A 72089-nucleotide genomic window follows, 5' to 3' on the forward strand; every position below is an offset into this window, starting at 1 on the left:
AAACCGGGAGATCAGAAATAAAATCCATGGAAATGTGCGTCCAAGGCCTCTTCGGGATGGGCAAGGATAACAACAACCCACTAGCCCGTGAACAGCAAGGCTTAGCTCGAGCACACACTTCACAAGACTGCACAAAGGTACGCACATCCCTAGACAAGGAAGGCCACCAAAAAGACCTGGCCACCAAGTCTCTTGTACCAAATATTCCAGGATGACCAGCCAACACAGAAGAATGGACCTCGGAGATGACTCTACTGGTCCAATCATCCGGAACAAACAGTCTTTCTGGTGGACATCGATCCGGTTTATCCACCTGAAACTCCTGCAATGCGCGTCGCAAGTCTGGGGATACGGCGGACAATATTACCCCATCCCTAAGGATACCAGCAGGCCCAGTGTCTCCAGGAGAGTCAGGCACAAAACTCCTGGAAAGAGCATCTGCCTTCACATTCTTTGAACCTGGCAGGTATGATACCACGAAATTGAAACGAGAAAAAAATAACGACCAACGAGCCTGTCTAGGATTCAAACGCCTGGCAGACTCAAGGTAAATGAGATTCTTGTGATCAGTCAAGACCACCACGCGATGTTTAGCACCCTCAAGCCAATGACGCCACTCCTCAAATGCCCACTTCATGGCCAAAAGCTCCCGATTACCCACATCATAATTGCGCTCGGCGGGCGAGAATTTTCTAGAGAAGAAAGCACATGGCTTAATCACCGAGCCATTAGAACTTCTCTGTGACAAAACCGCCCCCGCTCCAATCTCGGAAGCATCAACCTCCACCTGGAAAGGAAGTGAAACATCTGGTTGACACAACACAGGAGCAGAAGAAAACCGGCGCTTAAGTTCCCGAAAGGCCTCCACGGCCGCAGGAGACCAATCAGCAACATCAGCACCCTTTTTAGTCAAATCAGTCAAAGGTTTAACAATACTGGAAAAATTAGCAATGAACCGACGATAAAAATTAGCAAACCCCAAGAACTTCTGAAGGCTCTTAACAGATGTAGGTTGTGTCCAGTCACAAATAGCCTGAACCTTAACGGGATCCATCTCAATAGTAGAAGGAGAAAAAATGTACCCCAAAAAAGAAATCTTCTGGACTCCGAAGAGACACTTTGAGCCCTTCACAAACAGAGAATTGGCCCACAAAACCTGAAACACCTTCCTGACCTGTAGAACATGAGACTCCCAGTCATCAGAAAACACCAAAATATCATCCAAATACACAATCATAAACTTATCCAGATATTCACGGAAAATATTGTGCATAAAGGACTGAAAGACTGACGGAGCATTGGAGAGTCCAAAAGGCATTACCAAATACTCAAAATGGCCCTCAGGCGTATTAAATGCGGTTTTCCACTCATCACCCTGTTTTATCCGCACCAGATTATACGCACCACGAAGATCTATTTTAGTGAACCACCTAGCCCCCTTAATGCGAGCAAACAAATCAGTAAATAATGGCAATGGATACTGGTATTTGACTGTAATCTTATTCAGAAGGCGATAATCTATACAAGGCCTCAGGGAACCATCTTTTTTTTCCACGAAAAAAAAACCTGCTCCCAGAGGGGACGAAGATGGACGAATATGTCCCTTTTCCAAGGACTCCTTAATATAATTCCGCATAGCAGTATGCTCTGGCAGTGACAGATTAAATAAACGACCCTTAGGGAACTTACTGCCAGGAATCAATTCTATAGCACAGTCACACTCTCTATGGGGAGGGAGCGAATTGAGCTTAGGCTCCTCAAAAACATCCCTATAATCCGACAAAAACGCAGGGATCTCCGAAGGAGTAGATGAAGCGATAGAAATCGGAGGTGCATCATCATGAACCCCCTGACATCCCCAGCTTAGCACAGACATTGTTTTCCAGTCCAGGACAGGATTATGAGTTTGTAACCATGGCAGACCAAGCACTAGTACATCATGTAAATTATACAGTACAAGGAAGCGAATCACCTCCTGATGAACGGGAGTCATGCGCATGGTCACTTGTGTCCAATACTGCGGTTTATTTATAGCCAATGGTGTAGAATCAATTCCTTTCAGAGGAATAGGAACTTCCAGAGGCTCTAGACTAAAACCGCAGCGTTTAGCAAATGACCAATCCATAAGACTCAGGGCAGCGCCTGAATCCACATAGGCATCGACGGAAATGGAAGACAGTGAAAAAATCAGAGTCACAGACAAAATGAACTTAGACTGCAGAGTATCAATGGCAAAAGATTTATCAACCCTTTTTGTGCGTTTAGAGCATGCTGATATAACATGAGCTGAATCACCACAATAAAAACACAAACCATTTTTCCGCCTATAATTTTGCCGTTCACTTCTGGACTGAATTCTATCACATTGCATAGTCTCAGGTGCCTGTTCAGAAGACACCGCCAACTGGCGCACGGGTTTGCGCTCCCGTAAACGCCGATCAATCTGAATGGCCATAGCCATAGACTCATTCAGACCTGTAGGCGCAGGGAACCCCACCATAATATCCTTAATGGCCTCAGAAAGACCATTTCTGAAGTTTGCAGCCAGGGCGCACTCATTCCACTGAGTAAGCACCGAACATTTCCGAAATTTCTGACAATATATTTCCGCTTCATCATGCCCCTGAGAGAGGGCTAATAAAGCCTTTTCAGCCTGAATCTCTAGGTTAGGTTCCTCATAGAGCAATCCCAATGCCAGAAAAAACGCATCCACACTGAGCAATGCAGGATCACCTGGTGCCAATGCAAATGCCCAATTCTGAGGGTCGCCCCGTAGGAACGATATAACAATTTTGACCTGTTGAGCAGGGTCTCCAGAGGAGCAAGATTTCAAAGAGAGAAACAATTTACAATTGTTCCTGAAATTCAGGAAGGTAGATCTATCTCCAGAAAAAAACTCTGGAATAGGAATTCTAGGTTCAGACATGGGAGTGTGAACAACGAAATCCTGTATGTTTTGAACCTTTGCCGCGAGATTACTCAGGCTGGAAGCCAAACTCTGGACATCCATGATAAACAGCTAAGATCAGAGCCATTCAAGGGTTAAGAGGAGGTAAGAAGCAGCTAGACAGCAATTAAGGGCTAGGCAGAAAAACTCTGAAGGAAAAAAAAAAAATTTCCCTTGAACACTTCTTTTTCTCCTGCTTCAGCCCAAACCATTAACACTTTGTGGGCCGGCTATACTGTCATGAATCCCCAATGGCTAGGGATAGCACAGGATTAGCAAAGTATAATAAATATCGGACGAGCTCTAGGGTGATGGAACCTGGGCTGACCGCTGCCCTACGCCTGACAAACGCAACTAGAGATAGCCAGGGAGCGTGCCTACGTTGGTTCTAGACACCACGCACCAGCCTAAGAGCTAACTAGTACTGCAGAGAAAACAAAGACCTCACTTGCCTCCAGAGGAATTAACCCCAAAGATATAGTTGCCCCCCACATGTATTGACGGTGAAATGAGAGGAAGGCACACACATAGAGATGATGTATATAGCTTTAGCAAATAGAGGCCCGCTGAAAACTAGAAAGCAGAATGACACAAAAGGGGACTGAGCGGTCAGCAAAAAACCCTAATCAAAAAAACCATCCTGAGATTACAAGAACCCATGTGCCAACTCATGGCACATGGGGAGAACCTCAGTCCACTAGAGCAACCAGCTAACAAAGAGACATTCTAAGCAAGCTGGACAAAAAACCAAACAACTGAAAATCAGCACTTAGCTTATCCTGAAAGATCTGGGAGCAGGTAGGCAGGAACCAAACAGAGCACATCTGAATACATTGATAGCCGGCAAGGGAAATGACAGAAAGGCCAGGTAAAATAGGAAACACCCAGCCTCTGATGGACAGATGGAAACCAAAGGCCGCAACCCACCAAAGTCACCCAGTACCAGCAGTAACCACCAGAGGGAGCCCGCAAACAGAATCCACAACACATGGCAGACCCAAAACGACCAAATCATGCATTTTATGCAGAACAAGAAAACGAATCACCTCCCGATGTTCAGGAGTCATGCACATGGTCACCTGCGTCCAAAACTGCGGTTTATTTTCCGCCAATGGCGTAGCATCAATACCTCTAAGAGGAATAGGATTTACTAACGGTTCAAGAACAAAACCACAGCGCTTGGCAAATGACAGATCCATAAGACTCAGGGCAGCACCTGAATCCACAAACGTCATAACAGGGTAAGAAGACAAAGAGCAAATTAAAGTCACAGACAAAATAAATTTAGGTTGCAAATTACCAATGGCGACAGGACTAACAACCCTTGTTAGGCGTTTAGAGCATGCTGATATGACATGTGTAGAATCACCACAGTAAAAACACAACCCATTCTGACGTCTATGATTTTTCCACTCATTTCTAGTCTGAATTCTATCACATTGCATTAAATCAGGTGTTTGTTCAGACAACACCACCAGAGGATTAGCGGTTTTGCGCTCCCGCAAACGCCGGTCTATTTGAATAGCAAGCGCCATAGAATCATTCAGACTTGTAGGAATGGGGAAACCCACCATCACATTCTTAATGGCTTCAGAAAGGCCATTTCTGAAATTTGCGGCCAGAGCACACTCATTCCACTGAGTAAGCACGGACCACTTCCGAAATTTTTGGCAATACACTTCAGCTTCATTCTGACCCTGAGAAATAGCCAGCAAAGCTTTTTCTGCCTGATTTTCAAGATTGGGTTCCTCGTAAAGCAAACCAAGCGCCAGAAAAAACGCATCAATATTTGCCAATGCCGGATCTCCTGGCGCTAGCGAAAAAGCCCAATCCTGAGGGTCGCCCCGCAAAAAAGAAATAACAATTTTAACTTGCGGAGCTGAATCTCCAGATGAACGGGGTCTCAGAGAAAGAAACAATTTACAATTATTCTTGAAATTCCTAAACCTAAATCGGTCTCCAGAAAACAATTCCCGGAATAGGTATTTTAGGTTCAGACATAGGACTACTGGTAACAAAATCTTGTATGCCCTGCACACGAGCTGCCAGCTGGTCTACACTTGTAATCAAGGTCTGGACATTCATGTCTGCAGCAAGCACAAGCCACTCAAAGGTAAAGGGGAGAAAGAAAGGAAGGAAAAAAAAAATCAGAATTTCCTTTCTTATTATCCCACTTCTGCAATGCATTAAACATTCAATGTTGGCCTGGCATACTGTTATGACCCCAATGGCAGAGGGTCTCAGGAATAATTGCTAAGTCTGCAAACACAGAATACCAGCTCATAGGGCAGTGGTAACTGGGCTGACCATATATCTAATCCTAGCACCACAAATACCAGCAGCCGGGGAACGTGCCTACGTTGATCCTAGACGTCTCGCGCCAGCCGGAGAATTAACTAACCCTAGAAGGGAAAAGAAAGACCTTTCTTGCCTCCAGAGAATAGACCCCAAAAGTTGGATACAAGCCCCCAACAAATAATAACGGTGAGGTAAGAGGAAAAGACAAACATAAGAATGAGCTAGGTATTTAGCAAAGAGAGGCCCACTAGCTAATAGCAGAATATAGAAAGATAACTTATATGGTCAGCAAAAACCCTATCCAAAAATATGCACACTGGAAATTCAAGAACCCCCGAACCGTCTAACGGCCCGGGGGGAGAACACCAGCCCCCTAGAGCTTCCAGCAAGGTCAGGAATCACATTTAGTACAAGCTGGACAAAAATGAAAGCAAGCAAATAACCCAAAAAACAAGAAGCAGGACTTAGCTTAATTTTGCACGAACCAGGACCAGCAGATAGGAGCAAACAGAATGTGTCTGATTACAACGATGCCAGGCACTGGACTAAGGTTCCAAGAAATTTATATAGCGACACCCCTGAACTAACGACCCAGCTGGGTGCAAACTGAGGGAAGAAAATCCCAGAGTCATATCGCTAGTAACCACAAGAGGGAGCCAAAAAGTCTAATTCACAACAGTATATTCCCTGATACTTACTGAAAATACAATGTTGTCTTCATCTTGGATCTGATTAAGAGAACATACACAGCGGGTGAAGTAAGTCATGAAAACGTCACCAATTTTCTATGTAAATTTATTTCTAAAGGCACGTTTGTCTCCCGTACATTTCCCATATGCAACTTATGTAAATAAATGGAAACCTTGGATGAAGATGTATGAGAGCCTCTTCATTAAGGTCTATTTCTAAAGGTGCTATTGACATGAAATTCTCACCAGATGTTGATAACAACCCATCCAATGCACAACAGCAAAGAAATCCCCATAGATGTCCATAAATTAAGTTATGTGTAATAATGAGAAATAATACAGGGAAGAAGTATTGAACACATGAAAAAAGAGGTGCAAAGAGCCCTGGAAAGTCTTGACACCAGCTGAAATCTATCAGTAGATAGCAAAGTGACAAATAATATCAGCTGGTTCAACTGATGGCCTAAAAAAGTCTCATTATCATGGGGCCACACAAGAAACATCACATGATGGGTAAAACCAGTGAGCTGTCTCAAGACCTTTGCGTCCTTATTTTTAGCAAAACACACAGATGGCATTGGTTGCAGAATCATTTCTAAACTACTGAAGGTTCTAGTGAGCACTGCTGGGGCCATAATCCAGAAGTGGAAGGAGCATATTTATTTTACCCGTTGTAGTAACTGCCTCTATAGTTGGCTGAGCTCCTTCTATCAGTCAAATTTTTTAGTTCTGAATCTTACAAGTCTTTTACATTTATAATCTTTTGGAAAATAAAACGTAAATCCGGGGAAAAGGTTCAGGGCTCCATCAAAGGAAGTTATGTCTGGTCATGGATGGTGATCACACACAAATTGGCCAATTTGTGCATCAAGTGCCTCAGCTTTATAAGTACAGTCAATATGGCGGTATTGATGTTTACATTTCATAGATTAATGTACTGTTCTTATATGTTGTGCTGCTTCACACTTGGTAAAAATAACATACAGTGCCATGCTTGAAATGTGCTGTCCTAGAATAAGTATCTTACGTACCTTCCTTGCTCTGAACCTTCCTAGCTATGGCAGCTTTACTCTTTTTTGTTTCATTTAATTCTTCACTCAAGTTACTCAAGTTAAGAAAGAAAAAATGAAAAATATAAAAATACTTTTTATTTTCATAATGTGCAAATGTTCTTTTTAGAGAAGAAGATGATGAGAACTCTAGTGCCACCTAATGGAGTTAGCAATCCTAAAAGTCAATTTTGACCCTTTAATGAGCCTTGTCACATGACCAGAATCTCAATATTCTGACACATGTTTTGCCAGTGCAAAGCATGAGATCGCGTTTGTCGGTATGAGAGGCATCTGACTGGGGTCTAAAAGGTGGTGTCTTTCCTTGTGGAGAGTAACATGCCTAACATTCTATTGTAAGGAGACTTATGGGCCATGCAATGTTTGTATGATAAATTAATTTATTTTCATAATGTTCAAATAGTCTCTTCAGAGGAGTAGAGCTCTTGAACTCAAGTGCAAATAATTGGAACTAGGAATCCTAAAAAGTCAATTTTGACCCTTTGATGAACCTTGTCAAATGACTTTGGATAGAAGCTAAAACCAGAATCTGAATTTTCTGACACGTGTTTAGAGGTGTTGCTCCCTCCTCAGTGAAAAGAAAGTGATTGTACTTGGCTGTATGAGAGGCATCTGACCGGGGTCTAAAGGGTAGTGTCTTTCCTTGTGGAGAGTAACATGCCTAACATATCAGTGTAAGGAGACTTATAGGCATTACAATGCTCCTCTGAGAAATTAAATATGTAAATTGCCTGTTCAGGGAGGAAGAGGATGAGAACTTTAGTTCCCCCTATTGGATGTAGCAATCAATTGTAAAAGTCAATATCGACCCTTTATCGAACCTTGCCACATGATTTAGGATAAAAGCCAATCTAGAATCTCTTTGCAGACACATGTTTCGGGATGTTGCCCCTCCTCAGTGCTGAATTACATATTACATCATTTTATGATTATAAATTCCCTTTTAAAAAAGAACTTTGAAGCATTAACCCCTTTCTGACATTGTCAGTAATAATTCGTCCCTGAGTCCTGGTACTTTTTAACGCGGGACGGATTCTGACAGCTGACACTTGAAAATAAGTGGCAGGATTGGTCCCGCACCGCTCCCTGCACTTTAGCCCCCTTAATGCTGCCATCAAACTCAATCGCAGTGCAGTGCTGACAGTTTCTATAGGATAGATATGCTGCTGCATCCCCATGCTATACAAGCAATCAGCCTGCAAAAAATTATAGTCCCATAGTGTGATAAAGTACAAAAGTAAAAAAAAAGTTAAAACACTTTTTTAAATAATTGTAAAAATATTTTTTTAAAAATCTAAAGATATTATATCCATAAAAAAATTAGTTTGAAAAAATATATAAATAATTAAAAGTACACATATTTGGTATCGCTGTGTCCGGAACTACCCAACCTATAAAACAGTCTCACTAGTTAACCCCTTCAGTGAACTTCGTAAAAAAAATAAATAAAAAACGAGGCAAAAAACAACGCTTTATCATCATACCGACGAACAAAATTTGGAATAAAACGCGATAAAAACGACGGATATAAATAAACATGGTACCGCTGAAAACATCAAGTAGACATGTGGGAAATGTTACTTATTAACTATTTTGTGTGGCATATCTCTGTGATTTAAGAGCATACAAATAAAAAGTTTGAAAATTGCAAAATTTTAACCAAATTTCCATTATTTTCACAAATAAATGCAAGTCATATTCAAGAAATTTTACCACGATCATTAAGTACAATATGTTATGAAAAAACAATCTCAGAATCACCGGGATCTGTTGAAGAGCTCCAGAGTTATTACCTCATATAGGAACAGTGGTCAGAATTGTAAAAATTGGCATTAACGTGTAAAACCACCCTCGGGGGTAAAGGGGTTAACATTAATGATCTCTGATACAAAAAGGTTTTATAAGTTTTTATCAATAACTTTCTGTACGTCCAAGTGATTTACCAGAATTACAATATTGACCTGTGAATGACTTTATGGGTCGTTGTCCTCTCAGTTTGTTTGTTTGAGTGTATGATGTAATTATGTAAATGTGTAACTGAAGGTCGATGGATATTTGCATCTGTCCAGTCTAATAATTGACTCCTCGCTTGTGTGAGACAAACACCTCTTGGCATCATGGCTTCCTCAGAACTGGTCGGCCTGACAGCTGTAACCATTGAATATATGGTGGGCATAGTCTTAAACCTGTACATCCTGCTTGTTTATATAGGATCCCTGAAGAATGGCCTCCATCTGGGCCCATCTGATAAGATCCTCTTCACCAAGGCTCTGGTCCATGTCTCTCTGCATGTGTCAATGAATGGACAAAACATAATAGGGTTTTTTTGGCCTCGTTTGTTTCTGAAGCAGGAGTTTCTTCTTTTCATTATTATGATTTTCATGTCTTTAATCATTTACAGTTTTTGGCTGACGGCTTTGCTCTGTGTCTACTACTGCACCAATATCACCACGTGGAGTCACCGTGTCTTAGCTTTGCTAAAGAGGAGCCTCTCGTCTTACCTGCTCCACGTCCTTCTTGTGTCTGCACTTGGCTCGGTTACCATAAGCTGCCCGGTATTTTGGTTTTGCTTCGTAGAGTCTTCCGGGAACAGCACACATCAAATCTCAGTCATGCGGTGGACATTCATTCACGATGTAGCATACAGAATAATGTCTGCCATCCTGGGCTTGTTCTTACCTTTGCTTATAGCTCTTGTCTCCACTATGTTGACCTCGTGGTCTCTTATTAATCACATGCGGAGAATGTATCAAAACAATTGGGGATTCACTCGTTCTAAATTCCAAACCCAGATTAATGCTACCAGAACCATGGTCCTGTTCCTCCTCATTTCGGTTATTTCCAGTGTAGTACAAATTGTTTTCTTTAGCATCCCATCGAGTGTCCCTGACTACATAGCGTTGATCTTATGGTTTATTGTCATATCCTACCCGATACCAGAAGCCATCATCATCATCCAAAGCAGCGTCAAGTTTAGGAAGACTCTTCCTGCTAAGCTCTTTGATAAGAAAAGAGGGAACAAGGAGGATGAGACCTAAATGCAAAGGGGACGTAATGATCGATTAAGGGATAAGTGGAAGTTTTCAGAACAGAATTTATATTAGAAATTTAAAATTAAGGTACAAAATGGGTATTTTTAGGTTACAGCTTCCTTCTCTCTTCATATTATTACATTGAGCATTTACTGTATATTCTGGTTGTTGATACAACAGTAACTAGATCTAATACTGAGCATCTTCAAAAGTTATCGACTGGACGTTCACTGCAAGGCTTAGACCTCTGACTGTAGACAGCCAAGAGAAAAATTGAAAAGAACACCAACCAATTAGAAAAAAAATGAGAAGCAAATATCAGAATATGAGGAAAAAACCTTGGAAACCCTTCACATGAAAAGGTCTCTAGATCAGTTTGGTGTTACCTGGTACATGTATAATGGTTTCCTCATGCTGTTTGTCCTGCTCACCAGATCACCCCGTGAGGTCACCAGACAGATTTTTGATAATGTTCCCGAATCCTCACACATCTTCATGAAAGGTCAGTTATTGAGGGGATCTCATGGTAGATGGAATAATTCATCATGGACAAGCTACAAGTTATTCCTCCTTCCAGTAAAAGTTGGATGCAAACCAGATGATTCAATGGAAAACCAAATCAAATTATTTACATCTACATTCACGATGCACAAGGGATGACTTTGTCTGATGTTACAAGCCATAGCAGCTGGAGATCCCTGGAGAATGGACATCATGGATCCTCTTTTTCTCTTAGAAGTAAAGCTATCAGTAAGTATGACTGCCGGATTGCTGGGACGTGTCCTAAATTTATGGATTGTTCATGTTTCTACCTAAGCCTGCTTGATTGGATTTTTATGGCCGGCATCAGTATCACATTGCAAGCTCTACCATGTTGTGACTTGTCCTATCTTGAGATGAAAAAGAGTAGCTATTGTGGGCACTGATGATATGGATGACATTTTTGTAGAATTCTTGCACACATTCTTGGAGATCTCTAGTACAATGAGTGGGAACGAGGGTTCAATCTTCCATGGTCACCACCTTTTCACACATCTGCTACTTCTCCACTCTGTAACCAACACCTCCCTCTGATCTGCTCCACGCACATTTTCTATGTCTGTCATATGTAATCTGAGAGAGGTGGAAGAAAAATTGAGCAGGTCGATCAGATAGTGGTAGGTGAGTAGGATTGTGACTTCTTCCCTACGGCATGTCCAACAGATGGGCATGACTCTGGGTACATTTACAAGAATACCCCAAAGTCCACCAAGGCTCGGTTACAGAAAAAAATCCTGGAAAGATTACTCGAAAAGTAGAAAATCATTGGTGGGTTGTTAAGAAAAACACTGCTGCATCCAAAGCTCAAAATATCAGTGATCTGTAGGCAATTGCACATATGTAATAGGCAGAACCTAATGTCTGGAGACAAATCACATCTGCTGCAGGTTACAACAGCCAGAGGGGCACTGCTAAGTGCTAAAGACTGCAGACATTTTATGCTGATCTTGGAGAAACCTCTCGTTATATTAGTCGTGTTCAGCTATGTACATTGTTCATGTTTCATTGATTTACTGCAAACAACAGAACGAGTGTGATCATATGAGGAGAAGAAAAGGACAAAGAACGTAATAAAAAATAGTAATCATTATTAACATTCAAAATATAAGTTATAGGGTGGTAGCAATAGGTGAATAGTGGCTAGAAGCCAATAAATGGGGCACCACGGGTTGGAAAGTAAAGAAAATATACATAAATACTACTTTGTTTATTCGCATTGAAACATGGTAAAAATGGTAAAATGGTAAAAAAATGAAACTAGAGACTACCTGAGCCAAGCGATGGTGCCACTTCCTCTACGCGCCTCTTGATGGGCATACCTTCAGCGGGTGCTCCTGCGGAGACTCCCCAGGAAGAATGTACACCCACACAAACGCGCGTAGAGGAAGTGGCACCATCGCTTGGCTAGTTTAGCTTTGTTTCCTATAATTGTACTGTTTATAGCTGAACCATATTGTCCAATTACTGCTGATATCTTGGTATTTATACGTTTTGCACTTAGCACTTTATTGTGTAATTAACGCCTGTACTTGCATTAAGTGGATATTTTTACCATGGTTCAATGTGAATAAACTAAGTAGTATTTATGTATATTTTATGATATACGTGCCAACCCATGGTGCCCCATTTATTGGCTTCTAGCCACTATTCACCTATCAGTACCCCCACCCTGTAACTTTTATATTTGTATGTTAATAAAGATTACTATTTTTGCATTCAGTCCTTTGTGCGCTTTTTTCTCCCCATATGGTCCCATTCAATAATGGCGCAGGACTTTCCCTTCCATAGCCCTGAATAGCTGCCTTAGGTAGAACGTCCGGTTCTCTAACTTTTTATCATTCTAGCAGAAAACGTGTAAAGTTTGTTAAAACACAAACTGAAATCAAGGGTTAATAATGTTTAATGCTACTGTATCATGGCGATAATAAGTCTGTGATGGCGGAAGCCTAAACAAAGTGACCTGAAAGCTGTGATGGAAGTCTCCATTTTAGGGGTAGAAATAAAGAGTGTAGTTAATGGGCCAATTGGTGTGATGGCTGGCTTGTCGGTGGCCCCTTAAACCATGCTTGTTCCTAAACGATTGACGTACTCAGAAGTGATCACCTCGAGTTATCCTTGACTGTGTTCATTTCTGAGATACTTCTTGCTCTTATCTTTTTGACTTTGCTCCAGTTCTTTGCATTGACGTCACCCATTTCTTACGATTAATATCAATCTAAGCATGTTACGGCACAATGGATTCAGCTCATCATGACTAATACATTGATGACAATTATTCATCTTTTTACGCAAAGTTCCCTCAGCCCAAGTCAGAGCATTCACGCCCAACAGAAGCTGCTCAGATCGTGATGACGCTTCCTCATTCCTGATAGCTCAGCTTGTTGTGAAGACGTCTCCAACCTCACGTGGAGTTTCTCATCTGAGACATTCATGGACCATACACAGTTTACAAAGACCCAATTAAAAAAAACCAAGTGGTCACTCAGATGTTCCGTCTGCCTCTTTTTAACCTTGTCTTCATTGCTGCCATCTCCACCGCTCTCATTTCTGTGGATTTCCTTGAGATTAAGCCTTAAAGGACTTATGTAGGACAACTTCATATTCTTATTGGCGCTGTTATTTGCCATCATTGACCTTTGCTCTTTTAAATTAAAGACTTATTGGTAGTTCCCTCTTTAATGAGGTCAAAGGTCCCGGTTTTGCTCTTATTTTATTCCTGCTTTTCCCTGATTATTCTTTGTTGTTTAATTCCCATACACTTCCAGAGAAATCGGCTTCTTTGGTCATTTTTAGGGACTTGCAAATTTCAGGTAAATTGACTTGAAGTCAATACTCTTTTCTACTTGTCAGTGAAGAAGTTTTTATTTCTTTATGAGGAGAAATAGAAAAAAATCAACTGTTTTTTACATTTCAAATTTTAATCATCTGCACAAATAGAGCATTAACGTTATTCTATAGGTTGGTGCTATTACATCGAAACCCAAAACCAAATTCATGGACTTTTTTTAATGTTTTATTATTTTTGTGCAACAAATAAACTGTTAGGGAAAAAAATAAAATTGTGTCTCCATATTCCGAAATAAAAATGTATTATTTTTTCCATGACCAGCTATAGTTTTTTTGTTTTCTTTAGAAGCAGGGAAGGGTGTGAGGGGCTAATGACGAGGGGCTAATAATGGTACAATGTCTACTAATAAGGCTGCAGTGCCTACACTACTATCACCAAATCCTATTAGTAGTTTAGTTAAGATTAAAGACGATGTCGCCACAAAATGGAGAAATATTCACAAACTCCAGAGGAAATTGATGCAATTAATAAGAGGAGAAGTGGGGACGTCTCAGAGATTAAATATCTGAGTAATTTATCACCTGAAATATTTGCTAGCCGTGGCGCTGGTATAAGAGGAAAGGAGCAGCTGCAAATTTGGACCCCAACCACAGCAGTCTGCCATGGAAAGTAAATGTCAGTAAGCTTGTTTGCGCTATGGTCCAACTTCCGCAGGCAGACAAGGAGGAACAGAATGTGGTTCAGAAGACGTAGTGTTAATACTGCAATGGTTTATAAGTTCACAATACTATATATCAACCACTTAGATGATATAACGTGATATCGCACAGAATCCCAATCATGGTATTTGTTGCAGTCAGAATGGTAGGAGTATAATGTCCGGGAAGTGACCCACGAGATATTAAAAAATGTACAAAGGGTTACCTCTTATACAGCTTTAGACGTGATGCTGTGCTGTAGTACATGTTTCCATGTGTTCTCCTCCTTTTTCTTGGTAGAAGAAAGGAATGATTGAGGCGGAACAGTGTTGTTGGAGCGTTGTCCCGGCCAGTGACACACGCTCCGTGTAGCTCCTCCGGTCCTAGGTAGATCTGTGCATGGGAGCACTGTAGACCCTGCCTGCATACCAATGGCATCCACGCTCTAGCATTACCTTCATGACGTGGGTGGTCACATGATGCAGGACCTTCGTGACGAAGATGGTCATGTGATGCAGGACCTTCGTGATGCGGGCGGTCACTTGATGCAGGACCTTCATGACGTGGGTGGTCACATGATGCAGGACCTTCGTGACGCGGGTGGTCACTTGATGCAGGACCTTCGTGACGCAGGACCTTCTTGACGTGGGTGGTCACTTGATGCAGGACCTTCATGACGTGGGTGGTCACATGATGCAGGACCTTCATGATGCAGGTGGTCACTTGATGCAGGACTTTCAAGATGTGGGTGGTCACTTGATGCAGGACCTTCGTGACGCAGGTGGTCACGTGATGCAGGACCTTCGTGACGCAGGTGGTCACGTGATGCAGGACCTTCGTGACGCAGGTGTTCACGTGATGCAGGACCTTCGTGATGCAGGTGGTCATGTGATGCAGGACCTTCGTGATGTGGGTGGTCACATGATGCAGGACCTTCATGATGCAGGTGGTCACGTGATGCAGGACCTTTGTTACTTAGGTGGTCACGTGAGTTTATGGACAATTTATATGCCCGTTGCCATTGAGCCTTGTATGGAACCCCATGATATTCTATGTTGTGACAAAGGGGGACCTTCATAATTTTTCTATAAATTACAGAGATGCTCATTAATTCATATATTCATAGGTCTTTTCGTGCAACCAACATATAGTTTTGCTGCCGGGCATTTAATAACATATATTACTCCTGTGGTGGTACAGGTAATGAAATCTTGGATTTTATATTTTATGTCCCATTTAATAACAGTCGTCTGTTTTTTTGTATGTAAGATTCAACATATTTTGCATTTTTTACATAGAAAAAACCCCCTCTAAGTTATTTAGTAAGATTGATGGGTGAGGTTTCTTTATGTGGTTTTCCTGAATGGACGGAGCAATGAGATTCCCCAAGTTACATGCTTTTTTATATATGAATTTTGGGTATAATGGTAGTTTATCGCCTCTAGTTTTATCATTCTTTAATATGTCCCAAAAACATTTTACAATTTTTTTAAGGATAGGGGAGCTAGAGTTGAATTGGGTAATAATAGGAGTATCCACAAAGTCTTTGCTGAGGCTTCCACCTATTATTACCCAGAATTACCATAGCTCACTGTTGCCATGAGAGGTGACAATGAGAAGGATCTGTGGCCCTGTACTGACTGCGAGCTGCACCTTATTGTGAGAGACTTTCTATAGAACTGTACAGTTTTTCTCTTCTCTGAAAACTTCTGTTTTTGTAAAAGTTATTCGCACAATGGCAATATTTTATTTCAAAGCACAGTATCTGCATGGTTATTATTAATAGACAGTACACTCCCAACATAAAAGTTTTGTTTTTGTACCTATGTGATTTTTTTCACCTCTTCCTGTCCCTCTGTGCATCCTGTTTCACAGAGCTGTTCTTATTATCTAAAACTACATCTCCCAGCAGCACCCTGCTTCTCCTCATTGCTGCAGGGCCCTCCGTCTGCTCTTCAATATTCTAACTGATTCAGGTAGATTAATCTCAACGTGTGCATGAGCTTTATGTAGAATACCTGAGCCATCCTATAACACGGCTGTTTACAAAAAGGTGCATCTGTTTTCATGAATAGCACTGGATCATTAGGTGCAAATGCAGCTTTCATCAGTGGGAACTTTGGCATAGCATAGCTGAGCTGTGCTAGAACCCCACCGTCAGATGTTTTATTACACAAGGTCATTAGGTGCAAATGCAGATGGTACCAGTAGGATCTATAGCATAGCTGAGCTGTGCTAAAACCCCACCATCAGATGTTTTATTAGACAGGGTCATTAGGTGCAAATGAAGCTGGTTCCAGTAGGATCTATAGCATAGCTGAGCTGTGCTAAAACCCCACCATCAGTTTTTTTATTACACAGGGTCATTAAGTGCAAATGAAGCTGGTACCAGTAGGATCTATAGCATAGCTGAGCTGTGCTAGAACCCCACCATCAGATGTTTTATCGGGATGCATATTCATGTGTAAAATAAAGAATAAAAATAAAAAATAGGGATATACTCACCCTCGGACGCGCCCTGGTTGTAACCGCTGCAACCGGCAGCCTCCGTTCCTAAAAATGAGCGAGTGAAGGACCTGCAATGACGTCGCGGTCTTGTGATTGGTCGTGTAACCGCTCACGTGACCGCAACGTCATCGAAGGTCCTTCACTCGCTCATTCTTAGGAACGGAGGCTGCCGGTTGCAGCGGTTACAACCAGGGCACGTCCGAGGGTGAGTATATCCCTATTTTTTTATTTTTATTCTTTATTTTACACATGAATGTGGATCCCAGAGCCTGAAGGAGAGTTTCCTCTCCTTCAGACCCTGGGAACCATCCAGGATCACTTCCGATATTTGTGTCCCATTGACTTGTATTGGTATCGGGTATCGGTATCGGCAATATCCGATATTTTTCGGATATCGGCCGATACAATCCGATACCGACACTTTCAAATATCGGAAGGTATCGCTCAACACTAGTTACCACATACTTTTTAAAAAGGAGTCACCATGCTTTCCACCAGGAGACAGAACCACTTTACATACATTGGCATCACGCGTTAGTGAACGCTCATAGCATTGAATGCATTCTAAATTGCCTGGATCTTTTTAAAACATCAAGACCTGTTTTACCCCACTTGAATACTGAGAAAATTGAGTCAGAAGAGTGCTTCTAAGTACTGTACAAAAGTCTTGTTATTACAGTATCATGTTAGGTGTCAAGTTCCCGCCTCTGCACAGGGGGAATCTCAAACCATCTCCGCTGTGGTCTCCCATTCTTTTCCAGCCGCAGTGGAGTCTGCTCAGTGGAGACGTCGGTCCCAGCATCTAGCTCAGCCTGATACTGGAAGACTGGTTACTGCTGCCCTTCCAGGCTCTGTCCTTGTAGCCAGCAATGTTCAGCAGCGAGCAGGCCTTTCTGGGACTAAGTCATGCTCAGGTCCTGTTGCGGCTCCTATTCGTCCATCTGGAAGATCTTGTAGCACTGACGCTATAAAGGGTTCTCATGGCCGCTCGGCCATGCGCTAGCGTACATTTGAAAATGTGTGTGTGTTGATGAGTGCAGGTCGTTCTTTAATCATCCCCTCCCTTGTGTATGACTGCTCGCGTAAGGTGGATGTCTGCTATATAGCGCCCGGCTGAGCTATCAGCACAAAAACACACGAAACAGCATCTAATTGCTGTGACACGGCGACGTTTGCCTCCAAATTGTCCTTTAAGGAGACAATTACAATAGGCTCATCCACTCGTTAGGTAGAGCTCTGCGTGGATTCTGGGGCGGAGGGCAAATTAATGTCTTCTGCCTTCGCCCAACATCACGCAATACCCCTGGTAATGTTAACTCAACCAGTAACCGTGCGAGTGGTGAATGGGTCAACACTGCCCTCACAGATAACACACCAGACCATCCCTTTTACTTTGTCCATGTCGCCATCTCATCAGGAGATTATATCTCTGCTTGTCATTCCTGAGAGAATTGATGAGGTCCTGTTGGGGATACCTTGGCTACGGTACCACTCTCCACAATTTGAGTGGTCCACATTCAGAATTTTGGGATGGGGTGAATCTTGTGGGGGTAGATGTCAGAGGGAATGCATTCAGGTTGCTACTACAGCGGTACTCGCAGATCTTTCCTCTCTTCCCAAGCAATATTGGCCCTATGCGGACTTGTTCTCCAAAAGGGCTGCGGAGAACCTTCCGCCTCACCGCCCCTATGACTGTCCTATTGACCTCTTGCCTGGTGCTGAGCCTCCCTGGGGTCGAGTCTATCCGTTGTCTCTCCCGGAGATGGAGGCAATGACACAGTACATCCAGGAGAATCTGGCAAGAGGATTCATTAGGAAGTCAGTGTCACCTGCAGGGTCTGGGTTCTTCTTCGTGTAGAAGAAGAACGGGGAACTACTTCCATGCATAGACTACAGGGGTCTTAACGCCATCACCGTTAAGAATAAGTATCCTCTGCCCCTGACATCTGAGCTCTTTGACAGGCTTCGGGGAGCAAGGGTATTTACTAAACTAGATCTGCGGGGTGCTTACAACCTGATTGGCATCCGTGAGGGGGATGAATGGAAGACGGCTTTTAACACCAGGGATGGGCACTATGACTACCTTGTGATGCCCTTTGGGCTTTGTAATGCCCCAGCCATTTTCCAAGACTTTGTAAACGATATCTTCCGGGATATGCTCTCCACCTCGGTCGTAGTCTATCTGGATGATATTCTCATCTACTCTACAGATATTGCCTCCCACCGGAGAGATGTTTGCAGAGTCTTCGACCTCTTACGGGCAAATTCCCTCTACGCCAAGTTGAAGAAATGTGTGTTTGAGCAGGAGTCCTTACCTTTCTTGGGCTATATCATCTCTGCCCAGGGATTGGCTATGGATCCTGCCAAACTACAGGCTGTGATGGACTGGCAAGAACCCCATTCTCAAAGCGGTGCAGCGCTTTATGGGGTTCATTAACTACTATCGCCAGTTCCTCCCTCATTTCTCAACTTTGGTAGCTCCCTTGGTAGCCCTCACCAAGAAGGGAGCAAATCCCAAATTGTGGTCTGAGGAGGTCTCCAAGGCCTTCACTTCTATTAAGTCTCATTTTGCTAGCGCTCCCATCCTACATCTCCCCGATGTTGATAAGCCGTTTATAATGGAGGTGCATGCCTCATCCGTTGGTGCTGGAGCAGTCCTCTTTCAAAAAGATGCTCAAGGTCGGAAGCATCCTTGCTTCTTCTTTTCCAAGACGTTCATACCATCGGGGACAGGGAGTTGCTAGCTATGAAGTTGGCTTTCTCAGAGTGTAGACATCTTTTGGGGGAGCTCTCTTTCCCTTCCAAGTTTTCACAGACCACAAAAATTTGGTCTATTTACAGACAGCCCAGTGGCTAAATTCTCGCCAGGCCAGATGGTCCCTGTTCTTCCCCCTATTCCATTTCACCCTCCATTTTCTCTCCCTGGGGAGAAGAACATTCCTGCCGATGCTCTCTCTTGCTCCGTTGTATCATCTGAGGAGGAGGAAGAGGAGCCTCAGCTTATTGTCCCTTCTGAGAGCCTGAGAACCGTGGCTCTGGTTTCGCTAGAGTCTGTGCAAGACTTTTGTACCTTTAAATTTGTGTCCAGAGGTTCTCTCTTGGGCTCACTCGTCCAGGGTGGGTGGACATTTTGGGACCAAAAGTACATCTGAGCTGCTTACAGTATGAATCAGGGGAATCGCGTTCCTGAACAAGAAACATAACATTTGTATCTATAGTTACGGATAGGCACAAGTGCCATTAAAAGGTCAAGGAGTCACTATACCAGGACGAGTGTCAGACTCAGTACAGCTATTAATATGTATTAAAAGGCTAAACTGAACCTTAAAATGACAGCTGAACAATCTAAAACGTAAAGGATTGATTTTTACCCATGTGGATCTTAGTAATACACCAGACTGACAGCCCCAACGCGCGTTTTGCATGGGCTTCCTCAGGGGCCGTGCACAACCAGAAAGTAGAAAAAGTAAGGCTTTTTAAACAAAAGCAAGAAAAGAGACATTGCATTCAGACTGATTTAAATGTAGCCATTACACTGTGTTACACCATGCAACATCATGTGGATGAAAACAAGATGCAAACACCTGATTTGCAAAACACTGGGTGAAAATTACCTCAGTGTAAACACTTTTTGCATAACTCGTACATGAAATATTAACTTCACTCAACACATTACTGGTTCAAACAAAGACTCGTCCACGGGAGGTTCATGATGCTGAATGCAGGATGGATCCTTATGATAATCGTTGTCACCTTAGAAACTGTCTTGGGATATAGTCTGAGTTTATTCATCTTGGTGGCTGGTGTCAACAGCCTGAGGACTGGACAGAAGTTGAATCCTCCCAATGTAATCCACCTTGTCATAGGGGTTGTGAACTTTGCGTTCCAGTGTTTGCTCACCTTACAGGGTGTATTATCCAAGGTCTATTTCTATTTCGTGTGTATTAAGGAGTTCTACGGCCCGATCACTGTGGGCACGCTGACTCTTACATACTTCACCTACTGGCTCACTGCCTGGCTCTGCATCTACTACTGTGTCACCATCTCTACCTTCAGTCATCTAGTCTTCGCCTGGACAAAGAGGAACTTCTCAATGTATCTACCACATCTTCTTCTCCTGTCAGCAGCCGGATGTCTCCTGATTAGTCTTCCGTCCATCTGGACCACAAATTCACAAGTCACTCCAGAATCTTCTGTGAACAGCAGCCATGACCCCAAATTTATCAATTGCTCTGTCCATACTCAGCCTTTATACATACAAAGTGCGTCATTTCTAGGATGCTACGTGCCATTTCTACTTATCTTGGTCTCTATCATAGTGACCAACTATTCACTGATAAGACATCTGTGGAAGATCAAGCAGAAGGAATCTGGATTATCCCAAACCAAATACCAGGCTCACGTTAATGCCGTAAGAACCATGTGGTTGTTCCTTACAATCTCCATCATATTCTGTATAAGTGAAATTTTGCTTTTTTCACTAAACCCCGACCCTGACGATTATCGCATAGTCGTCAGCTTTTTGGTATTTATGTCTTTTCCAGCAGCAGAGTCTCTCGTCATTATCTATGCCAATCCCAAGCTAAGGAGACAAATCATGGCGAAGATCCTGTGGTTTTACCAAAAGTTATAGTTGTAACACTGGGAAGAGTCAGTCTTGGGTCTACTCTAGTGATCAGTGTAAAACAAATGGAATACCTCAAGATTTATAATACATTCTTTTAGTACAATAGTGTTGTGCATTATACTCTGATGTTTCCTGATCTGTAAAGCTGAGTAAAAGCAAATGTAACACATTTTGTATACCTCAATCTGCATATTCTACCTTCACTCATGTTAGCCATAGAGTAGATACAAGGCACATCAGTGGATCAGGCACTAGGAATTGTTCTGCATTCCTAGAGTACAGGAATTTGTGTAACTGTCCTTGTCCGTACTTAGTGTAGGTGTATGGTAGGGCTGACACTAACCTCCATTACTCTAGAGACAAAGTCCACCAAAAGAGCACAGCATGAAATGTATGGAAAGACCTGGAGTAAGATGAGCTGCTAGTAGAGTCTGGAACATCCAGATGGAGAACCAACAGAGTCAGGAATGTCCAGATGGAGAACCAACAGAGTCAGGAACGCCCAAATGGAGAGCCAACAGAGTCAGGAACATCCAGATGGAGAACCAACAGAGTCACGAACGTCCAGATGGAGAACCAACAGAGTCAGGAACATCCAAATGGAGAGCCAACAGAGTCAGGAACATCCAGATGGAGAACCAACAGAGTCAGGAACGTCCAGATGGAGAACCAGCAGAGTAAGGAACGTCCAAATGGAGAGTCAACAGAGTCAGGAACGTCCAAATGGAGAACCAGCAGAGTCAGGAACATCCAAATGGAGAGCCAACAGAGTCAGGAATGTCTAGATGGAGAACCAACAGAGTCAGGAATGTCCAGATTTAGAACCAACAGAGTCAGGAACGTCCAGATGGAGAACCAACAGAGTCAGGAACGTCCAGATGAAGAACCACGCATACAATGTTGGTTTCAGGTTAATGCATTTAGAGAACATTATTTCTTCTTCATCTTGGAAGTGACAAATATAATAACATTACTAAATATATACATTTCTATGTAGTGACTGCCTCCATAGTTGGCCAAGCTCTTTCCATCAGTCAGAGGCTGTATTTAACTAGAGCTGGATCCTACCTGCTGTATATTTGCAGAGTTGTATCTCAAAAAAAAAAGTTGTCCCATCAAAGAAAAGTCACCTTGTCTTGGTTGTCGGGCTTACAGGAATTGACTAATTTGTGCCCGAAGAACCCCAGCTGTATAAGAATAGTCTATATGGCAGTAATGCAGTTGACATTTATACATTTCTATGGGTATAGTTGTCTGGGCGCGAATAGCAGCCGGTCTTTTTGACATGTAAAGAGAACATACCATTCTCCAAATGCGTTGTTCTAGAATAATCATTTTATGCACCTTCCATCATCAGAACTTTCCTGGCAGCACAACTTACTTAATTAAAACTCTACTCAAGCTGCTCGTAGAAAAGAAAAAATGAAAAATATGTAAAAAAAAAAAACCAGTATATATCAATAATAAAATGCTGCATTAGATGCTATGTTATTTCCTGGTCATTTATTGAAATAAATATCTATGGTGTTAACATTACAGATTTCTGATAAGAAATATTTTATCATTTTTTAACTTTCTACACTTCTAGTGGATTTATCAGAAATATAACATTAACCTGTGAATGATCATATCAGTCCTTATTATCTCAGTCACGTGGCGTTTCTGATTGTATAATAAAGATATGTAAATGGGTAACTAAGACTCAATGGATATTTGCTTCTGACCAGTCTAACACTTGACTCTTCGCTTTTGTAACACATACAACTCTTAACGTTATTTCTTCTCCAGAACTGGTCAGCCTGAAAGCAGAAACTATTGAATACGTGGTGGGCATAGCCTCAAACCTGTAAATACTAATTCTGTATATAGGAAGAATATATAGGAAGAATGTCCTCTCTGTGGGCACATCTGATAAAGTCCTCTTCACCAAGGCTCTGATCCATGTCTCTCTGCATGTGTCCATAAATGTACAACATATTGTTTTGGCTTCATTTGTTGTTAAAGTATGAACCATTCCTCTGTGATATAGCGATTGTCATGTCCTTAATCATTACAGTTTTTGGCTGACGGCTTTGCTCCATGTCTAATACAGCATCGATATCACCACATGGGGTCACCGTGTCCTAGCTTGGCTGAAGAGGAGTCTCTCGTCTTACCTGCTCCACATCATTCTTGCATCAGGACTTGGTTCAGTTGCCTTCTGTTCTCTGACATTTTGGTTTTGTATCATAGAGTTCTCCAGAAACAGCACACATCAGCTTATACTTATGTGGTGGACATCCATACAGAATAACGTCTACCACCCTGGGCTCCTTCTTACCGTTCTCTGTAGCTTTCATTTCCACCACGTTGCCCTCATGGTCTCTTATCTACAATATAGCACAATTGTTTTCTTTACAATCCCACCTTAATACGCACTAATATTCTTCTGATTAGATATTATATCCTGGCCAATACTAGAAGCCATCATCAACATCTGAAGCAGCATGAAGTTTAGGAAGACTCATCATAATTGTAAACTTCTTAAATAGGGAAAGAAGGGAACAAGGAGGATGTCAATTCAATTCAAAGGGGACATGATAATCGATTAATATAAGTGATAATTTGAAGTTCTACAAAACAAAGTTTAATTGTCTATTATTAGTCTACAGTTTCCTTCACTATTCATGGTATTATATGCAAGTCCACCAACCACATATGACCATATACTGTATATTCCTGGGACAACGCATCAGTGATCAGGTCTACCTGGTTCAGTGAAAGTGACAGATCAGTCACTTAGACCTCAGACTGAAGAAGACCGGGCTGTGAGCAGGCATTGTAGCTATCTACACATGCGCAGTGGTTAGTAGGGGCCTACAAGGAGGACCAGACATTGGGCAGGACGCAAAAGGGATGGCCAGAGAAGTAAATGTTCGGCTAAAGGTGAAATGAAAAGCAACATACCTCATCTGACCATCCCGCTGCTCCCTGTTCGATGTCCACTCCTCCGAGCTTCTGTCATGTAACTTCTCTGGCCTGGTGTTTATGATGTGTGAATGATGGGTTGGACATGCAACAAGATGAAGGCATTGAGGTCGAGACAATGGACAAGAGAGAAGAGGGGGCGGCCGGAGAGTTGAGTGTGTGGTTTTTTTTAACCCTCTGCTGTTTAGCAACATGGCGGCTTCAGCTGGCCGCCTTTATGCTACATGCATGTTCAGCAAATTATAAAAAAAAATGTATTCTCCAGAATGCCAATTTTTGTAAAATTCAAGTAGAATTAAATTCCATTTGAGTAAATTCGCCAGTCTTTACATCTGAGCATAGACGGCAAGGAGAAAAACTGAGAAATATGCCAACCATCAAGAAGACCCTCGGAGAACCTTAGCATTTGTTCAGTCTTTTATGTATGCATTGATCAATTTATGTTCTCTATTACAGAGGTACATATACATGAACCATTCTCATTCTTTTATGTGTCTAATTAACCCTACAATTACCATTCTCTTAGATCTATCACCACTTGTATTCTCAATCTTTAGTTTCTTAAGGCCCCGTCTCACATAGCGAGATCGCTAGTGAGATCGCTGCTGAGTCACAAGTTTTGTGACGCAACAGCGACCTCAGTAGCGATCTTGCTATGTGTGACACGTACCAGTGATCAGGCCCCTGCTGTGAGATCGCTGGTCATGTCGGAATGGCCTGGACCTTTTTTTGGTCGTTGAGGTCCCGCTGACATCGCTGAATCGGTGTGTGTGTGACACCGATCCAGCGATGTCTTCACTGGTAACCAGGGTAAACATCGGGTTACTAAGCGCAGGGCCGCGCTTAGTAACCCGATGTTTACCCTGGTTACCAGCGTAAATGTAAAAAACAAACAAACACTACATACTCACCATCTGATGTCCGTCAGGTCCCTTGCCGTCTGCTTCCTGCTCTGACTGAGTGCCGCCGTACAGTGAGAGCACAGCACAGAGGTGACGTCACCGCTGCGCTCTGCTCTCACTGTACGGCGGCACTGTCAGAGCAGGAAGCAGACGGCAAGGGACCTGACGGACATCAGATGGTGAGTATATACTGTTTGTTTTTTTTGGTAACCAGGGTAAACATCGGGTTACTAAGCGCGGCCCTGCGCTTAGTAACCCGATGTTTACCCTGGTTACCCGGGTGCTGCAGGGAGACTTCGGCATCGTTGAAGACAGTTTCAACGATGCCGAAGTCGTTCCCCTGATCGTTGGTCGCTGGAGAGAGCTGTCTGTGTGACAGCTCCCCAGCGACCACACAGCGACTTACCAACGATCACGGCCAGGTCGTATCGCTGGTCATGATCGTTGGTAAATCGCTATGTGAGACGGGGCCTTTAGATACAGTAATCATTTCAGATGGAAGAGAAGGCCTTTCCATTGATCTTCATGTAAACAAAAACCCATTTCGCTTCACAAGCTGCCACCTATCAGCAGATAAATAGTCTACCCTGATCTCACACTTGAGTCAACAGAATTGTATCAGATGATCAAATTAGAAAAACACATTTGTAATCGATGATAGAAAAGTTTCCTATGAGAGGAAACCCAAAGAAAGTGCTCAGGGAAGGAAGGAATCATCACCACATAGGTGAACTAACAATTCACAAGACAAAATTCAGTTTTTACATACATATACCGTAATCCATTTTCATGGATTCACAAAGTCATCAGTCGGCAGTGGTTGATCTTAGAGAGTGCAAAAAACCCTTCTTCCATGTTCCAGACAATAATAGTCATCACACTCACACAGAAATCACAATTTGAGGTTACTTTGCGCATGATTCCACCTATGTGATCTACACCTGGTATACGGTGGAGATTCAACACAATCGATTTGTGATGGAATTTCACACAAGTCCAAAGGCAGATGCAACAGACTACATTTGCCTTTCACACTATGAATCTTACCATCACACAACTATGATCCTGGTTCTTAAGCAAACCCCCATCCGAAGATGAGAATATTGAGTGGGGCTCTACAAAAACGGAGAGAGCCATTATGAATCCATACCGTGCATACTCTAGATAATATAGGTCCAAACAGAGAGTTCAAATCAATATTTATGTCAGTCTCAAAACTTTGGGCCATGAATTTATGGTCGGAAATTTAGCCTTAAACATGAGCGTCCTGCTTGTTTATATGAGAAACCTGAAAAATGGCCTCTTCTAGTTATTTTTAAGATCTGATGAGTTTTAAAAACATAATATATTTTGGGCCCTTTTTATTTTTTAGAAATTGAGATTTTCTCTTTTTTTATATGTAGTAACTTGTTGATAGTCATACATAGTTTTTGGCTGATGGCCTTGTTCTGTGTCTACTACTGCGCCATTATGACCAACCAGGTTCTTCACGGCTTAACTTAGCTGAAGAGGACCGTCCCATCTAACCTGTTCTACATCTTTCTTTTATCAGATCTTTCTCACTAGTCATACATTTTCTGATAATTTGGCTTTGGAGCTCTGAACCTTCCAGGAACAGCACCAATCAATCCTCGGCTGTCCAAGGAACGTTCCTGCTACATACAATATACAGAGTAGTATCTTACATCCAAGGCTCTATCTAACCCTTCTCTATAGCTTTCATCTCCACCATGTTGATATCATGGTTTTTCCTCAGGTGAGTTTCTGTAGCCACCAAATACATTTCCCTATGAAACATCCTGTAATTTGAAAGCTTGTTGCCATCCTATGAGTAAGGTAAAGAGCAGGGAACCTCTCTGTCACCAGAGTCACCATTACAAATGAGCAAATTTCTTTACGTGAAACTGAATTCTCATAACTTGTGTTGTTTGGAATTTTTTTTTTTCATTTGACCCTTCATGAATTCATCAAAATAGCGTCCAGCTGGCCACATGTTTGCTGAACTTCAAAGGGCTGGCGAAAGGTTGAAAAAAATACTAACATGCCACCCCCACAGCCAACTGTCTGCCACCCCTCTTTCTCCATTTTCCACTTGCTTCCCACTGGTCGATCATGGACTCTGCCCAGTAGGCCTCTAAAATCCTTGCGTGCTATTAAGACCTATATTGTGACATCACAATGAGTCACCAAGGCACTGACAGCCCTAAGGTGATGCTTATCATAATGGTGTGAAGTCGCGACGTGTGCCGTAACGTCATGTTGCACAGAGTCATCAGGCCTTGTATGCTGGAAGCCACAGTCCAAAGTGAAGCAGGTGAAAAAAGATGTGTCCAGATTATAGGTGAGCAATGAGGACAGTATCATTATTATTTTTTTAAATCCTATGTTTATTATGCTATGGATTCTTGAGAGGACTCACAATAAAATAAGGAACATTCAATGATCCTCAGATTAATTTGATGCAAATTTAAATTCACTCAAAAATTTACATGTTTTGCCAAATTCGAAACTTGCCAAATCCGCTCACCTCCAGACACCGAGATTTCCGAAACACAATGGAACCCGTTCTGCACGTATTTTGATCACTCACTAAAACACAAGATTTGCATTTGATGAATTTGAAGTTGTCTGCATATCCTTAAAAAATCAAAACCTGTTCTGTGTGACTGCGGTGTACTACCAGGATGACATACATTTATAGACTCCAGAACGTAGAAAAAGAAGACACTCGAGAACACAGAATTCTCAAGAGAGATAATATCTGGTGTAATGATATCTGGACGAGACGTAACCCTCACACTGCGCCTCCTGGTTACACTCTGCAACATCATTTGGTTGTAACCGAAGTATAAACATCTGATTTGCAAATCTGAAAAAAAAAAATCAAACTCAAGAAGACACTTTGCATAACTTGTACATCATACATAAGGTATCTTTTTAAGTCCAACCAAAATATTACTTGTTGGAACACAGACATCCACAGGAGGCTAAAGATGCAGTTTACGGGATGGATCCCTGTGATAATGTTCGGCATCTTGGAGAGTGGGGTTGGGTATATTCTGAACGTGTGCATCATGGTGTCTGGTGTCAAGAGCCTGAAGACTGGACAGAAGCTGAATCCTCCTGATCTTCTCCACCTTGTCATCGGAGCTGTGAACATCGCTCTCCTGTGTCTGTTCAGCATCCAGGGTCTATTATGCATGTTCTTCATATCTTTAGTGTTTGTTAGGGAGATCATTGTCCCGATCACGGTGGGCACGCTGACTCTCGTATACTTCACCTTCTGGCTCACTGCCTGGCTCTGCATCTATTACTGTGTCACCATCTCTAACTTCAGTCATCCATTCTTTCTCTGGTCCAAGAGGAACATCTCAATGTATCTACCACGTCTTCTTCTTCTGTCAGCAGTGATCTGTTTCTTCAATAGTCTTCCCTCCATCTGGGCTACAAATCTGCAAGTCGCTCTACAATACCCTGAGAATAGCACCATTGACCCCATATTTATTAATGGGACTTTCTATCTTCAATCCATTTACATACAAACCGCTTTAACTATGGGATGCTGCGTGCCATTTGTACTGATCTTGGTTTCTATCATGGTGATCAATTCTTCTCTCATAAGACACCTACGGAAGATGAGGCAAAAGGAATCTGGATTATCCCAAACCAAATACCAGGCTCACATTAGTGCCATAAGAACCATGTGGTTGTTCCTTACAATTTCCATCATATTCTGCATAAGTGAAATTTTGGTTTTGTCACTAAACCCCAACCCTGAGAATCCTTTTACAATGGTCAACTGGTTCATATTTATGTCTTTTCCAACATCAGAGTCTCTTGTTATTATTTTTACCAACCCGAAGCTAAGGAGGCAAATCATGGCGAAGATCCTGTGGTTTTACAGAAAGGTATAAATGTAAGAAATTAAATAAACGGAAAAGTCAGTCTAGGGTCTACTCTAGTAATTAGTGGGATTTTCAATTTTAACTCACATTAGAGCAAGAGAAACAAGAATATCACATTTAACAAACAGGTGCTTCTCACAAAATTAGAATATCATCAAAAAGTGAATCTCCTATATTATAGAAAATAAATTGTGACACAACAATTCCATGGAGGTGAGGTCAGGCATGAAGCAGTTAACTGGGTTTAAGGCAAGGCCAGAGTGTGGGGAAGTGGATCTGCCCTTGGCTAATGAATGGAAAGAGTTTTTCAACAGATTCACCAACACATGCGCAGCGTCATCAGGAATGGGGGATGGAGCAGGGGAACGATCGGCAGCATTGACATTGGGGGATAAGCTGCCTCCTTTCACTGTCTCCCCAAGCAATATGAGGAAACAGTTTAGTAAACTAGTCATTGGCAAAGCAGCTGGGCCCGATGGCCTCAGCCCACGTGTCCTCAGAGCGTGCGCAAACCAACTGTGTCCTGTCTTCCAGCACCTGTTTAACTGGAGCCTACAATTACAGAGAGTACCAATGCTGTGGAAGACCACCTGCCTGGTGCCTTTTCCCAAGATCACTTTTCCGACTTCCCTACACGACTAACGTCCAGTGGCCTTAACATCACATGCTATGAAGTCGTTGGAGAGAATAATACTCGCCTACTTGTGACCGAGGGTGAGGGCTTCTACTGACCCCCTGCAGTTTGCATACCAGCAGAGATTGGGGTGGATGATGCGGTGGTGTCTCTACTACACACAGTACATTCATTCTTGGACAATGATGGATCTGTAGTGCGCTCCATGTTCTTTGACTTCTCAAGTGCTTTCAATACCTTACTGCCGCCCTTACTACTTAACAAGCTGACTGATATGGCGGTAGATGAGGGGATGGTGAACTGGATAAGCGACTACCTGAAGGACAGGCTGCAGTGTGTAAGGATGGGGGAGGTGGTATCTGGCAGTGTACGGAGCAGTGCTGGAGCCCCTCAGGGTACAGTGCTGTCGTCCTTCCTCTTCACACTGTATACAGCTGACTTTCAGTATAAATCAGATTTTTGTCACCTCCCAAAATTCTCAGATGACTCAGTGATTGTAGGGGGCATTGTGGGGGGCCGGGGGTGGAGGAATATAGAAGGGCGGTTTCTGACTTTGTGGATTGGTGCCAGGCTGTCTAGAACTGCAACACAAAAGAAAAGCAAAGGCCATAACGACGGGGATCACCAGACAGCAGGATATTAATATAGAAAAAATACACAACTTTATTAAGGTATAACATAGAAAACATTAAAAACATTTAAAAACAGTAGAAAAAGACTGTTGCCCAGAATAAGGCACATGCCTGGAAACAAATTTATAGGGGGCAAAAGAGAATACAAAAATACATGCACAAGCACCTGGTCCCAAGAATCCTATATGGACAGCATATTACATGGTATGAACATTGCACATTAGAGCCCTACTTTAATTTCAGTATAAACAAATGAGTACCACTGTAAAAAATGAGGATAAATCCATAATAGGGAAAGATTGGCAATCATAGATTATATATGCACTGCTACAAAGACTGAGGATAGATCTGTAATAAGACCTTGAAAATAAACAGTCATGGTTTTTATCATAACGCAGTTTTAAACAAAAAAAAAAAAAAAAAAAAAAAACACTAAGTAATATAAATGTACTCAACCTGTGAGAGCGAGACAAATATAATTACCCCAAAATGTCCTGCAGAGACTCATATTAGATCAACATGTGGTATTCTAAAAGGGCTAATTATCCATAGGTAAACTAAGACCAGAGCAGGCACACCTAAAGTTCCCCCATACAGTGAACGGGATAAATACCCCTCAGATCACACCAGACATGAAAAAAGCAAAAACCCGACGCGTGTCGCCACTAGAGTGGCTTCATCAGGGGTATGATTTTTGCTGCTAGTGTCTATGTTTATATACCTTAAATAATGACGAATAGATGAATGCAGCCGTGGGCAATCACATGAGGTCGGCGGCGTGTAGTGCAGTCCATAGCGCATGCTCCGGCTTCCAAAACCGGAAACTATCATTGCTAGGCAACTATACACCAAGATACAAATAGCATGCGGTAGCTCACCTATAAGCAGTAGTGGCCGCAAACCTTTCAGCAAGAATAGAAAATGCAGGCATCAAAGAAATCGGTGGTTTGCACACTGTTAACAACAGAGTATAAGCACTGGAAGATCAAGCCGAGACGCCGATCACAAGTAGGAAATACCTACTGCGCAAGCGCCTAATTTGTTTAGAGCAGAGCGGCTTGGTTGCTTAGTGACCATACAAATATACATGGCATGGGTAAACCCAGTGTACATGTTACGTGCGGCTATACTGCATGACAGCCCCACAAAATACTCATGCATAGATTCACAGACATTTAAGCAGTGTCATTGGACACTGCTAAAGGGTACCTGTCGCGCTAGTGCCCATTTCACAGCAGGCACACAGAAACCCTGTAGCCATAGACGCTAACAGGGTAACTAGCATGTCTGTTTAAGTACCAACCTCTAAACACCAGCACCGGGAATTTCACCCATGACTGCAGTCGCTGGTCAAGACCACACTCGCTATGTAGGCGCCTGGCTCCATCAGAGCCTGGAGACTACGCACAATATTGCTGTGACATACAGTCTGCACAGGCGCCCAGTCTCCCAGACAACCAAGGACACAGTTACCTGGTAACCATGAACGCGGAGCAAAGGTGCAGTTGCATACTGCTTATGTATTAATACCAGCGGCGCTTGAGGAAGGCTACAAAGCTGCACTTATGTGAATACAAACACGCACATGTACAGTTATTCCCATTCTAATTGGCTGCATCAGATCAAAGAGGCTCTGGTGCTAAATAGTCACATATCTAAAGATAGGTATCCCTCCTTAGGTATTAATACCAGCGGCGCTTGATGAGAGCTACAGATCTACACTTGTATGAATGCAAAATTGTAAATATAAAGTTATTATCATTATAGTTGGCTGCATCGGATCAAAAAAGGCTCTGGTGCTAAGTAGTCACATATCTAAAGATAGGCATCCCTCCTTGAGTTTTAATACCAGCGGCGCTTGATGAAAACTACAGAGCTGCACTTGTCTGAGTCTGAATACAAAAACTTGAATGTAAAGTTATAACACTTTTAGTTGGCTGCATCAGATCAAAGGCTCTGATGCTGAATAGTCACATATCTGAAGGTCGGCCTCCCTCACATCTATACAGAATTAAGGACGGCGTAAAGTGACATATTGCCCACCGCCACACCCTAAGGATGTAAGCATCCCCACAAGGGTGATCGGAGGTGGGCAACACAATGCAAAGCGCCCCATGTCCTATGGGGGGTGCCCGTATCACAGGCAACTGTGTGAGAAAAAAAAAAAAAAAACACACACCATACCTATCAAAGATACCTAACTTGGATGACATCAAGACCTGGCCAGGGAGAAAACAGTTATGGAAATCCCTATCAGAGACAAATATAAAAAGATTCGCAGAATATGAGGCATTTAATAAGTCACATAATCACCGTATTTATGATATTGTCCCATCTCATTTAAGAAGATGTCCCAGTGCTTGCTGGGTAATAAAAACCCACATCAGTTGGCAAGTACCATGCAGCAAGTATCAGAATAAACAAATACTCGCTGTTCAAATAAAGGGGGACATAAACCACCAAATGGTGGTAACATCCCACCAAACCCCTGATGAAGCCACTCTAGTGGCGACACGCGTCGGGTTTTTGCTTTTTTCATGTCTGGTGTGATCTGAGGGGTATTTATCCCGTTCACTGTATGGGGGAACTTTAGGTGTGCCTGCTCTGGTCTTAGTTTACCTATGGATAATTAGCCCTTTTAGAATACCACATGTTGATCTAATATGAGTCTCTGCAGGACATTTTGGGGTAATTATATTTGTCTCGCTCTCACAGGTTGAGTACATTTATATTACTTAGTGTTTTTTTTTTTTTTTTTTTTTTTTTGTTTAAAACTGCGTTATGATAAAAACCATGACTGTTTATTTTCAAGGTCTTATTACAGATCTATCCTCAGTCTTTGTAGCAGTGCATATATAATCTATGATTGCCAATCTTTCCCTATTATGGATTTATCCTCATTTTTTACAGTGGTACTCATTTGTTTATACTGAAATTAAAGTAGGGCTCTAATGTGCAATGTTCATACCATGTAATATGCTGTCCATATAGGATTCTTGGGACCAGGTGCTTGTGCATGTATTTTTGTATTCTCTTTTGCCCCCTATAAATTTGTTTCCAGGCATGTGCCTTATTCTGGGCAACAGTCTTTTTCTACTGTTTTTAAATGTTTTTAATGTTTTCTATGTTATACCTTAATAAAGTTGTGTATTTTTTCTATATTAATATCCTGCTGTCTGGTGATCCCCGTCGTTATGGCCTTTGCTTTTCTTTTGTGTTGCATATCTCCTTTTCCATTGGTCAAGGTTGGATCCCAGTAGTAAATTTTCCACGGTGCCCCCAAAATTTCTATATGTAGTGCTTGTTGTATAAGCGGTAGTGTCTTTTACTACCTTTTCGGGGTGTTGGCACGTGGACATATACTTTATATCTTTTTTAAAGTATATTTGTATTGATATTATCTGTCAGCTTTACAGCATGGATTTGGCAGCTAGGGAGGCTGCATGGAGCAGCCAGGCGAATGGTATTTTCTCCGGTGGCTTGGAGGAGACGAGTAATACAGGCAATGACGGTGATTTTCAACATATAGCCAGGGAGTTGACAAATCTACATAAATCCCTGACAAAGTCGTGGTGGAATGTAAAAACATTGGAAGAATATAAAAAGGCTGGGATTGTCCCGAGGGGACTCAGAGTACAGATCTTCCCGGCCTGGGAGGCTGATGGAGAGTTTCAAAAGATCTGGGAAACTGGCTTATTGGCTTGTTCAAATATAATTATTGATATGTTATTGACACATGATCGTGGTGTGTTAGACTCTTTGAAAAACAGGATTATGACATGTGAAGGAAAACTGGACAATTTTGATAAAAGATCTGTGGTGGAGCCCTTTCAGGCTCAACTAAAGTCTACCATTGACATGTTTGAGAAAGATGTCATTAATAGGAAGAAATTAAAATTCAAAAGGGATCAGTTAGACTTCAAACATGAACGGGCCTTTAAATGGGTGCATAGAGGTAATAAAAGATCTGTTGGTGAGAAAGCACCTACTGAAGGCAATGCCAGCACACTACAAGAACAACCCTCTAGTGATGGTGATTTTTTATCCTCGGAACCGAGCGATATCGAAGGCGCAATAGGAGGGGCCGTAGGAGGAGATACGGTACGAAAAAAGCAGCCCCGAAATTACAGAGCCTGGTCTCCGCGTCATGGGAGAAAGACCAGATCGAACAAGAGATACTAGCATTGGATACTCCGGTGGAACGGGGGGAGGACTGTGGTAAGTTGCAAATTTTGAATCTGTCTGAATATACCTTGTCTGAGTTGGAAACTACAGTTTTAGAAAAGGGTCTATCTTTTTGTCCAACTAGCAGTCTTGACAAATTTACTGTGATAAAGGATGTCTACTTGTTTTGTAGGCAACTCACCTTCAAGTTGCTCTTCCATCAACCTTCGGTCCTGGATGAACATTCCTTGGCTGATAGAGTGGTCCTCAGGGATCTTTTGGAGTTATTGGAGGAGGGAGATGAGAGTTGCCCAAGAAAAAGGTTTACTGGTAGGCTACTTTCACAAGCTACTCCTGCGTTTTCACTGTTCCCAGTGGTACAAAATTTTTTTAATGCTGTGGTTTCTGATATACAACAGCTTAGACTGGATCCGAATAGGGGTAGGAATATCAGCAAGGCTGAACAGGCAGCCATTACCAGACTGGGCTCCAATCGAGAATTTGTCATCCGAGAAGCGGACAAGGGTGGGAACTTGGTCATCTGGCCAATAGATCTGTATTTGAAAGAAGCTAGACGTCAATTGTTAAATCAAGAGTGTTATCAAGTTCTCCCTTCTGATCCCTCCAATGTTTTTCAGGCCAAATTATTTCGTCTCTTGGAGGCCGCCTTTAGCAATGACATTATCAACAAACAGGAGAGGGATTTTATGTTTAATGATCATCCAAAAATCCCCACTTTTTATATGCTCCCGAAGGTGCACAAGTCCCTGGTAGCTCCCCCTGGGAGGCCCATAATATCTGGGATAGGGGGACTTTTGGAGAGACCGTGTATTTATGTTGATTTTTTCTTGCAACCTCTGGTTATATCTCTTCAGTCCTATGTTAGAGACTCTACCTTCTTGATACAGCAGGTCCAAGATTTGACACTTCCTACTGGAACCTGGCTGGTGACTCTGGACGTAGAGCAACTCTATACCTGCATAGGACATGATTTGGGGATACAAGCTGTTGCCTACTTCTTGGACCAGAAAACATCTGGAGATAGAAGACATGATTCTTTCTTACTAGACCTCCTTCGTTTCATCCTGGATCAAAACTATTTCACGTTTGATCGTGCATACTACAGGCAAGTGAGGGGGACTGCTATGGGTGCTCGGTGTGCCCCATCTTACTCCAACCTATTTTTAGGTTGGTGGGAGGCAACCAGGGTGTACTGTCTAGAGGGATACTCCAATCACATTGTCAAATGGTTACGCTATATTGATGATATTTTATTCCTCTGGACAGGCACCCTGGATGACTGCCAATTATTCATCGACACCCTAAATGATAACCCGTGGAACATCCGCCTCACTTCACAAAGGTCGCAGACGGAAATTGAATTCCTTGATTTGAAACTTCATGTGATGGATTCCAAAATCACCACAAGCCTGTATCGGAAACCTACCGCAACGAATAACTTGCTACACTTCGATAGTTTTCACCCAAAACACCTTAAGGAGGGTATACCGAAGGGTCAGTTTTATAGAGTCAAGAGGAATTGCACTCGACAGGAAGACTTTTTGAAACATTCTCGAGAATTGACGTCAAGATTTAAAGAAAGAGGCTACCCAACTAAGGTAATTTCACGGGCATTTGTGGAGGCCAGAGATCAGGAGAGGGTCAATCTACTCTGTTCTCGAGTTAGGACCCCTGGTAGACCATTAGGGATAATCACGTCCTACAATAATCAGTGGCATGATGTACGTGGCATATTATCCAGATATTGGGGTTTGTTATTGAATGAGTCTAAATTACTACCACATCTTTCCCCTAGACCCAATCTGATAGCAAGAAGAGCTAGGAATCTTAAAGATTGCCTTAGCCATAGCCACTTCCAACGCCCCACTGTAAGGACAAACAGTGGGTTTCGTCTTCGTGGGACTTTCCCTTGTGGGAATTGCAATATTTGCCCTTTTATGGCTGGTGATACTAATGTCTTGTTACCATGTTTGCCTTCTCAGATTGCCCCCAGAACTTATTTCAACTGCAGGTCCAGAAACCTCGTCTATGCTCTGGTGTGCCCATGCCCGAAGGTTTATGTTGGGCAAACAACCCAGGAACTTAGGAAGAGAATACAGCAACATTTTTCGAATATCACTATGGCAAAAAAGGACAAGATAAAAGGAAAGTCCCTCACCTCAGTGGCTACACACTACCTCACGGACCACAACTCCCTGTGGAAAGGAACTAGGATTTTGGGCTTGGACAAAATCCCCGTAAATATCAGAGGGGGCAACATTACATCGGAACTACTTAGACGGGAGTCTAGGTGGTTCTTTGATCTGAACTCTGTAGCCCCGAATGGGCTAAACGAAGATCTGCTGTTTACCGGCTTCTATAAAAATATTTGACGTGTGTTTTTTTTTTTTTTTTTTTTTCTTTTTTTTTTTTTTTTTTTTGAGGGGAGGCAAGGAGAGGGAAAGGGGAGGTTGACACCCTAGCACTGTATATTTAGGTCATCTCTAAGTTTGTCTATTAGTGACTTTTTCTGATGGACAATACATTGTGCTATTAGATTTAGGGTATATTGATCTGTAACTAATTTTTCTTTTTCTCCTTTTTTCCTTCCTTCCTTTTTTCCTCTTTTGCCTATTTGGACAGCATATTACGCCGTTTGGTGGGATGTTACCACCATTTGGTGGTTTATGTCCCCCTTTATTTGAACAGCGAGTATTTGTTTATTCTGATACTTGCTGCATGGTACTTGCCAACTGATGTGGGTTTTTATTACCCAGCAAGCACTGGGACATCTTCTTAAATGAGATGGGACAATATCATAAATACGGTGATTATGTGACTTATTAAATGCCTCATATTCTGCGAATCTTTTTATATTTGTCTCTGATAGGGATTTCCATAACTGTTTTCTCCCTGGCCAGGTCTTGATGTCATCCAAGTTAGGTATCTTTGATAGGTATGGTGTGTGTTTTTTTTTTTTTTTTCTCACACAGTTGCCTGTGATACGGGCACCCCCCATAGGACATGGGGCGCTTTGCATTGTGTTGCCCACCTCCGATCACCCTTGTGGGGATGCTTACATCCTTAGGGTGTGGCGGTGGGCAATATGTCACTTTACGCCGTCCTTAATTCTGTATAGATGTGAGGGAGGCCGACCTTCAGATATGTGACTATTCAGCATCAGAGCCTTTGATCTGATGCAGCCAACTAAAAGTGTTATAACTTTACATTCAAGTTTTTGTATTCAGACTCAGACAAGTGCAGCTCTGTAGTTTTCATCAAGCGCCGCTGGTATTAAAACTCAAGGAGGGATGCCTATCTTTAGATATGTGACTACTTAGCACCAGAGCCTTTTTTGATCCGATGCAGCCAACTATAATGATAATAACTTTATATTTACAATTTTGCATTCATACAAGTGTAGATCTGTAGCTCTCATCAAGCGCCGCTGGTATTAATACCTAAGGAGGGATACCTATCTTTAGATATGTGACTATTTAGCACCAGAGCCTCTTTGATCTGATGCAGCCAATTAGAATGGGAATAACTGTACATGTGCGTGTTTGTATTCACATAAGTGCAGCTTTGTAGCCTTCCTCAAGCGCCGCTGGTATTAATACATAAGCAGTATGCAACTGCACCTTTGCTCCGCGTTCATGGTTACCAGGTAACTGTGTCCTTGGTTGTCTGGGAGACTGGGCGCCTGTGCAGACTGTATGTCACAGCAATATTGTGCGTAGTCTCCAGGCTCTGATGGAGCCAGGCGCCTACATAGCGAGTGTGGTCTTGACCAGCGACTGCAGTCATGGGTGAAATTCCCGGTGCTGGTGTTTAGAGGTTGGTACTTAAACAGACATGCTAGTTACCCTGTTAGCGTCTATGGCTACAGGGTTTCTGTGTGCCTGCTGTGAAATGGGCACTAGCGCGACAGGTACCCTTTAGCAGTGTCCAATGACACTGCTTAAATGTCTGTGAATCTATGCATGAGTATTTTGTGGGGCTGTCATGCAGTATAGCCGCACGTAACATGTACACTGGGTTTACCCATGCCATGTATATTTGTATGGTCACTAAGCAACCAAGCCGCTCTGCTCTAAACAAATTAGGCGCTTGCGCAGTAGGTATTTCCTACTTGTGATCGGCGTCTCGGCTTGATCTTCCAGTGCTTATACTCTGTTGTTAACAGTGTGCAAACCACCGATTTCTTTGATGCCTGCATTTTCTATTCTTGCTGAAAGGTTTGCGGCCACTACTGCTTATAGGTGAGCTACCGCATGCTATTTGTATCTTGGTGTATAGTTGCCTAGCAATGATAGTTTCCGGTTTTGGAAGCCGGAGCATGCGCTATGGACTGCACTACACGCCGCCGACCTCATGTGATTGCCCACGGCTGCATTCATCTATTCGTCATTATTTAAGGTATATAAACATAGACACTAGCAGCAAAAATCATACCCCTGATGAAGCCACTCTAGTGGCGACACGCGTCGGGTTTTTGCTTTTTTCATGTCTGGTGTGATCTGAGGGGTATTTATCCCGTTCACTGTATGGGGGAACTTTAGGTGTGCCTGCTCTGGTCTTAGTTTACCTATGGATAATTAGCCCTTTTAGAATACCACATGTTGATCTAATATGAGTCTCTGCAGGACATTTTGGGGTAATTATATTTGTCTCGCTCTCACAGGTTGAGTACATTTATATTACTTAGTGTTTTTTTTTTTTTTTTTTTTTTTTTGTTTAAAACTGCGTTATGATAAAAACCATGACTGTTTATTTTCAAGGTCTTATTACAGATCTATCCTCAGTCTTTGTAGCAGTGCATATATAATCTATGATTGCCAATCTTTCCCTATTATGGATTTATCCTCATTTTTTACAGTGGTACTCATTTGTTTATACTGAAATTAAAGTAGGGCTCTAATGTGCAATGTTCATACCATGTAATATGCTGTCCATATAGGATTCTTGGGACCAGGTGCTTGTGCATGTATTTTTGTATTCTCTTTTGCCCCCTATAAATTTGTTTCCAGGCATGTGCCTTATTCTGGGCAACAGTCTTTTTCTACTGTTTTTAAATGTTTTTAATGTTTTCTATGTTATACCTTAATAAAGTTGTGTATTTTTTCTATATTAATATCCTGCTGTCTGGTGATCCCCGTCGTTATGGCCTTTGCTTTTCTTTTGTGTTGCATATCTCCTTTTCCATTGGTCAAGGTTGGATCCCAGTAGTAAATTTTCCACGGTGCCCCCAAAATTTCTATATGTAAGGCTGTCTAGAACTAAATGTAAAGAAAACCAAGCAGTTGGTGGTGAGTTATAGAAGGAAAAAGGAGAATTACTTACCAATTATTACTGCTGGCCAGGAGGTGGAGATGGTTGAGAGCTACAAATATTTGGGGGGTCACCTTGACAGTAAACTCGATTGGAGGTGTCATACGGAGAAGGTTTATAAGAAGGGAATGAGCAGACGGTACTTTCTTCAGAAGCTCAGGTCATTCAATGTGTGCAGTAAGATGCTGGAAATGTTCTACCAGTCTGTTGTGGCAAGCGCCATCTTTTTTGCTATCATTTGTTGGGGCAGTACTGTGCGAGTAGCTGACGCTAATAAGCTCCACAAACTTCTCAAGAAGGCAAGCGCGGCTGTTGGCCTCCATCTGGACTCTTCTGAGGAGGTATTGGAGCAGAGGATTCAGAAGAAGTGTAGGGCTATAATGATCAATAATACACACCCACTATATGAGCAGAAGAGCACATTCAGCAGCCGTCTAATCCTACTAAGGTGCAAGAAGGAGAAATTCAGGAAATCGTTTGTGCCTCCTGCTATGGGGATAAGACGACAATGACCTATGGCCGGTGCACTAATGGCAATGATCAGAGACTGAAGTACCTACATTCACCCAAATTTGTTTGTTACGTAATGTGGTTAGCCGTGTGTAAGATCTGTGTCTAGTAATTACTTTATGTAATGTTGTAATGCTGTTTGTAACACTGCTGTAGTACCATAATTTCCCTAGGGTAGTGCCTTGCCCTACCTCTAGATATGTTTTTTTTTTGCACGTTATATTTTTTTCGGGGTGCCGTTGGGCCCAAATGGTTCTGTACACTGTGGCCTCTGTTCACACAGGATGCATTATAGTTAGCAGTGGGCAGCCCGCCATAGCGCGTCATTAATAGGCTGAGAACCAGATGCTCTGCATTCCTTGTGTGAACACTGCCACATACAAAGTATATTTTTTTTGGTGTGCCACACGGCCAATCCCTAATTGAAGGCTGGCTGTCTCATTTGGTATTGCACCTGTGCAGTTGCCATTTTATTTGGGTCCGCTGCACCCTGTCAGTGCAATTGTACTGATGCTCACCCAAATGGACCCTAGATGATCAAAGTGCAAATGCAATTCTCAATTCATCTCCATGTTCCCCATTAACAACATTGGCCCCCATTCACATGTACATCAAACTTTTTGATTATCATAATTCCTGTCCTTCTTTCCAATGTCCCGTACCTGAGAATTCATTAAGGCATGTCTATCCTTTTCCTAATAGGGATTATAAGGGGTAGAAGGGACAGTTGACGTTGAGCGGTGGCGCCACTGCGCAGGACATAGGGTGCCAACCTCCGCAGTCAGGTAGGGTTGCTTGAGGTGTAGAGGTAGGGCAAGGCACTACCCCTGGTCCTTTCTATTTTAATATATGTGTTTTGTTTCTTGGTGATGGAATTGTGTAGTGCACCATTATGTTTGTAATAATAAAGTACATTTTTTACAGAGTAATTGGGGTTTTTCTGTGAGCCAGGTGGTTTATTTCTACTCCATTAATATCTGTTTTCTGTGAATATTCACAATTTCCCTAGGGATCAATAAAGTGTATCGTATCATATCGTATATAGAGTCATTACACAGATAGATCTATTTCACGTGTTTATTTCTGTTAATGTTGATGATTCTGGCTTACAGCCAATGAAAACCCAAAAGTCATTATCTCAGTAAATAAGAATACTTTATAACACCAACTTCAAAAATCATTTTAAAATCCGAAATGTTATCATACTGAAATGTATGTTCAGTAAATGCACTCGATACTTAATCTTTGATCCTTTTGCATCAATTACTGCATCAATGCGGCGTGGCATGGAGGCGATCAGCCTGTGGCACTGCTGAGGGGTTATGGAAGCCCAGGTTGCTTTGATAGCAGCCTTCAGCTCGTCTGCATTGTTGGCTCTGGTGTCTCATCTTCCTCTTGACAATACTCCATAGATTTTCTATGGGGTAAAGGTCAGGAGAGTTTGCTGCCAATCAAGCCCAGTGATACTGTTGTTTGTACACCAGGTATTGGTACTGTTGGCAGTGTGGACAGGGGCCAAGTCCTGCTGGAGAATGACATTTCCATCTCCAAAAAGCTTGTCGGCAGAGGGAAGCATGAAGCGCTCTACAATGTCCTGGTAGACGGCTGCGCTGACTTTGGTTTTGATAAACCAGCAGATGACATGGGAAGAAATATGTCAGCCATGATGAGAGGTGAGTGGTGTAACATTACTGAGGAGAGAGGAGAATCTTCTGAGGGAAGAAATATGTCAGCCATGATGGGAGGGGAGTGGTGTAACATTACTGAAGAGAGAGGAGACTCTACTGAGGCGAGAGATATGTCAGCCATGATGAGAGGTGAGTGGTGTAACATTACTGAAGAGAGAGGAGAATCTTCTGAGGGAAGAAATATGTCAGCCATGATGAGGGGGGAGTGGGGTAACATTACTAAGGAGAGAGGAGAATGTACTGAGGAGAGAGATATGTCAGCCATGATGGGAGGGGAGTGGTGTAACATTACTGAGGAGAGAGCAGACTCTACTGAGGAGAGAGATATGTCAGCCATGATGGGAGGGGAGTGGTGTAACATTACTGAGGAGAGAGGAGACTCTACTGAGGAGAGAGATATGTCAGCCATGATGGGAGGGGAGTGGTGTAACATTACTGAGGAGAGAGGAGAATCTACTGAGGGGAGAGATATGTCAGCCATGATGGGAGGGGAGTGGGGTAACATTACTGAGGAGAGAGGAGAATCTTCTGAGGGAAGAAATATGTCAGCCATGATGAGGGGGGAGTGGGGTAACATTACTAAGGAGAGAGCAGACTCTACTGAGGAGAGAGATATGTCAGCCATGATGGGAGGGGAGTGGTGTAACATTACTGAGGAGAGAGGAGACTCTACTGAGGAGAGAGATATGTCAGCCATGATGGGAGGGGAGTGGTGTAACATTACTGAGGAGAGAGGAGACTCTACTGAGGAGAGAGATATGTCAGCCATGATGAGAGGGGAGTGGTGTAACATTACTGAGGAGAGAGGAGACTCTACTGAGGAGAGATATGTCAGCCATGATGGGAGGGGAGTGGTGTAACATTACTGAGGAGAGAGGAGACTCTACTGAGGAGAGAGATATGTCAGCCATGATGAGAGGGGAGTGGGGTAACATTACTGAGGAGAGAGGAGAATCTACTGAGGAGAGAGATATGTCAGCCATGATGGGAGGGGAGTGGGGTAACATTACTGAGGAGAGAGGAGACTCTACTGAGGAGAGAGATATGTCAGCCATGATGAGAGGGGAGTGGTGTAACATTACTGAGGAGAGAGGAGACTCTACTGAGGAGAGAGATATGTCAGCCATGATGAGAGGGGAGTGGGGTAACATTACTGAGGAGAGAGGAGAATCTTCTGAGGAGAGAGATATGTCAGCCATGATGGGAGGGGAGTGGTGTAACATTACTGAGGAGAGAGGAGACTCCACTGAGGAGAGAGATATGTCAGCCATGATGGGAGGGGAGTGGTGTAACATTACTGAAGAGAGAGGAGAATCTACTGAGGAGATAAATATGTCAGCCATGATGGGAGGGGAGTGGTGTAACATTACTGAGGAGAGAGGAGAATCTACTGAGGAGAGAGATATGTCAGCCATGATGAGAGGGGAGTGGGGTAACATTACTGAGGAGAGAGGAGACTCTACTGAGGAGAGAGATATGTCAGCCATGATGGGAGGGGAGTGGTGTAACATTACTGAAGAGAGAGGAGAATCTACTGAGGAGATAAATATGTCAGCCATGATGGGAGGGGAGTGGGGTAACATTACTGAGGAGAGAGGAGAATCTACTGAGGAGAGAGATATGTCAGCCATGATGAGAGGGGAGTGGGGTAACATTACTGAAGAGAGAGGAGAATCTACTGAGGAGATAAATATGTCAGCCATGATGAGAGGGGAATGGGGTAACATTACTGAGGAGAAAGGAGAATCTACTGAGGAGAGAGATATGTCAGCCATGATGGGAGGGGAGTGGGGAAACATTACTGAGGAGAGGGGAGAATCTACTGAGGAGAGAGATATGTCAGCCATGATGAGAGGGGAGTAACATAGTAACATAGTAACATAGTTAGTAAGGCCGAAAAAAGACATTTGTCCATCCAGTTCAGCCTATATTCCTATATTCCATCATAATAAATCCCCAGATCTATATCCTTCTACAGAACCTAATAATTGTATGATACAATATTGTTCTGTTCCAGGAAGACATCCAGGCCTCTCTTGAACCCCTCGACTGAGTTCGCCATCACCACCTCCTCAGGCAAGCAATTCCAGATTCTCACTGCCCTAACAGTAAAGAATCCTCTTCTATGTTGGTGGAAAAACCTTCTCTCCTCCAGACGCAAAGAATGCCCCCTTGTGCCCGTCACCTTCCTTGGTATAAACAGATCCTCAGCGAGATATTTGTATTGTCCCCTTATATACTTATACATGGTTATTAGATCGCCCCTCAGTCGTCTTTTTTCTAGACTAAATAATCCTAATTTCGCTAATCTATCTGGGTATTGTAGTTCTCCCATCCCCTTTATTAACTTTGTTGCCCTCCTTTGTACTCTCTCTAGTTCCATTATATCCTTCCTGAGCACCGGTGCCCAAAACTGGACACAGTACTCCATGTGCGGTCTAACTAGGGATTTGTACAGAGGCAGTATAATGCTCTCATCATGTGTATCCAGACCTCTTTTAATGCACCCCATGATCCTGTTTGCCTTGGCAGCTGCTGCCTGGCACTGGCTGCTCCAGGTAAGTTTATCATTAACTAGGATCCCCAAGTCCTTCTCCCTGTCAGATTTACCCAGTGGTTTCCCGTTCAGTGTGTAATGGTGATATTGATTCCTTCTTCCCATGTGTATAACCTTACATTTATTATTGTTAAACCTCATCTGCCACCTTTCAGCCCAAGTTTCCAACTTATCCAGATCCATCTGTAGCAGAATACTATCTTCTCTTGTATTAACTGCTTTACATAGTTTTGTATCATCTGCAAATATCAATATTTTACTGTGTAAACCTTCTACCAGATCATTAATGAATATGTTGAAGAGAACAGGTCCCAATACCGACCCCTGCGGTACCCCACTGGTCACAGTGACCCAGTTAGAGACTATACCATTTATAACCACCCTCTGCTTTCTATCACTAAGCCAGTTACTAACCCATTTACACACATTTTCCCCCAGACCAAGCATTCTCATTTTGTGTACCAACCTCTTGTGCGGCACGGTATCAAACGCTTTGGAAAAATCGAGATATACCACGTCCAATGACTCACCGTGGTCCAGCCTATAGCTTACCTCTTCATAAAAACTGATTAGATTGGTTTGACATGAGCGATTTCTCATAAACCCATGCTGATATGGAGTTAAACAGTTATTCTCATTGAGATAATCCAGAATAACATCCTTCAGAAACCCTTCACATATTTTACCAACAGTAGAGGTTAGACTTACTGGCCTATAATTTCCAGGTTCACTTTTAGAGCCCTTTTTGAATATTGGCACCACATTTGCTATGCGCCAGTCCTGCGGAACAGACCCCGTCGCTATAGAGTCCCTAAAAATAAGAAATAATGGTTTATCTATTACATTACTTAGTTCTCTTAGTACTCGTGGGTGTATGCCATCCGGACCCGGAGATTTATCTATTTTAATCTTATTTAGCCGGTTTCGCACCTCTTCTTGGGTTAGATTGGTGACCCTTAATATAGGGTTTTCATTGTTTCTTGGGATTTCACCTAGCATTTCATTTTCCACCGTGAATACCGTGGAGAAGAAGGTGTTTAATATGTTAGCCTTTTCCTCGTCATCTACAACCATTCTTTCCTCACTGTTTTTTAAGGGGCCTACATTTTCAGTTTTTATTCTTTTACTATTGATATAGTTGAAGAACAGTTTGGGATTAGTTTTACTCTCCTTAGCAATGTACTTCTCTGTTTGCTTTTTGGCAGCTTTAATTAGTTTTTTAGATAAAGTATTTTTCTCCCTATAGTTTTTTAGAGCTTCAATGGTGCCATCCTGCTTTAGTAGTGCAAATGCTTTCTTTTTACTGTTAATTGCCTGTCTTACTTCTTTGTTTAGCCACATTGGGTTTTTCCTATTTCTAGTCCTTTTATTCCCACAAGGTATAAACCGCTTACAGTGCCTATTTAGGATGTTCTTAAACATTTTCCATTTATTATCTGTATTCTTACAGTGGGGTAACATTACTGAGGAGAGGGGAGAATTTACTGAGGAGAGAGATATGTCAGCCATGATGAGAGGGGAGTGGTGTAACATTACTGAGGAGAGAGGAGACTCTACTGAGGAGAGAGATATGTCAGCCATGATGAGAGGGGAGTGGGGTAACACCACTGAGGAGAGGGGAGAATCTACTGAGGCGAGAGATATGTCAGCCATGATGAGAGGGGAGTGGTGTAACATTACTGAGGAGAGAGGAGACTCTACTGAGGAGAGAGATATGTCAGCCATGATGGGAGGGGAGTGGTGTAACATTACTGAGGAGAGAGGAGAATCTACTGAGGGGAGAGATATGTCAGCCATGATGGGAGGGGAGTGGGGTAACATTACTGAGGAGAGAGGAGAATCTTCTGAGGGAAGAAATATGTCAGCCATGATGAGGGGGGAGTGGGGTAACATTACTAAGGAGAGAGCAGACTCTACTGAGGAGAGAGATATGTCAGCCATGATGGGAGGGGAGTGGTGTAACATTACTGAGGAGAGAGGAGACTCTACTGAGGAGAGAGATATGTCAGCCATGATGGGAGGGGAGTGGTGTAACATTACTGAGGAGAGAGGAGACTCTACTGAGGAGAGAGATATGTCAGCCATGATGAGAGGGGAGTGGTGTAACATTACTGAGGAGAGAGGAGACTCTACTGAGGAGAGATATGTCAGCCATGATGGGAGGGGAGTGGTGTAACATTACTGAGGAGAGAGGAGACTCTACTGAGGAGAGAGATATGTCAGCCATGATGAGAGGGGAGTGGGGTAACATTACTGAGGAGAGAGGAGAATCTACTGAGGAGAGAGATATGTCAGCCATGATGGGAGGGGAGTGGGGTAACATTACTGAGGAGAGAGGAGACTCTACTGAGGAGAGAGATATGTCAGCCATGATGAGAGGGGAGTGGTGTAACATTACTGAGGAGAGAGGAGACTCTACTGAGGAGAGAGATATGTCAGCCATGATGAGAGGGGAGTGGGGTAACATTACTGAGGAGAGAGGAGAATCTTCTGAGGAGAGAGATATGTCAGCCATGATGGGAGGGGAGTGGTGTAACATTACTGAGGAGAGAGGAGACTCTACTGAGGAGAGAGATATGTCAGCCATGATGGGAGGGGAGTGGTGTAACATTACTGAAGAGAGAGGAGAATCTACTGAGGAGATAAATATGTCAGCCATGATGGGAGGGGAGTGGTGTAACATTACTGAGGAGAGAGGAGAATCTACTGAGGAGAGAGATATGTCAGCCATGATGAGAGGGGAGTGGGGTAACATTACTGAGGAGAGAGGAGACTCTACTGAGGAGAGAGATATGTCAGCCATGATGGGAGGGGAGTGGTGTAACATTACTGAAGAGAGAGGAGAATCTACTGAGGAGATAAATATGTCAGCCATGATGGGAGGGGAGTGGGGTAACATTACTGAGGAGAGAGGAGAATCTACTGAGGAGAGAGATATGTCAGCCATGATGGGAGGGGAGTGGGGTAACATTACTGAGGAGAGAGGAGACTCTACTGAGGAGAGAGATATGTCAGCCATGATGAGAGGGGAGTGGGGTAACATTACTGAAGAGAGAGGAGAATCTACTGAGGAGATAAATATGTCAGCCATGATGAGAGGGGAATGGGGTAACATTACTGAGGAGAAAGGAGAATCTACTGAGGAGAGAGATATGTCAGCCATGATGGGAGGGGAGTGGGGAAACATTACTGAGGAGAGGGGAGAATCTACTGAGGAGAGAGATATGTCAGCCATGATGAGAGGGGAGTAACATAGTAACATAGTAACATAGTTAGTAAGGCCGAAAAAAGACATTTGTCCATCCAGTTCAGCCTATATTCCTATATTCCATCATAATAAATCCCCAGATCTATATCCTTCTACAGAACCTAATAATTGTATGATACAATATTGTTCTGTTCCAGGAAGACATCCAGGCCTCTCTTGAACCCCTCGACTGAGTTCGCCATCACCACCTCCTCAGGCAAGCAATTCCAGATTCTCACTGCCCTAACAGTAAAGAATCCTCTTCTATGTTGGTGGAAAAACCTTCTCTCCTCCAGACGCAAAGAATGCCCCCTTGTGCCCGTCACCTTCCTTGGTATAAACAGATCCTCAGCGAGATATTTGTATTGTCCCCTTATATACTTATACATGGTTATTAGATCGCCCCTCAGTCGTCTTTTTTCTAGACTAAATAATCCTAATTTCGCTAATCTATCTGGGTATTGTAGTTCTCCCATCCCCTTTATTAACTTTGTTGCCCTCCTTTGTACTCTCTCTAGTTCCATTATATCCTTCCTGAGCACCGGTGCCCAAAACTGGACACAGTACTCCATGTGCGGTCTAACTAGGGATTTGTACAGAGGCAGTATAATGCTCTCATCATGTGTATCCAGACCTCTTTTAATGCACCCCATGATCCTGTTTGCCTTGGCAGCTGCTGCCTGGCACTGGCTGCTCCAGGTAAGTTTATCATTAACTAGGATCCCCAAGTCCTTCTCCCTGTCAGATTTACCCAGTGGTTTCCCGTTCAGTGTGTAATGGTGATATTGATTCCTTCTTCCCATGTGTATAACCTTACATTTATTATTGTTAAACCTCATCTGCCACCTTTCAGCCCAAGTTTCCAACTTATCCAGATCCATCTGTAGCAGAATACTATCTTCTCTTGTATTAACTGCTTTACATAGTTTTGTATCATCTGCAAATATCAATATTTTACTGTGTAAACCTTCTACCAGATCATTAATGAATATGTTGAAGAGAACAGGTCCCAATACCGACCCCTGCGGTCCCCACTGGTCACAGCGACCCAGTTAGAGACTATACCATTTATAACCACCCTCTGCTTTCTATCACTAAGCCAGTTACTAACCCATTTACACACATTTTCCCCCAGACCAAGCATTCTCATTTTGTGTACCAACCTCTTGTGCGGCACGGTATCAAACGCTTTGGAAAAATCGAGATATACCACATCCAATGACTCACCGTGGTCCAGCCTATAGCTTACCTCTTCATAAAAACTGATTAGATTGGTTTGACATGAGCGATTTCTCATAAACCCATGCTGATATGGAGTTAAACAGTTATTCTCATTGAGATAATCCAGAATAACATCCTTCAGAAACCCTTCAAATATTTTACCAACAGTAGAGGTTAGACTTACTGGCCTATAATTTCCAGGTTCACTTTTAGAGCCCTTTTTGAATATTGGCACCACATTTGCTATGCGCCAGTCCTGCGGAACAGACCCCGTCGCTATAGAGTCCCTAAAAATAAGAAATAATGGTTTATCTATTACATTACTTAGTTCTCTTAGTACTCGTGGGTGTATGCCATCCGGACCCGGAGATTTATCTATTTTAATCTTATTTAGCCGGTTTCGCACCTCTTCTTGGGTTAGATTGGTGACCCTTAATATAGGGTTTTCATTGTTTCTTGGGATTTCACCTAGCATTTCATTTTCCACCGTGAATACCGTGGAGAAGAAGGTGTTTAATATGTTAGCCTTTTCCTCGTCATCTACAACCATTCTTTCCTCACTGTTTTTTAAGGGGCCTACATTTTCAGTTTTTATTCTTTTACTATTGATATAGTTGAAGAACAGTTTGGGATTAGTTTTACTCTCCTTAGCAATGTGCTTCTCTGTTTGCTTTTTGGCAGCTTTAATTAGTTTTTTAGATAAAGTATTTTTCTCCCTATAGTTTTTTAGAGCTTCAATGGTGCCATCCTGCTTTAGTAGTGCAAATGCTTTCTTTTTACTGTTAATTGCCTGTCTTACTTCTTTGTTTAGCCACATTGGGTTTTTCCTATTTCTAGTCCTTTTATTCCCACAAGGTATAAACCGCTTACAGTGCCTATTTAGGATGTTCTTAAACATTTTCCATTTATTATCTGTATTCTTACAGTGGGGTAACATTACTGAGGAGAGGGGAGAATTTACTGAGGAGAGAGATATGTCAGCCATGATGAGAGGGGAGTGGTGTAACATTACTGAGGAGAGAGGAGACTCTACTGAGGAGAGAGATATGTCAGCCATGATGAGAGGGGAGTGGGGTAACACCACTGAGGAGAGGGGAGAATCTACTGAGGCGAGAGATATGTCAGCCATGATGAGAGGGGAGTGGGGTAACATTACTGAGGAGAGAGGAGAATCTTCTGAGGAGAGAGATATGTCAGCCATGATGGGAGGGGAGTGGGGTAACATTACTGAGGAGAGAGGAGACTCTACTGAGGAGAGAGATATGTCAGCCATGATGGGAGGGGAGTGGGGTAACATTACTGAAGAGAGAGGAGAATCTACTGAGGAGAGAGATATGTCAGCCATGATGAGAGGGGAGTGGTGTAACATTACTAAGGAGAGAGGAGAATCTACTGAGGAGAGAGATATGTCAGCCATGATGGGAGGGGAGTGGTGTAACATTACTGAGGAGAGAGGAGAATCTACTGAGGAGAGAGATATGTCAGCCATGATGAGAGGGGAGTGGGGTAACATTACTGAGGAGAGAGGAGACTCTACTGAGGAGAGAGATATGTCAGCCATGATGAGAGGGGAGTGGGGTAACATTACTGAAGAGAGAGGAGAATCTACTGAGGAGATAAATATGTCAGCCATGATGAGAGGGGAATGGGGTAGCATTACTGAGGAGAAAGGAGAATCTACTGAGGAGAGAGATATGTCAGCCATGATGGGAGGGGAGTGGGGAAACATTACTGAGGAGAGGGGAGAATCTACTGAGGAGAGAGATATTTCAGCCATGATGGGAGGGGAGTGGAGTAACATTACTGAGGAGAGAGGAGAATCTACTGAGGAGAGAGATATGTCAGCCATGATGAGAGGGGAGTGGGGTAACATTACTGAGGAGAGAGGAGAATCTACTGAGGAGAGAGATATGTCATCCATGATGAGAGGGGAGTGGGGTAACATTACTGAGGAGAGAGGAGAATCTACTGAGGAGAGAGATATGTCAGCCATGATGAGAGGGGAGTGGTGTAACATTACTGAAGAGAGAGGAGAATCTACTGAGGAGAGAGATATGTCAGCCATGATGGGAGGGGAGTGGGGTAACATTACTGAGGAGAGAGGAGAATCTTCTGAGGAGAGAGATATGTCAGCCATGATGGGAGGGGAGTGGGGTAACATTACTGAGGAGAGAGGAGAATCTACTGAGGAGAGAGATATTTCAGCCATGATGGGAGGGGAGTGGAGTAACATTACTGAGGAGAGAGGAGAATCTACTGAGGAGAGAGATATGTCAGCCATGATGAGAGGGGAGTGGGGTAACATTACTGAGGAGAGAGGAGAATCTACTGAGGAGAGAGATATGTCAGCCATGATGGGAGGGGAGTGGGGTAACATTACTGAAGAGAGAGGAGAATCTACTGAGGAGAGAGATATGTAAGCCATGATGGGAAGGGCGTGGGGTAACATTACTGAGGAGAGAGGAGACTCTACTGAGGAGAGAGATATTTCAGCCATGATGGGAGGGGAGTGGGGTAACATTACTGAAGAGAGAGGAGAATCTACTGAGGAGAGAGATATGTCAGCCATGATGGGAGGGGAGTGGTGTAACATTACTGAGGAGAGAGGAGACTCTACTGAGGAGAGAGATATGTCAGCCATGATGAGAGGGGAGTGGGGTAACACCACTGAGGAGAGGGGAGAATCTACTGAGGCGAGAGATATGTCAGCCATGATGAGAGGGGAGTGGGGTAACATTACTGAGGAGAGAGGAGAATCTTCTGAGGAGAGAGATATGTCAGCCATGATGGGAGGGGAGTGGGGTAACATTACTGAGGAGAGAGGAGACTCTACTGAGGAGAGAGATATGTCAGCCATGATGGGAGGGGAGTGGGGTAACATTACTGAAGAGAGAGGAGAATCTACTGAGGAGAGAGATATGTCAGCCATGATGAGAGGGGAGTGGTGTAACATTACTAAGGAGAGAGGAGAATCTACTGAGGAGAGAGATATGTCAGCCATGATGGGAGGGGAGTGGTGTAACATTACTGAGGAGAGAGGAGAATCTACTGAGGAGAGAGATATGTCAGCCATGATGAGAGGGGAGTGGGGTAACATTACTGAGGAGAGAGGAGACTCTACTGAGGAGAGAGATATGTCAGCCATGATGAGAGGGGAGTGGGGTAACATTACTGAAGAGAGAGGAGAATCTACTGAGGAGATAAATATGTCAGCCATGATGAGAGGGGAATGGGGTAGCATTACTGAGGAGAAAGGAGAATCTACTGAGGAGAGAGATATGTCAGCCATGATGGGAGGGGAGTGGGGAAACATTACTGAGGAGAGGGGAGAATCTACTGAGGAGAGAGATATTTCAGCCATGATGGGAGGGGAGTGGAGTAACATTACTGAGGAGAGAGGAGAATCTACTGAGGAGAGAGATATGTCAGCCATGATGAGAGGGGAGTGGGGTAACATTACTGAGGAGAGAGGAGAATCTACTGAGGAGAGAGATATGTCAGCCATGATGAGAGGGGAGTGGGGTAACATTACTGAGGAGAGAGGAGAATCTACTGAGGAGAGAGATATTTCAGCCATGATGGGAGGGGAGTGGAGTAACATTACTGAGGAGAGAGGAGAATCTACTGAGGAGAGAGATATGTCAGCCATGATGAGAGGGGAGTGGGGTAACATTACTGAGGAGAGAGGAGAATCTACTGAGGAGAGAGATATGTCAGCCATGATGGGAGGGGAGTGGGGTAACATTACTGAAGAGAGAGGAGAATCTACTGAGGAGAGAGATATGTAAGCCATGATGGGAAGGGCGTGGGGTAACATTACTGAGGAGAGAGGAGACTCTACTGAGGAGAGAGATATTTCAGCCATGATGGGAGGGGAGTGGGGTAACATTACTGAAGAGAGAGGAGAATCTACTGAGGAGAGAGATATGTCAGCCATGATGGGAGGGGAGTGGTGTAACATTACTGAGGAGAGAGGAGACTCTACTGAGGAGAGAGATATGTCAGCCATGATGAGAGGGGAGTGGGGTAACATTACTGAAGAGAGAGGAGAATCTACTGAGGAGAGAGATATGTCAGCCATGATGGGAGGGGAGTGGGGTAACATTACTGAGGAGAGGGGAGAATCTACTGAGGCGAGAGATATGTCAGCCATGATGGGAGGGGAGTGGGGTAACATTACTGAGGAGAGAGGAGAATCTACTGAGGAGAGAGATATGTCAGCCATGATGAGAGGGGAGTGGGGTAACATTACTGAAGAGTGAGGAGAATCTACTGAGGAGAGAGTATTTCAGCCATGATGGGAGTGGAGTGGGGTAACATTACTGAGGAGAGAGGAGAATCTACTGAGGAGAGAGATATGTCAGCCATGATGGGAGGGGAGTGGGGTAACATTACTGAGGAGAGAGGAGAATCTACTGAGGAGAGAGTATTTCAGCCATGATGGGAGTGGAGTGGGGTAACATTACTGAGGAGAGAGGAGAATCTACTGAGGAGAGAGTATTTCAGCCATGATGAGAGGGGAGTGGGGTAACATTACTGAAGAGTGAGGAGAATCTACTGAGCAGAGAAAAGAAACAGTGCTGGGGAGAGGGGAGACATATGTCAGCACTGATGAGAGAAGTAACATTACTGAGGAGAGGAGACTCTTTACAGCACTTCACCCTTCTATTCCTCACTGTAATGTCCCTAGCAGCTTGGCAGTTGGATGGGGGAGGTGTGCAGGAGTGACAAGAGATACCCTCAGGCTGCTGAGACCTCACTACATAGCCCCCATTAAAGGGAATCTGTCACCTACTTTTTCATATGTAAGCTTCTGCCATCGGCATCAGGGGCTTATCTCCAAGATTCTGTAATGCATTCTGTAATGCTGTAGATAAGCCCCAGATGTATCCTGAAAGATGAGAAAAACAAGTTAGATTACATCCACCCAGGGGCGGTGCGGTCCGGGGCCTCCCATCTTCATGCGCTGACGTCCTCTTCTTTGCTTCCTGTCGCGGCTCTGGCGCAGGCGTACTTTATCCTCCCTGTTGAGGGCAGAGCAAAGTACTGCAGTGCGCAGGCGCTGGGCCTCTCTGACCTTTTCCGGTGCCTGCGCACTGCAGTACTTTGCGCTGCCCTCAACAGGACAGATAAATTACGCCTGCGCCGGAGCCGCGACAGGAAGCAAGGAGGATGATGACATCGTATGAAGATAGGAGGCGCCGGACCCGGACCAGCGACGCCCATCGGACCAGACTGCAGCGGGACCGCCCCTGGGTGAGTATAATCTAACCTTTTTTTCTCCTCTTTCAGGATACATCGGGGGCTTATCTACAGCATTACAGAATGCATTACACAATGCTGGAGATAAGCCCTGATGGTGGTGGCCGCAGGTTATAGGCGAAAAAATAGGTGACAGATTCCCTTTAATCCCTAATGTATGATGAATATAAGGCTGAGTATATACATATACAGTGTGTGTGTAATGTGTGCATTATATGTACAGATGTCATAACGGAATAAGGATGTCCTCACCTGAGTCACGTGACAGTGATTCAGCCTCTCCGCCTCACTCCGCGCTCTAATTGTCACCCAGAAGTCTCTTTTACAATGTAAGTCTATGGATCTTTGCTTGGAGGAGCAGAACAGCGCTGATTACCGGAGAAGACGATGGTAGGTGTGAATATTATCGCACTGACACTGCACGACCTACACAGGTGTAGGGAAAAAAGGTGAATGGGGGCTTCTTTAACCATTTAAATGCTGACGCCAATCACAGAATGTTGATCGCGGGGAGCTGATGCATCACCATTACAGCCGTTCGGGACAGTGAAGGCCCCTAAATGACATTTTACTCCTCTGAAGTCCAGCTACAAGCAGAAGCCGAGCTTCACAGAAAAGGAACTTCACTATTTTACTGCAAATACAAACACACTGATTCCCAGAATCGGAGCCCATTTGATGGATTTGAGTTAATGGAATCACAAAAAACTGGATTCTGGGGATTTGGGAAATGTGAAGATAATTTGATTAGGGCGGAATGGATTTGCTCCTCTCCAGATACTGTTGGGTCCTCAGCGCGGTCTTCATCTAATCCCAATAAGATTCATGGTGAAGGGTTACACATCATAAGATACTGTTATTACACGATCATTGAGGAAGGAAGACTACCGGGGAGCAATGTAATACTGGGGTGATGGGTGTTATTGGAGTGATTGGGAGCCACTGCTCACGTCTGACTCTCAGAGTAGAGCATACAAATGCCATATACTGGTAACACAGGCAATGAATTATCCGCCGGGTACACACCGTAAGGACCGTCCCGATGTGGGTGCACCTTGTCGCGGTCGGATGCCTTTTACACTTTTTATTTATCAAAATCAATGTTTACAAAGTGCCCTTCTTATATGAACTATTCCTTTTTACTTACATAATAGCAGGGTTTTTGCTAACTTTGTTTCTATCTTAGGTTGTGTCTGTTTAATGGCCGGTGTGAACATGCGCCAATACATTGCATCTATACCAACTTATACGCCGGATCATTTTTTTTTGCACAGTTAAAATATAAATTATCTGCACGGTAAACATGGGAAGAATATAGCAAAATAATTCTAGATTTTTCCTTTCAGTTCCTACTTACCAACAAACTAGAATACAAAAGTGACCAATGGTTTACATGTACCCCAAAACTGCATCAGACAAAACTACAACTCTCACTCCGCTTTTCTATGAAGTAGTAAGGAATTTTTCACAACTGTTTGTGCAAAAATAATAAAATATAAAAAAAGACCTGAGTTTATAGAAATTTGTTATTTGTCTTTATGGTATTAACCTATGGAATAATATTAATAAACTAATTACAATATGTATCTCCCATTGGTGAAGACCATAAAAATTAGCAATAAATATAAAGACCCATCTCTCTGGAACCATGTATAGGACTAAAAAATAAAATTCTTAGGGTAACAGCAGGAATAGAATAAGTGGAAAAACACTCCATTTTTGACCTGTTGACAGGTCCTCTCTGAAAAGATAAGCTCGTAAAGTCTTTAATTGCAAAGATCAAGGCTCAATGATGGCAAATAACAGCGCAAAGAAGCAGATGTTGATTTCCTATGTAAGATATTTATGACATAATCTCAAGGAACTCCACTCTTTGGTTAACAACATGAGGCTGCCCTCTGGTACAATCCCACCGCGTCTTGGATCACTTTGCCACCTGCTGACTTCCTCACTTTCTATCCTATCATATTCCAACACTCATCAGTGGAGACTTTTACATCACCATGGAAGATCTGTTCTCCCCATATGCCAATTATCTTCTTTCTCTAACCTCCTCTCTTGGGCTTTCACAGCTACTAACTCTCCTGTACATAAAGACGGGAATACGCTGGACCTGATCTTCACCCAGTTCTGCTCAGTGCATGACTTTCCAACGCCCCTCTCCCACTCTCTGTCCACAACCTTCTTTCCTTCTTTGTCCAAATTTCCCACCTCTTTCAGGACACCCCCATCTTTCTTCATCAATGGCCAGCAGCTTATGAAGAATTTGCAGTCATCAATGACCTTAATCTCCTCCCTCTCATGACTCCCAACTCAGCTTGGAAACATCATAATAAGACCAGGCACAAACAACGGCTACTCATGGACAAGCTGTAAACATGTTTCCTCCATCGGTACTCCAGTTGCCTATCATCAATGGAGAAAATCACTTTCAGCAGGAAACTTCTCCCGCTATAAGTTTATACTTAAAATATCCAACAATCCAAAATGACGTTTTGACAATTTTCACTCCCTCCTCAGTCCTTAAAGGCAGAATCCTAGCACAAATCTCAGTGCTGGCGATCTGACCAGTTATTGTAAAGAAATGAATGATCTTATCCAACAGGAAATTGTGTCCCAATCCCCTAATATCATGGCACTATATCTCTCCCTCCCTTCATCATGTTTTCCGTTTTTGGACCACTTAAGGAAGAAGTTATCTGGCTCCTTGCTTCTCCTCACCCTATTCCCTGCACCAGTGACCCTAGTCTCTCACATCTCCGTCAGTCCCTCGCCCCGGCTGTCACCACCCTCCTAACTATATGTTTATCTCTCTCTTTTACCTGGAACCTGTCCCTCTTCCTGAAAACAAGTTGTCATTAGTGTTGAGCGATACCGTCCGATATTTGAAAGTATCGGTATCGGATTGGATCGGCCGATATCCAAAAAATATCGGATATCGCCGATACCGATACCAATACAAGTCAATGGGACGCAAATATCGGAAGTGATCCTGGATAGTTCCCAGGGTCTGAAGGAGAGGAAACTCTCCTTCAGGCCCTGGGATCCATATTCATGTAAAAAATAAAGAATAAAAATAAAAAATATGGATATACTCACCCCTCTGGCGGACCCTGGACCTTAGCGGTGTAACCGGCAGCCTCCGTTCCTAAGAATGCAGTGAGTGAAGGACCTTCGATGATGTCGCGGTCACGTGAGCGGTCACATGAGCGTTCATGCGACCAATCACAAGACCGCGACGTCATCGCAGGTCCTGTACACTCACTGCATTCTTAGGAACGGAGGCTGCCGGTTACACCGCTAAGGTCCAGGGTCCGCCGGAGGGGTGAGTATATCCATATTTTTTTTTTTTTATTCTTTATTTTTTACATGAATATGGATCCCAGGGCCTGAAGGAGAGTCTCCTCTCCTCCAGACCCTGGGAACCATACACTGGGAACTTCCGATTCCGATTTCCGATATCACAAAAATATCGGAACTCGGTATCGGAATTCCGATAAAGTGAATATCGGCCGATACCCGATATTTGCAGTATCGGAATGCTCAACACTAGTTGTCATACATTTATTGCAGAAAAAAACATTCCGGCACCAGAGCGGTCACTCCCATCTAATCCGCCATCTCTCAGTTAAGTCTCTTCTTGACCCTTTACAGTCTGGTTTCCAATCTTTATACTCTCCAGAATCTACACTTATCAAAACTGAAGAAATGGGCAATCACATCTGCTGGTATAAGTGAGATGTGTAGGTGCACATTCACATTGTGGCCTTTAACAGACAGAAATTAGAATAAAATCACATGAGCGAATCCTTGGCAGTACGTAAATAGGAACAGTACATGTTTATAACACGGGGTACTTTGTTGACATGATTTTGATCAAAAGAACATAATAGCCATCTCACCGTGACAAAGTGTACCCAATCAGGATGGTCACTAACTCTTGTAGTTCACGTCACTGTGGCTGGCACATTTATAGGAACGTGGCTCACTATTTTTGAGCTCTTCATCTAATCCACAGTATATGGCTTTCTATGGGCAGGTTTCAAACAGTCAAGTCTGGGTACTGCTCTGTCTCCATCTATATAGAGGCCTATTGGCACACAGTGTGGTGAACTACAAGAGTTATGTACCATCATGATTGGGTTCACGTTGTAATAGTGGATCAAAATAATGTTAACATAGACTCCCATGTGATTTATCTGAACTATTACAATTATTTACATACTACAGATTACTTGCCCATTTTTTTTATCCTACAGTAGAATCTGCCCTCACTAAAGTCTTTAATGATCTACTAACAGATAAATCTAATGGTCTCTGCTCCCGGCTGATCTCCGGGATCCCTGCAGTATTCGACACTGTGGAGCATCAGCTCCTCCTCACTATGCTCCGCTCCATCGGCCTAAAGAAAAACCAGTTACTACTGGTTCTCCTCCTACATCTCTGACCTCAACTTCACTGTAGCATTTTCCACCTCTCCTTCTCCTACTCTTCCCCTTACTGTTGTGGTTCCTGTACCTAAACTCTCTCCTCTCCAATCCATTCCAAATACAGCATCTAGGGTCATACTTCGTGCAGCCACTACATCAGCGCCTCCACAATGTTCCAGTGATTGCACTGGTTATCCATCCACTAGAGAGTGCAATATAAATTTATCCCTCTCACCCACAAAGCGCTCCACAATTCTGCACTGCCCTATATCTCCTCCCTCATCTCAGTCTACTCCATATCTGAAGGTAAAGATATATCAGCTCACCTCAACTCGGCATCCTAGGAGGCACGGAACTGTAAGGATCCACTTGTGAAACAAAGAGAAAAGAAGATGAGACTCCATCAGGAGTGTAGACACAGCTACGGGTTTCGAACATCCACTGCATACTAAACGAGTAGCTGTGTCTACACTCATGATGGAATCTCTTTTTTAATCCAATAAATGTTGCAAGTTTGGAAGCTAGATCATCTCCTTTTCTCTATGTACTATATACCTGATCTCTCTAGTTCTGAACCTTCCTCCATCTCCTCCTCATCTCTGTGTACAACCCAACCCGTTCTATCCACAGTTCTGCACCACCCTACATCTCCTCCCACATACCTGTCTATCACCCTAACATTGCTCTTAGTTCTGTTAATCACCTAAGACTAACATATTTTATAATTGAAATGAAAGGAAGTACGACATATCCACTCTTAAGTAAAAATCATCAAACTTTATTGGAAGTCTTTAAAATCTGTGAATTGGTGAAGGTATAGTCACTCTGACAAGTTTTTGAAGTGAAATATGCTTTATAGTTTAAATCTCACACATCCCAGTCTCCAAGACTTTTCTCATTCTGCACCAGTTCTATAGTTTGAGCTACATCAGGCAACTTAGCCCCCAAGATTTACAGTTTTAAGCATGTTCTAAAAACACAATCTAAGCCCCGCTGTCCCCAAGTCAGTCATTAGCCAAAGGGTATTGAGAACATTAGAAATAGTTTAATACATAGAGAAAATTCATGTGAAAGAAACAAATGAGGCCAAAATAATATACTGTCAGTTTATTTACATATGCAAGGAGACATTGACAAGAGCGTTGGTGAAGAGCCCTTTATGATATAGGCCCTGCAGGCGTCCACTTTTCAGGTGTCCTGTATAAACTAGCAGGGGAACTATAACATAATGTTCTGGCCAATTCCTACCACATATTCAATAGTTAAAGCTCAAGGTCCATCACAGCTGCAGAAGCCACAGCTCCAAGAGTTGGACGTCTTACAAAGGCAAGAAGGTCAAATGTAAAAAGAGAAATGTGAATAATTATTAAACTTCAGTCATCAATTTATACAAATACATTATACATTCAGACAAGCTGGTAACAACGTAGGTAACAGGGGTTAATAGAATCAAGCACTGGCCGATATTGTACTTCTCAAAAGTCCTTTGCAAGTGTTAAAGTCGCTCAGATAATGAGGAAGTTCCAGAAGAAGCAAGGTGCATAAAATATTGATGAGTTTCGAGAATGGTCTGTTCTCTTCATCAGGTGCACCTTATGTTTTATCTATGGCTACCTTGATTGAAGGTAGAATATACATATTTAATGCATAAGTTTTACAAAATTGTTTAGGTTGTGCAATTTTTTTCAAGTTTGCATATCATGACCCTGGTATTGTCGACAGGGTAGTCTTTCACGATAAAACACCCCCACACATCTTTTTCCCAACCGTGGCCCCCCAGCTATCATTCCTATACCCAATAAAAACACGACCACCTTAATTCTTTGGAATGATATAGGCCACAGTAGCCTTTTTATTAAACATATAACAATAAATACATTGATAACAAAGCAATAATAACATTTTAACCCCTTAAGCCCCGAGGGTGGTTTGCACGTTAATGACCGGGCCAATTTTTACAATTCTGACCACTGTCCCTTTATGAGGTTATAACTCTGGAACGCTTCAACGGATCTTGGCGATTCTGACATAGTTTTCTCGTGAGATATTGTACTTCATGTTAGTTGTAAAATTTATTCGATATAACTTGTGTTTATTTGTGAAAAAAATGGAAATTTGGCAAAAATTTTGAAAATTTTACAATTTTCCAACTTTTAATTTTTATGCCCTTAAATCACAGAGATATGTCACACAAAATACTTAATAAGTAACATTTCCCACATGTCTACTTTACATCAGCACAATTTTGGAACAAAATTTTTTTTGTTAGGGAGTTATAAGGGTTAAAAGTTGACCAGCAATTTCTCATTTTTACAACACCATTTTTTTTAGGGACCACATCTCATTTGAAGTCATTTTGAGGGGTCTATATGATAGAAAATAACCAAGTGTGACACCATTCTAAAAACTGCACCCCTCAAGGTGCTCAAAACCACATACAAGAAGTTTATTAAGTGCAAAAAGAAAAAAAAAGAGCATGAACCGCACATCCCAAAATCATACGTTGATCTAAAGCCGCTAGGCAAAAATTTAAATACTGAACATGAGGTTTTCAGTTTAACATTCTGATCAGACTGTATGAAGCCCACTGCCCCTTCACGGCAAACCTCGTAGTGGGTCCTAACGCCCTAACGGAGCGGAGCCGTGCGGCGACCACCGCCGCAGCGGCCATGCACCAGCAGGGTGGACGGCCTGTTGCCCCACAGCACCCATGCTGCGAGACTGAGTCCCCAAGACTCCAGACCGCGCCGCCCCACCAGCACAAAGCCACAGCAACAATGGCCGCCACACAGCACCAGCACCAAAATGAAGGGAGCATTTAAACTCACCTTCCTCCAGCTCTTCAGTGAGAGCCAAAATGGGCTAGACCCCTTACTTTGCAGTCTCCTGCTAATTAAAATCACCTGAGCCAAATGGGAGGAGTGCTGGTCCAAAAAAAGAGACAAGTACATGCTATGTGCAAAAAGAAAAAAAAGAGCATGAACCGCACATCCCAAAATCATACGTTGATCTAAAGCCGCTAGGCAAAAATTTAAATACTGAACATGAGGTTTTCAGTTTAACATTCTGATCAGACTGTATGAAGCCCACTGCCCCTTCACGGCAAACCTCGTAGTGGGTCCTAACGCCCTAACGGAGCGGAGCCGTGCTGCGACCACCGCCGCAGCGGCCATGCACCAGCAGGGCGGACGGCCTGTTGCCCCACAGCACCCATGCTGCGAGACTGAGTCCCCAAGACTCCAGACCGCGCCGCCCCACCAGCACAAAGCCACAGCAACAATGGCCGCCACACAGCACCAGCACCAAAATGAAGGGAGCATTTAAACTCACCTTCCTCCAGCTCTTCAGTGAGAGCCAAAATGGGCTAGACCCCTTACTTTGCAGTCTCCTGCTAATTAATTAATTAATTAATTGCAGTCTCCTGTCGCCGCACGGCTCCGCTCCGTTAGGGCGTTAGGACCCACTATGAGGTTTGCCGTGAAGGGGCAGTGGGCTTCATACAGTCTGATCAGAATGTTAAACTGAAAACCTCATGTTCAGTATTTAAATTTTTGCCTAGCGGCTTTAGATCAACGTATGATTTTGGGATGTGCGGTTCATGCTCTTTTTTTTTTTTTTTTTCTTTTTGCACATAGCATGTACTTGTCTCTTTTTTTGGACCAGCACTCCTCCCATTTGGCTCAGGTGATTTTAATTAGCAGGAGACTGCAAAGTAAGGGGTCTAGCCCATTTTGGCTCTCACTGAAGAGCTGGAGGAAGGTGAGTTTAAATGCTCCCTTCATTTTTGGTGCTGGTGCTGTGTGGCGGCCATTGTTGCTGTGGCTTTGTGCTGGTGGGGCGGCGCGGTCTGGAGTCATGGGGGCTCAGTCTCGCAGCATGGGTGCTGTGGGGCAACAGGCCGTCCGCCCTGCTGGTGCATGGCCGCTGCGGCGGTGGTCGCCGCACGGCTCCGCTCCGTTAGGGCGTTAGGACCCACTACGAGGTTTGCCGTGAAGGGGCAGTGGGCTTCATACAGTCTGATCAGAATGTTAAACTGAAAACCTCATGTTCAGTATTTAAATTTTTGCCTAGCGGCTTTAGATCAACGTATGATTTTGGGATGTGCGGTTCATGCTCTTTTTTTTTTTTTTTTCTTTTTGCACATAAGAAGTTTATTAACCCTTCAGGTGTTTCACAGGAATTTTTGGAATGTTTAAATAAAAATGAACATTTAACTTTTTTTCACACAAAATTTACTTCAGCTCCAATTTGTTTTATTTTACCAAGGGTAACAGGAGAAAATGGACCCCAAAAGATGTTGTACAATTTGTCCTGAGTACGACGATACCCCATATGTGGGGGTAAACCACTTTTTGGGCACATGACAGAGCTCGGAAGCGAAGGAGCGCCATTTGACTTTTCAATGCAAAATTGACTGGAATTGAGATGGGACGCCATGTTGCGTTTGGAGAGCCCCTGATATGCCTAAACATTGAAACCCCCCACAAGTGACACCATTTTGGAAAGTAGACCCCTTAAGGAACTTATCTAGATGTGTGGTGAGCACTTTGACCCACCAAGTGCTTCACAGAAGTTTATAATGCAGAGCCGTAAAAATAAAAAATCATATTTTTTCACAAAAATGATGTTTTCGCCCCCAATTTTTTATTTTCCCAAGGGTAAGAGAAGAAATTGGACCCCAAAAATTGTTGTGCAATTTGTCCTGAGTACACTGATACCCCATATGTGGGTGTAAACCATTGTTTGGGTGCATGGCAGAGCTCGGAAGGGAAGGAGCGCCATTTGACTTTTCAATGCAAAATTGACTGGAATTGAGATGGGACGCCATGTTGCGTTTGGAGAGCCCCTGATGTGCCTAAACATTGAAACCCCCCACAAGTGACACCATTTTAGAAAGTAGACCCCTTAAGGAACTTATCTAGATGTGTGGTGAGCACTTTGACCCAACAAGTGCTTCACAGAAGTTTATAATGCAGAGCCGTAAAAATAAAAAATCATATTTTTTCACAAAAATGATATTTTTGCCCCAATTTTTTATTTTCCCAAGGGTAAGAGAAGAAATTGCACCCCAAAAATTGTTGTGCAATTTGTCCTGAGTACCCTGATACCCCATATGTGGGTGTAAACCATTGCTTGGGTGCATGGCAGAGCTCGGAAGGGAAGGAGCGCCATTTGACTTTTCAATGCAAAATTGACTGGAATTGAGATGGGACGCCATGTTGCGTTTGGAGAGCCCCTGATGTGCCTAAACATTGAAACCCCCACAAATGACACCATTTTGGAAAGTAGACCCCTCAAGGAACTTATCTAGATGTGTGGTGAGCACTTTGACCCAACAAGTGCTTCACAGAAGTTTATAATGCAGAGCCGTAAAAATAAAAAATAATATTTTTTCACAAAAATGATCTTTTCGCCCCCAATTTTTTATTTTCCCAAGGGTAAGAGAAGAAATTAGACCACTAAAGTTGTTGTTCAATTTGTCCTAAGTACAACGATACCCCATATGTGGGGGTAAACCACTGTTTGGGCGCATAGCAGAGCTCGGAAGGGAAGGAGCGCCATTTGACTTTTCAATGCAAAATTGACTGGAATTGAGATGGGACACCATGTCGTGTTTGGAGAGCCCCTGATGTGCCTAAACATTAAAACCCCCCACAAGTGACACCATTTTGGAAAGTAGGCCCCCTAAGGAACTTATCTTGATGTGTTTTGAGAGCTTTGAACCCCCAAGTGTTTCACTACAGTTTATAACGCAGAGCCGTGAAACTAAAAATTCTTTTTTTTTTTTCAGAAAAATGATTTTTTAGCCCCCAGTTTTATATTTTCTCAAGGGTAACAGGATAAATTTGACCCCAAAAGTTGTTGTCCAATTTATCTTGAGTACGCTGATACCCCATATGTGGGGGGGAACCACTGTTTGGGCGCATGGCATAGCTCGGAAGGGAAGGAGCGCCATTTGGAATGCAGACTTAGATGGATTGGTCTGCAGGCGTCACGTTGCATTTGCAGAGCCCCTGATGTACCCAAACAGTACAATCCCCCCACAAGTGACCCCATATTGGAAACTAGACCTCCCAAGGAACTTATCTAGATGTGTTTTGAGAGCTTTGAACCCCCAAGTGTTTCACTACAGTTTATAACGCAGAGCCGTGAAACTAAAAATGCTTTTTTTTCAGAAAAATGATTTTTTAGCCCCCAGTTTTATATTTTCACAAGGAAAACAGGATAAATTGGACCCCAAAAGTTGTTGTCCAATTTGTCCTGAGTACGCTGATACCCCATATGTGGGGGGGAACCACTGTTTGGGCGCATGGCAGAGCTCGGAAGGGAAGGAGCGCCATTTGGAATGCAGACTTAGATGGATTGGTCTGCAGGCGTCATGTTGCATTTGCAGAGCCCCTGATGTACCCAAACAATATAAACCCCCCATAAGTGACCCCATATTGGAAACTAGACCTCCCAAGGAACTTATCTAGATGTGTTGTGAGAACTTTGAACCCCCAAGTGTTTCACTACAGTTTACAACGCAGTGCTGTGAAAATAAAAAATCCTTTTTTTCCCACAAAAATGATTTTTAGCCCCCCAAATTTTTATTTTCCCAGAGATAACAAGAGAACTTGGACCCCAAAAGTTGTTGTCCAATTTGTCCCGAGTACGCTGATGCCCCATATGTTGGGGTAAACCCCTGTTTGGGCGCACGGGAGAGCTTGGAAGGGAAGAAGCACTGTTTTACTTTTTCAACGCAGAATTGGCAGGAATTGAAATCGGACGCCATGTCACGTTTGGAGAGCCCCTGATGTGCCTAAACAGTGGAAACCCCCCAATTATAACTGAAACCCTAATCCAAACACACCCCTAACCCTAATCCCAACTGTAACCCTAACCACACCTCTAACCCAGACACACCCCTAACCCTGACACACCCCTAATTCTAATCCCAACCCTAATCCCAACCGTAAATGTAATCCAAACCCTAACCCTAACTTTAGCCCCAACCCTAACTTTATCCCCAACCCTAACTTTAGCCCCACCCTAACTTTAGCTCCAACCCTAGCCCCAACCCTAACCCTAACCCTAGCTCTATCCCTAGCCCTAACCCTAGCCCTAGCCCTAACCCTAGCCCTAACCCTAACCCTAGCCCTAACCCTAGCCCTAACCCTAGCCCTAACCCTAGCCCTGACCCTAACCCTAGCCCTAACCCTAGCCCTAATGGGAAAATGGAAATAAATACATTTTTTTAATTTTATTATTTTTCCCCAGCTAAGGGGATGATGAAGGGGGGTTTGATTTACTTTTATAGCGTTTTTTATATCGGATTTTTATGATTGGCAGCTGTCACACACTAAAAGACGCTTTTTTATAGCAAAAAAGTTTTTGCGTCTCCACATTTTGAGACCTATAATTTTTCCATATTTTGGTCCACAGATTCATGTGAGGTCTTGTTTTTTGCGGGACGAGTTGACGTTTTTATTGGTACCATTTTCGGACATGTGACAGTTTTTGATCACTTTTTATTCCGATTTTTGTGAGGCAGAATGACCAAAAACCAGCTATTCATGAATTTCTTTTGGGGGAGGCGTTTATACCGTTCCACGTTTGGTAAAATTGATAAAGCAGTTTTATTCTTCGGGTCAGTACGATTACAGCGATATCTCATTTATATCATTTTTTTATGTTTTGGCGCTTTTATACGATAAAAACTATTTTATAGAAAAAATAATTATTTTGGCATCGCTTTATTTTGAGGACTATAACTTTTTTATTTTTTTGGTTATGATGCTATGTGGCAGCTCGTTTTTTGCGGTACAAGATGACATTTTCAGCGGTACCATGGTTATTTATATCCATCTTTTTGATCGCGTGTTATTTCACTTTTTGTTCGGCGGTATGATAATAAAGCATTTTTTGGCTCGTTTTTTTTTTTTTTTTCTTACGGTGTTCACTGATGGGGTTAACTAGTGGGACAGTTTTATAGGTTGGGTCGTTACGGACGCGGCTATACTAAATATGTGTACTTTTATTGTTTTTTTGTTTTTTTTTAGATAAAGAAATGTATTTATGGGAATAATATTTTTTTTTTCTTCTTTATTTAGGAATTATTTTTTTTTATTTATTTTTTTACACATGTGGAAATTTTTTTTTAAACTTTTTTACTTTGTCCCAAGGGGGGACATCACAGATCGCCGATCTGATAGTGTGCACAGCACTCTATCAGATCGGCGCTCTCAGTCACATCGCTGCAGGCTGCAGCTTTCATCTGCAGCCTGCTCCGGACCCGGAAGTACTCCCTGCAGGACCCGGATGCAGCTCCGCGGCCATTTTGGATCCGGGGCCTGCAGGGAGGAGACGCTCGGTACAAGGTGAGTACATTCCCTTGCACCGATCGTCTCAGGGAAGCCCGCAGGGAGCCCCCTCCCTGCGCGATTCTTCCCTGTACCTCCGGTACACCGCGATCATGTTTGATCGCGGTGTGCCGGGGGTTAATGTGCCGGGGGCGGTCCGTGACCGCTCCTGGCACATAGTGCTGGATGTCAGCTGCGATAGGCAGCTGACACCCGGCCGTGATCGGCCGCGCTCCCCCCGTGAGTGCGGCCGATCAGCTATGACGTACTATCCCGTCACTGGGAATTAAGTCCCAGGTCACCTTGACGGGATAGTACGTCATATGGGATTAAGGGGTTAAAGGCTAGAAGGAGTCCTCGGAGCCCCAAGAATCTGGTGATTGACAACCCATACCGTGAACGTACATAACACCAACTTTACTCCCAGCCGTTCAAAACCCTGGCTCGGGAGCACCAAAAAACCCAAATGAGGGTTCACTGTTCACGGTAAAAAATCCTAGGAGATCCAGCCACCCCTGCCGGAACTCCCCAACCACCATTCACCAGATTCAAAAGATACTAACACCAAAACAGAGGAGCCATATGCCAAAATGGATCCCCAAAACCAATTTTTACCAACTCCCAGGACTCCCCCCAGCTGCCACAACGAGAGGCCCTTTGAATCCCTCAAAGGCCCGAGATCCCACCACTCCGAAAAAATATGGCCTGCTCAATGCCCTCCTGAATAGCGAGGGCCCAAAAGTCCATTCAAATGGACCCCATCAGCCAACCAAAAGGCCCCTTCTCCTTTTTCCAGCTCAAAATGTCGCACCGCCACACCTCCATTCCTGGCCACGAAACCGGACACCGCCCGATTAACCGTTATCCGGGCTTTGTTCAACTTGTCCAATGACCTCATGTTCCTCCACCGTTTGCGCGGCACGATTTCCGACCAAAGAATGGTCAAACCGGGGTACAGGACCCACAAACGCAGACAGTCCTGCTTAATGTCTTTTATCAAATCCCTAAAGGGTCGGGCACCCAAATCATTACCCCCGACGTGCAATACTAAAATATCTGGAGCCCTGTCCAGCCGGACACTATCATTAATTTCCTTTAAAACTCTATGCCATACCAACCCCCTAAAACCCCACCAACGGATTACCGCCACCTCGCGATCAAAACCCAATTGCCTCCCCTCGGTCCGCATGTCGGCACGCTGCGCTCCCCAATGTACGTACGAATGGCCAAAAATCCACACCAACAAAGGCGAGGAACCTGAAAAACACAAAGCAGAAACTCAAAAACAACACAACCAAACCAAACGCCATACAGCCCCCACCTGCCAAAACGCACCTCAATTTACGGGCACACGTAGCTCCGGTATCTATCAGAACGCCACCTACCAATGCGCTGAATTGCCGGAACCCCCAGTCCCCCCAACGCTGCTTCCGTCGCTGCCCCAATCCTGAAAGAGTGAGGAGCGAAACCACCCACCTCCAGGCCCAGCAACCCAATTGCCTTTCTAAAAATCACTGTAAATTGATACCGGGACAACAAGGAACCATCCATATGGCATAATAATGACCGATCACGACTAGGCCGCAATTCCCAAAACTTTGCCAACCAGGTAACCGGGCACATAACCGACCCCGGCACCGAACCTAACACGATCCTGCTACCCCTACCTTCCTGATCAGACTTAGGCCGCTGCAGCCACAACTCGACCCTCCCTGCCGATAAAAACACATCCCGAGCCAATAAGCCTCCCATAACATTCTTACTAGGTGAAACCAACTCGCCAACCCGCAATGCCCCAAAAAAGGCTAAAGAAAAAGCTAGCCAAAATAAACGCAATTCAAAACCCGAAACACAGACCGAAGGCAAAACCCCGCCCAAACTTTCCAACAAGCTGAAAGACACGGGACGTCTGGCATCCAGGCGCCGCAACCGCCGCCGAAAACCCTTTACCGCTTGCTTCACCAGAAAGATCTTAATTAAATCCGATTGACCACGTAATTTAAAACCAAATGCCAAACCTGACATAACACGTGACACCTTAGCAGGAGACCAACCCGCTGCAGCTCCTCGACTCAACCAAGACAACAACACCCCAGCTTGCTCCTGCTCGCTTGGCCCACAACCAACAGCCCGCAACAACTCCACCCACTCCAGCCAAGTGGCCTGGTAAGCCTCCCACGTTCTGGGAGCCAACGACGACTTGATCAACGCCTCTGCGTCTCGAACACCACAAGCCAAAGTTCTTCAGGGCATTCCAACCCAATGACCGCTGCATCCGGAGCCAGCGACCGAAAACGTTCGAACTGTGAATGAGAGAGAGAGTCGGCAATGGAATTATGAGCACCAGGAACATGTGTCGCAGTTATATGCGCATTCAATTTTAAACACGATAATACCAGCACAACAGGGGGCGACGAAGCCGACAGATTGTTTATCGCACAAACCACCCCCATGTTGTCACAGTAAAAACGAACACGCCTGTTCCGAAAAACCTGCTGCCACAAATGCACCGCCACCAAGATAGGAAAAATTTCCAAAAGTGCGATATTCCAAACCAAGCCAGAAGAAATCCACGATGGCGGCCACTTTGCTGTGCACCATTGCCCCTGAAAAGACGCACCGAAGCCTGACCCCCTGGCCGCGTCCGTAAACAACTCCAACGACTCGTTGTCGACCACTCCCTCTTGTAACAACGACCGGCCATTGTAGCTCTGCAAGAAACTACTCCACACCGTCAAATCATCTTTATGGTCAGCCGACAACCGCACAAAATGATCAGCAGCACGAACTCCTGCCGTAGCTATGGCCAATCGCCTAGAAAAAACTCTGCCCATAGGCATAACTCGACAAGCGAAATTTAGCTTTCCAAGGAGCGATTGCAACTCCCTTAATGATAACTTCCACAAACGACAAGCCCACAGCACCTCCTAGCGAAAATTCACAACTTTGTTGATGGGCAACCTGAACTCCCACTAAATGGTATTGATTACGATACCAAGGAAAGACAAACACGTACTCGGGCCCTCCGTTTTACCCGGAGCCAACGGAACTCTGAAGCGATGCACCACCAATTCTATTGCTCTCAAAATCGTCCTACAACGGTCCGACCCAGCCAGGCCGACGCACAAAAAGTCATCCAGATAATGAATGACAGAATCCCAACCCGAAACATCACAAACCACCCACTCCAAAAAGGAACTAAATGCCTCAAACAACGCGCAAGATAGCGAACACCCCATGGGCAAACACCTATCAACAAAAAAGCGATCCTCCCAAAAACAACCCAGCAGCCGAACGCTATCTGGATGAACCGGCAATAAACAAAAAGCGGATTCTATATCTGTCTTAGCTAGCAGAGCCCCTTTTCCAGATTTTTGAACCCATTCTACCGCCATGTCAAAAGACGCTTAAACCACTGAGCAAAGGCCAGGGTCAATCCCGTCATTAACCGACATACCTCTAGGATAAGACAGATGCTGAATCAAATGAAATTTCCCTTCCTCTTTTTTAGGCATGACCCCCAAAGGGGAAACCACCAAGTCCACAAAAGGCGGTGACTCAAATGGGCCCGCCATCCGACCCAACGCAACCTCCTTCCGCAACTTCTCGGAAACCACATCAGCGTGTAACAAAGCCGACCGCAAATTCTTCCTAACACAAGGAACATCAAACGAAGGGGCCGGGATTACAAAACCTTCTTGAAAACCTGACAACAATAACTCCGCTTTTTCCTTATCTGGATATCTACTTAGATAAGGGACCATCTTTTCCCACATCACCGGTGTCACCCCCATGGGTATTACCGCTTCATGACTTCCCTCTACCCTTTTTAAAACATTTTGCCGCCCCGTGTGTGGAGCCGCTACAGTGGGAACACAAGTGTTTAAACTTGCAGTTGACCCTGAATCTACACTGGCCTTCGTTAAACTGCCAGCAGACACCCAATTTTTGAACCCCTGCTTGACTAGCGGAACCAGAGGACCCTGAGGTACTGGACTGAAAACCCTGGCCGGAACCTCCGGCCCCTCCATGAAAGGGATTGCCAAACTTGTACTGCGCCATCACCCGCAGCCATAGCCCGATATCTTTCTGATCCCAGCGAATTGCCGGCCGAACCGCTTTCCTCTGTCTAAACTGCTCGTCATACCTGAGCCACGCCTGACCACCTTAAACCCTATGAGCCTCACTAATAAAATCCAAGTAACAGAACAGACCCGAGCAATTCTCGGGTGCCTTTTCTCCAATCACACTAGCCAGAATGGCAAAGGCCTGCAGCCAGTTAGCAAACGTCTGAGGGATCAAGCGCCACCGCCGCTTTTCCTCCTCTTCTTTCTTACCCTCATCTTTCTTTTTCTTATCCAACTTAAATTTCTCTAACGGAAGTAACGAAAATATTTCAACATATCCGTCCTTCACAATCTTTTCCTTAACTTCCTTTTTAAGATGCGCCCCTAATGGGCCCTCAAAACACACATAAACGTCGCCGTGAGCCCTATCATCTAAATGCACCCTACACTCTTTCTCCTTTTCCGTCTGCACTGAAACCGATATCGGTGCAGGCGCCGCTACTGGCGCCACCACTGCCCCAAAATCCCCCACCTGCGGGCTCAACCAAGCCCCTAAATGTCTCTGAGCGTACATACTCTGCTCTAACTTGGATAACAAATCCTGCACGCTACCCAAAAGCTCACGAACCCCCGCTGAACCCGCATCACCCGCCACCCTCTCAACACTACCAACCCCCTGACTACCCATGACAGCGGGCGATGCCATATTAGGTGTACACAGACCCGACACAGACATATACTCACCGGGCTGCAAGGGATCTGTGGTCCCCCCAGCCGAAGTGCTGGCATCCAGACGTCCCCGGCTCGCTGCGTCCACGAAAGATCCACCCGAAACCAACCGATGGTGAAACCCCAGGAGGTCTTCTTGCGTGCCCTGTCCAGCTACAGGCACGGCAGATAAGGTGGCCAGACTCTGTCTTCCAGAGGAGAATGGTGCCTGCGTGGATGAGCTGGCAGCACACCAACTCGCGTCCGCCCCAGCACCAGCCGCCACTGCCGTGACGCTATCCTGCCGACCAGATGCAGGAGAGGT

At 43.6% G+C, this 72089-nt stretch overlaps 2 protein-coding genes across 2 annotated transcripts; both read left to right on the forward strand.

Moving 5' to 3' along the window:
* Positions 1-20282: 20282 nt before the first annotated feature.
* LOC143785205 (taste receptor type 2 member 143-like) lies at positions 20283-21203 on the forward strand. Its single transcript, XM_077273918.1, has one exon. It carries the CDS (start codon positions 20283-20285, stop codon positions 21201-21203), a length of 921 nt encoding a protein of 306 aa, XP_077130033.1.
* A 6937-nt stretch (positions 21204-28140) lies between these two features.
* LOC143785207 (taste receptor type 2 member 143-like) lies at positions 28141-28980 on the forward strand. Its single transcript, XM_077273920.1, has one exon. It carries the CDS (start codon positions 28141-28143, stop codon positions 28978-28980), a length of 840 nt encoding a protein of 279 aa, XP_077130035.1.
* The last annotated feature ends 43109 nt before the right edge of the window (positions 28981-72089 follow it).

The sequence above is a fragment of the Ranitomeya variabilis genome, chromosome 7, assembly GCF_051348905.1.
Source record: "Ranitomeya variabilis isolate aRanVar5 chromosome 7, aRanVar5.hap1, whole genome shotgun sequence".
Classification (NCBI taxonomy): Eukaryota; Metazoa; Chordata; class Amphibia; order Anura; family Dendrobatidae; genus Ranitomeya; species Ranitomeya variabilis.

Coding starts and splice junctions, on each gene's coding strand:
- LOC143785205 (XM_077273918.1), top strand. CDS start 20,283: ATGCTGAATGCAGGATGGATCCTTATGATAATCGTTGTCACCTTAGAA.
- LOC143785207 (XM_077273920.1), top strand. CDS start 28,141: ATGGTGTCTGGTGTCAAGAGCCTGAAGACTGGACAGAAGCTGAATCCT.